Source organism: Haliotis rufescens, unplaced genomic scaffold, assembly GCF_023055435.1.
Source record: "Haliotis rufescens isolate VD_foot unplaced genomic scaffold, xgHalRufe1.0.p SCAF_5, whole genome shotgun sequence".
NCBI classification, from domain to species: domain Eukaryota; kingdom Metazoa; phylum Mollusca; class Gastropoda; order Lepetellida; family Haliotidae; genus Haliotis; species Haliotis rufescens.
The window spans coordinates 17,366,712-17,432,891 of NW_025964223.1; the positions used below are offsets into that span (position 1 = coordinate 17,366,712).

Below are 66,180 nucleotides of genomic sequence, written 5' to 3' on the forward strand. Positions count from 1 at the left end.
AAAGGCGACTATGTGTGATGCAGACTCCATTATTTATACAGACCGCGGTCATATAGCTGGAATATTCCCGAGTGCGGTGTTAAACAACCAACCAGTAGTTCCTAACACTCAGGCTGCCCACCACAGCACTCAACCCAACGTGGCATACAAAGTGGGGTGAGGTGAAATGGGAAGTAACGTAGTGTTAAGGGCTTCTTTGATAGGCATTTAGAAGTTGGAGTACTAAGTAAGGATAGGAATTTATGGATGAACAACTTCTTTATTACAATTAAGAGCGACGTTTCGGTTTAGGTTCTAACACCGTTATCAAGCAAGTGATGTACAGAGTTGTTGTTGTTGTTGTTGTTGTTGTTGTTGTTGTTGTTGTTGTTGTTGCATTAAGTGTTTAAGAGGTCGCCTTCTGCCTAAGCAATTTCGGCTGACCTGTCCCTCTTTGGGACTCCTGTACGTGTGTGTGAGTAGAGTACATATATCTATTGTTAGTTTGGTATTCACATAATTTCTGTTTTTGTATTGATATGATTTCTATTTTCTTATATTGATATGATTTCATTTTTATCCTTGGCTGCTCTGTATATATACGTTCGAGTAGCTGTCCATCTCTCATAAATAGAGTTAGTTTGGCCTTCGCTATTGCATCTCTTGGCTTTAGGAGATCTATGACAGATAGCGGATCTAACTGCAATTCTTGTTTTAACCTAGCCCGGGCTGGGGCATGGTCTTGACATTTTAGTAACACGTGAGCAATGGTTTCAGCCTGATTGCAAGTTGAACAAACCTTGTTATAGTGCTTTTTGTGACCGAGTCTGAGGCGTGAGGTTGCAATTTCAATTTTCCTTTCATTTGAGTATGAGTTTGGCTTTTGTTGGACCTTGGGTTGAATTTTGTATAGCCATATGCCGATCTTATTTGCGTCCCATTGGGCTTGCCATCTTTCTGCTATGGAGGCTTTGATTTTGATTTTTATCTCTAGTTTACTAAAGGGAATAGGCTGTATATCCGCTTTGTCTAGAGCTAGATTCGCAAGTGAGTCTGCTTTTTCATTTCCATGAATATCTATGTGAGAGGGGATCCAACACAGCTCCACCTGTTGCTCTTGGTCCGATAGTTTTGTATATTCGTATAGAATATTGTTGACTGTGTTTGGCCTGGAGTCTTAGTTTCTGCCACTGATGGCTTGAAGTGCACTTAGCGAGTCTGATAGGACGACTGCCTTTGCTTCCGGAAGTTCCGGTATGAGTTTGAGTGCATGATGAATTGCCTCCAATTCAGCAGTGAATGCTGACTGACCATCAGGCAAGCGAACTGAATGTGCTTGGGGTTTGGAGCTGTGGATATGGATCCCGTAACCAGCACTGTTGTTGTGAAGATTCTTGGATCCATCAGTGTATATATTGGCCCAGCTGTCCCAGGTAGTTTGAATTTTAGTGATAGCTACTGATCGTAGTAGGGTTGAGTTTTCTTTTTTAGTGACTTCTGATGTTTAAGCAGTGTCAACTTTGGGAATTTTTAAAGTCCAGGGAGGGTGGTACCCTTTGTGGTGACTTTCTGGAGGCTGAATGTCCTCGCAATTGTGACTTCGAATGAGTTCACGTACTAATATCCCAGATGGCTTTAGTGAGTGATTTTTTCGACCTAGGGCTTCATCTCGAGTGTTTTTGTCTTGCCATATCTTTTTCACCAAAGGGTTTGATGTTCGTCCCCAGATATACAGAGTGGGGTTGGCAAGTATATATACATGTAGGAGGCAATGTTTATACCGTAGAGTAGATATTGTTATACTGGAGTAGAGAAGCCTGTTATGTACACACAAGGGTAGTGATGACAATCATCGGTGAAGTCGGTGACCGAAACAAAGGATGAAGCCAGTATTATAAACAACGGGATTATGGCTGATTGGTGTCTTTGATGAGTTGATGGTACGCCGGGGGGTATATATGTAATAGCTTTGGTCACGGTTGATCGCGTTAATGATAATTGCACTTATATGGTGACGTGCATGCACGTGTGTGTTTCTGCTTCTTCTAGTCGGACGTGTGCCGAGTTCGTAGTGCACGCCCTCTGAGATGCGATAGTTACTGCAGTTTAACATGGATATCCAGAACAGACACACTACACCGACTCCGAGCCGAACCGTCCTTGTTTAATGCCTAAAGGTCGAGCGCCAACGTGACATACAAGATACATTGGCATCACACCAAAAAGTAGCCCCTAACACCCAAACTGACCCACCCATAACTTCTACCCTGAAGCTACATGCACTGACTTGATACAAACAATACTGAAGGCGATGGTGACGCACTGCCCACGGAGATTCTTAAGAAAATCGGTCAACATTGTCCGGCAACTAGTAAAGGTCATGGATGTGTGTTTTTGGTGTAACAAGGAAACTCGATAAAATCTCAACAATCATAACATAATTGACCCGAAAATATTAACGAAACAGAAGGTATATGTAATACTAGACATAACCCTGCGCGAGGTGAATCTAAACTAAAGACAGGTCTTGCTGTAGAACACAGGAAGGGAGTATCGTGATCAACGGGAGATAACTCATCATAACTGTGTGCTTCTGCCCTCGTAAAATCACTGGCAGTCATTCTTTGTGCGACTTGTTAACACTCTCCACTGTGGCAGCGTCACATACATTCTAAAAAATAAGGTAGGACGTGTAACATAACAGTGTGTGTCAATATGTTGATGTGTAACATAACAGTGTGTGTCAATATGTTGATGTGTAACATAACAGTGTGTGTCAATATGTTGATGTGTAACATAACAGAGTGTGTCAATATGTTGATGTGTAACATAACAGTGTGTGTCAATATGTTGATGTGTAACATAACAGTGTGTGTCAATATGTTGATGTGTAACATAACAGTGTGTGTCAATATGTTGATGTGTAACTTAACAGTGTGTGTCAATATGTTGATGTGTAACATAACAGTGTGTGTCAATATGTTGATGTGTAACATAACAGAGTGTGTCAATATGTTGATGTGTAACATAACAGTGTGTGTCAATATGTTGATGTGTAACATAACAGTGTGTGTCAATATGTTGATGTGTAACATAACAGAGTGTGTCAATATGTTGACGTGTAACATAACAGTGTGTGTCAATATGTTGATGTGTAACATAAAAGTGTGTGTCAATATGTTGATGTGTAATATAACAGTGTGTGTCAATATGTTGATGTGTAACATAACAGAGTGTGTCAATATTTTGTTTGATTCAAAAGAACTGGCGACTGTGCACACATCTACCGTATGCTTTGGAAAGTTGACGCTAAAAATTACTAGTATCACATGTTTATAAGACCCGTGAAGATCCGGGGTAGAATAGGTCTTCAGCAACCCATGCTTTCCGTAAAAGGCGACTATGCTTGTCGTAAGAGGCGACTTAACCCAATTGTGTGGATCGATGATCATGATGTCCATCACTGGATTGTCTGGTCGAGACTCGATCATACACAGACCGCTGTCATATAGCTGGAATATTGCTGAGTGCGACGTTAAACAACAAACAACAAACAAACGAACGTGTTGATGATGATGTTGGTATATTGTCACCCAGAGATGCCATAAGTGAGTGAGTGACTCCTGTTTAATGAAGACCCGGGTGCCCTTAGGACTTCCCGGACACGTGGTTAGTCACGTGATATATTGTTTCATGACAAAAATTCACTATATAACCACATGGTTACACGACAAAGTAAGTAAGTAAGTAAGTAAGACAATTTTAAGTCTCTAATGTTCGCATTTCTTCATGACTATGAACATGTTCCTTATGACTTATATATGTTTGAACAGAGCTTAAACTTCAGTCAACTTCAGTGTATGCATGACCACATCGTTTTATACGTGTATCTAAATACATTTTGCCAGGGCTACTGTCAAACTATTCCCAATCGGACAGTTTGTACCTATCTTTTGACACCAACAGCCGGTACCCTGGTAGGGTCGGGTAATAGGGGTGTGGGTACCCGGATAGTAAATTTGGACTCGTCCCAGCCCTAATATATATATCCTGGGATAAGCTGATAGCTTATTGCCCCAAATACTAGTTTTCCAGGTCGAGGGGACATAGTTTTTTCGAGCCGGAATCTGAATCTGTAGTTTTGTCAGTGCCTTCCTATTTATCGTGACATAAACAATGTTCAAATTCAAGACGTTTCCGTTTGCGAGCGATATGAGAGATCTGTAACTGTCGGTGTATCACTGGACGCGCCATGTTCATTTTGTCATGAATTTGGAACCAAAATCCGCATTTGTGACCTTGTCTGATTGTAATGACAGTGCAGACAACAACTCCCCGAAGTCTAAACAGTATTCCCGTTTGATAAGTCAGGTTTGTATTGTTTAAAACAACATCTGTGTTACAGGATCTCCTCCCACATCAAACCATTATTATTTTTCAAACCAGACGAAGTAGTAGAAGAGAAACCTAAACAAATATATTTATTTATTTTCCACCCACCGACAGGTATTGTGATGTAAAAAATCCGTAATACAAGTGAAAAAAGTACGGAAGCCTTTTAGGGCCATTTTTTTTTTTTTTTTTTTCGATACTATCTTGAAATTTTGATTTTAATGAATGAGATTGATATTGGGCGAGATCTCAACTGAGCCCAGTATTTTTCTGCTAACCTATATGACACCGTATACGGCAACTAAAGACACCATAACAAATTTATTTACACTGTCTGGTGGTACCCATATCGCACATGGAATGTCAAAATGAAAACTTGACACAACCGGTCACTTTAAGGGTCAAAGGGAGACTACTCTTCAGACCTTAGAGGCCCAATCTTGTTGATAACTATAATCTTTATGAATAAAGTCAGGAACGTGATCTTAAAGAAATATTTATGTCCCTGCATTTCAAAATTAATTATATTAACACACAAAACTGTCGATTAACGAATTTCTGTACCAGAATTTTCATGTGAAATATGTGAGGTGGGTGTCGGAAAATCCAAAATGGTTGTTACTTACGGCATACGGTCTAATATTTGGTCAGTAACAACCATCTTGGATTTTGTGGGCTCATATAGGGTTAGCAGTTTCTTTTTTTGATTGGTCAGCCTCACTTTGAGGCATGATAAATAATGATATATCGCTATTTGTCACCCGTTACAATAAAATGCTTGCTTCTGATTGGTTAATTATTTTCCTCGTGGCTGCTGAGAAATCAATCGGAACATATCACGGGTAAGTTGCATATATCGAATAAGTATCGTTGAGTTGAAATGAACCGATGTTTATCGGAATGCATTTGGTAAATGGCATTCGTGTCCAACTCATGTTATTCCGGGACAAGCCTATAGCGCGTCTTCTTGCAGGTTACGGAAAGGGGCGAGTGGTGACGAATGGGGTAAAGGAATGTAACTCGATTCATTTGCGGCGTCAGCTGCAAGTTATGCAAACTCAGTGAAACTTTGGATATCATAAGTACATTATAGGCTCTCACACAGCGTACATCACACTATATACCCCTCCAAATCGGCTGACAACTTATCATGTGTGGGTTCACGACTCATAAATTTAAAGTTTAAACTATATATTTCTTGTTGTGCGTGTTGGATATATACCGTAGGTATCCTGGCAGTGTATCATCGCCCACTTCATCCCAAAACCGCCTCCGTGGTCTAGTGGATAGAGCGTGGATGAAGCGCCATACAGGGATATTATGGACGCTTCTTTCACCACCCCTCGCCCCGTGTCTGCACGCCGGATAGTTTGTTGTTTAACGCCCAACTCAACAATATTCCAGCTATATGACGGCGGTCTGTTAATAATTGAGTCTCGACCAGACAATCCACTGATTGACATCATGAGCATTGATCCACGCAATTGGGATACGATGACATGCATCAACCAAGTCAGCGAGCCTGACCACCCGGTCCCGTTAGTCGCCTCTTACGACAAGCATAGTCGCCTTTTACTGTCAGCATGGGTTGCTGAAGGCCTATTCTACCCCGGATCCTGACGGGTCTCTGCACGTCGGATGTCACTCCTCCTCCGCATGTCGCATCTCTTCTCCGTTACTGTCATCTCAAGAAGATGGAAATATGAGATGTTCGTTACTCATGTGTCTCTAACACACTCGATTGTACTGGGCTGCACGTTTATGACCTGCATCACGTCGGGCTTTCCCCCAAATCAGCATACACGCCGTGTTATTCATTACTTAAAAATTAATTATTACTGTTTATGTTAACTTATATATCCCTAATCGCATGGGTTTGCTGCAAAAAATATTTTGTATATTTTCTCGGGTACAGCTACAAAGCTAGATGTGTCTTTTTCAATATCTAAGGCTTTGAAACTGAAAACTGTTCATTTGAATTCGTTAAAAAGTTAAACTTGGGCATTTCACATTTCATTTTCAGATGCAATTGGTTTCAACTTGTCCTGTTTTACCAAGGGCTAAATATTATGTTTTAGATATAAATAGAATTCCCAACTCGATCAAGTGACTAACCATTTATTTCTGAACTTTCTGAACTTCCCATTTCCCAGGCTAGATGAAAGGGAAGTAAGTTCTTGGCTGTGGATTGGTTATAAAACAGGATGTTCTTCCACATATCCCTTCAGAGTTTATGTTGACCTTACAACAGGAAAGTGACTAAAATACTGATAATAAACATCCGGAACAGGAGATTTACATTTACAATCCGCTTTTATGAGCAAGCAAAAATTACTGGTACTACCGTATTCGACGTAATAAGCGCCCCGCTCTAATAAGCGCCCAGGGCGATATTGTCTAATTTACTGGCTAGTGAAAAATTCCAATTAGAACCCCTCCGATTGATCAATGTACACAAGACTTATGTATTCGTGTATAATACGCACTCGTGTGTTATACGCACCCTTAAGTATGGGCAATAAAAATCTGGAAAATATATGTCGTGTATAATACGCACAGACTTTTCTTTTGTATCATTTCAGGCTGTCAACATTAACCACGAAATTTACGATCTTTCAACTCTGTTTTTGTTTCTTAGAAATTATATTCTAAGAAGAGCCCCCTATTTCTAATTTTGAGACCGCCCTGGGCGCTTATTACGTCGAATGCGGTAGTACATTTCAAGCCTGTTAATAACTTAATGTCCGGTTATATCCCGTGCCTCAATAACCGCCCCTGCAATCTGCTGAACCAACAACTGATGACCAAACTCCCGATGACCAAACTGTTCAACAAAATGCTATAAATATTGTGTATTCAAATATTAATAGTATTCCCAATTCCAGAATTCGATCACGCCATTTATTTCTGAACTTCCCATTTCCTCCAACGTAAGCTCGTGTATGAGACTCTCTATAAGCTCTTCCTGGTAAAACATAGGCGGAAACATGACTCTGTGTGTTGGTCATAAGCTGGGAAATCCGTCACCATTTCCCTTCATCGAGAGTTGAAGTGAATAAAATACTGATATTCAACCTCCGAAACAAATAATGAATTTACTGAAAGATCGTGACACGTATGGCTACAACACGACTTGTTTATTTCAGGTCTAGACTCAAACTGCCGTTGCATAATATCCGTTACATATACACTAACCAGACATACTAGCCACCTAACAACCAGTTACGTACTGGCAACATTAGAATTTCCCGACACTCTCACTCGTAATCACTTCTCCCTTAGACCGTAAGCGCCTGTCGCGAACACGCCAGTCAAGTTTCCACGTGGACTTTTAAAGTCAGTTACCGTATTCGACGTAATAGGCGCTCAGGGCGATATTGTCTAATATATTGGCTAGTGAATAATCCCAATTAGCACCCCTTCCGATTGATCAATGTTCACAAGACTTATTTATTCGCGTATAATACGCACTCGTGTGTTATATGAACCCTTAATTATGGGCAATTACATTCTGGAAAATATATCTGTCGTGTATCATACGCACAGACCTTTCTTTTGTATCATTTCAGGCTGTCAGCATAAACCACGAAATTTACGATCTTTCTGTTGTTTTTTTCTTACCAAAATTATATTCTAATAAGAGCCCCCTATTTCTAATTTTGAGAGCGCCCTGGGCGCTTATTACGTCGAATACGGTAACTCCCTTGCCTCTGGAAGATGTCCCCTATGAGCAACTGCAACATTGTTAAAGTCATCGATGTCAGTCGGCAACACAGCCTGTTCATGTCCTGCCTCTGCACGTCCCCTCGTGTTGGACATGTGCACCAGGAGCTCATACATTTGTTTGTAACCTGTGAGTCCGCCAGACCACCTATTTTTTTTTATCAATTCCTGGAAGAGATGCCTTTTTCTGCAAGGTATTTAAAGCCAGACTTTCTCCTCCTCTTGATATGGTTTGAACCTTACATTTCCTTTCTTGCCAGACTTTCCCATTCATCTATTGTCTTTTTTTTTTTTTTTTTACACTTTCTCATGATTCGGATATTTTTCTGACCTAAATATGCTCGGCTGGTTTGTAGGACGAAAACCAAACAGAACTTGAAATGGAGTTTCCTGTTTTGCTGCATAAGCTACCATTCTTATCCTATGACTGATAGCTTCAAATCTCAGTGCCACCCGTGAAGATCCGGCTCGCTGACTTGGTGGATACATGTCATCGTATCCCATCGTATCATATGCTTAATGCATGTCATCATGCAAGATTTTCCCTTTGGCTCTTTCAGTTTCATCAGATAGGACAGAGGTTTATGGTCACTGATGGCTGTAAACTCGTTCCCTCCAGATTCATGCAGAACTTTTCAAGTGGCCAAATAGTTACCAAATATTCCCTCTCTCTGACTGGCTGGTTCGTTTCGACAGGCGTTCTTCTTGTTCTTGATGCATATTCAGAACCCTCCCCTTCTGAGTTCGTACTGCCCCCAGCTGCTAGCATCAGTGTCCACCAGAAATGTCTCCTGTGAGTGAGTGAGTTTGGTTTACGCCGCTTTTAGCAATATTCCAGCAATATCACGGGGGTGAGGGGGGCACCAGAAATGGGCTTCACGCATTGTACACATGTCACGAATGGAACCCGGGTCTTCGACGTGTCAAGCGAACGCTTAACCACTAGGCTACTTGAACGCCCACTAAGACTCGAGCAGTAGTTAACTTCTACAGCAATTTTGTGACGTCCTGTTTAAATTGTACAGTCCATATAAATGGAGTACTCTTCTCAGTTAGATGATTCAGTTGTCTTCCAACATCTTCAAAGACAAGTCGGAGGTAAACGTAAACGCCATCTCGCCTCAGTCACATTCTCCGGATGAGGATACTGTAGTTTCTCATACCTTTGTTGCATCTGGCTGTATCCCTGTTGCTTCCACAATATGGCCCAAGCTCGTATCTCTCTTCTTTGCAAACTTATTTGCGTTCAACTTCAGTCCTGCCTGTTTTTACAGTCAGTCGACTCATTAGGAACTGGGCATGTGAGCGACTTGCCAAGATCAGGACGTCCACGGACGACCAGTGCCAGAGAGGACAGGGTCCTTGTACGCCAGGCAAAACATCTGCCTACTTCAACTGTCTTCATCACCACTGGCATACCCACAACAGGGTGCCCCTCAGCACCATCAGGCGTCGACTGAATGCATCAGGATAAAGGGCCAGAAGACGTCAACTACTCTCACCCCAACACATGCGGGACAGTTTAGCCTGGTGTCAGGCTGGATCAGGCTGGATCACACTGGAACTTGAGGTCATGGAGGATTCATTGGTCTGAGGAGAGTCAGTTTTTATTGCACCACGTTGATGGTAAGTCTTGTGTCTGGAGACAATAGGGAATATTTTTATCATCAGCATAACATCAGGTAACAGTGGCATGTGGTGGTGGCTCAGTGATGGTTTTGGGATGTTGCTCCTTAGATTGTAAATTTAATATGATCAAAGTTCAGGAGACAAATGGACAAAGGTATAAAGATACCATATCGGTTTTGTTGTGCCTCAGTTTGATAACCATGCACTTGCCACACGTCCTTTCTTCATGAGTGAGTGAGTATGGTTTTATGCCGCTTTTAGCAATATTTCAGCAATATCACAGCGGGTGACACCAGAAATGGGCTTCACACATTGCACCAATGTCGGGAATCGAACCCGAGTCTTCGGCGTAACGAGCGAACGCTTTAACCGCTAGGCTACCCGACCGCCCCTCATTCTTCATGAACGACAATGCCCGACCTGTGAATGACCATCTCCAGAACAACACCCATTAGACACTGCCTTGGGTTTCTCGAAGCCAAAATTGAATCCAGTCGAGCATCTATGGGATCAGATGGGACGTCGTGTTAGAGCCAGGACCCGCCAGTACAGAATCTCCGAGAAATGACCCAGGCATTACTTTAATTGTTGCTTAAAGCTGCACTCAGCAATATGACCGCATTCTGTAAATAATCGAGTCTGGACCAGACAATCCAGTGAATGACATCATGAGCTTCGATCTACGCATTTGGAATAAGATAACATGCATCAACCAAGTCAGCGAGCCTGACCACCCAATCCTGTTAGTTGCCTCTTATGACAAACACAGTCACCTTTTACCCCAGTCATTGAATGAGGAATGGCAACATATCTCTCAATTGAGGATCAGGCATGTGAGTTTGAGTGTGAGTGAGTTAATGCTTTACGTCACATCGGCAATATTTCAGCCATATCGTGACGAGAAGTTAGACATGAAATATACATATATTTAAACTTTATAAAAATCTGTCATCGAAGAACAGTATGATAACTAGAATATCACAGATAAGAGGTCAGTTGTGCATTTCTTATTGAGAGGTATTTGTCCGCTAGAGAGGCATGGTTGTAAATGAAATGTAAGACCACACTTATTCCCTGGCCCCAGAATGTTTCAATGTACAATTCCAGTACAAATGACACCAGAATGTTGAAAAACAATATCTAGTGTTGTAAGGTATATAAATGGTAGTTTTCTCAACCTCCATATTTTAAGGAATAGCTCTGAAATCCTAGAAAAGAACCAGCATTTAAAATACTCATATCCCTGACCAATATGACACGTCGGGTTGTGAGCAAGGCAAGACATATTCTATGGTTTTCAAGATCTGCTCCGGAAACGAGCACTACCACTATTTTCAGTCAAAGTCAAGGAAACACAAAATTATATTTTTCAAAAATACCAAACTATCAAATGGCACTAGTTCACCACTAGACCTATCTATGTGCCAAGTTTGGTTGAGATATCGCTCATGGTTTTATTGTTCTGCGCCGGACGGAAAGAAAGACTTCGTGGGGTGAGATAATAAAGTGTGGTTTTATGACGCTGAAGTATGAGTGAGTGAGTGAGTGAGTTGGGTTTAACGCCGCTTTTAACAGTATTCCAGTTATATCGCGGCGTGTCAGCTTAATGTGGGAGGAAACCCGAAGTGATGCAGGTCTCAGACGTTTACCACTTCGGTGAAACCCACGAGCACGGGTATGGTGCTGACAAACCTAGAAACATAATCGGGGCGAACCGGGATTCGAACCCACAATCATAGGTTTCTGGCGTGTCCAGGGACGCAACTCTGCACAGCGAATCGCGGCGCCTTAGACGACTAGGCCGCCCGTGCCCCCCGCTGAAGTATGACAGGATACAACAGAACCAATAATGTTACAAAGCATACATGTACAGTAGTAGTTTTTTATTGCATAGATCACAACTCGAAATGAGATACAATGTGTATAAGTGACAGTAGAATCAAAGCAAAAAAAAGGGAATTGCAGAAAACATCTGCTACAAATTTGCAAAAAGTATATAATCAAACAAAATCTTTCCCAAGTCTGTCAGCAGTAACATCATAGGCAGACTGTCCACCTTCCCACAACACATCAATCTTGTCTGAAAGTTTCTAAAAAGCATCTTTCATATAAAAATTGAACAATGTTAAGGTGTAGACTAGAAATGATTGTTGGGAGTCCAGGGCTCGATTTGAGGAATTTGATTCAACTTGCACCGATGCCTGTTCACATGAAAACAAGTTGCACCAAACAAAACCAGGATACGCCATGGTACCAAACTTTATCAAGGTTAAATCACAGGCAAATCTGCTGCCAAAAAATAATGCCACATTGATGTAAAAGTCATTAGGAACATGTGCACGTAATCTTGAAGCTTAAACAGTTTGATAACGTCAAGCCTAAGAAAGCATGACAAATTACATGTAACACAGGAATTAGTTATGTAGTATGGTAAATAAACATTAGAGGTATTGAATGTGTTCAAAGATTGATACTGTGTGGACATGTAAGGGTCAGACACAAAATTTGATTGTTGTACATTGTTGATACATGTAAGAATAAATACAGACTACAAAAATCTACTGAAATAAATTATTTTTCATATATGGGAGCACATGCAACAGTAAACATTAAAAAAAACATCATTACTTTTGCCATTCAATCAGCCAACCTTGTCAACTTTTTACCACATACAAGAGAGATCCTCAATTTTTATTTGTTTTCATGTTGACCTAGCCAAGCTAACTTGTAAGCCAAATATATGTAAACCATAAAACTCCAACGTGTGGAAGACAATGTTACTGCACTCAAAAGGGTCAAGATATCAAAACAGACAGCTTTCTATGAAAACAGAAGCTGAGGGAACATGGCTGTTGGGGGAACATGGCCGCTGAGGGAACATTGCCACTGAGGGAACATGACCGCTGAGGGAACATGGCCACCGAGGGAACATGGCCACCGAGGGAACATGACCGCTGAGGGAACATGGCCACCGAGGGAACATGGCCACCGAGGGAACATGGCCACATGGCCGCTGAGGGAACATGGCCGCCGAGGGAACATGGCCGCTCCGGCCTCTTGTACCTGGTAACAGTTCCAAGTTAGGAAGATATACTCCTGGACCTGGACCCTCATCCTGCTCTTGTATGACTGAGTAACATTGACCAGCATGATGGCACCAAAAGTGTCAAACAGACAATCCGTCTTCCACCTCCTTGCTGGATTGTTTAATTTAACAAAAATGTGTTTTGCATGGAGGTATAATTTTGCTGAAAGCAGGCACAGTAAGGTACAATTTGTTCATTACCATGAATTATATAGGTATAAATACGTAACTCAGAACCTTTGATTGCACAATAGACACATCACAACTATAATGATACAATCTAAAGTGTTAAACAGAAATATAAGAATGCCCAGGAATAGATTGTCTAAGGCTCAGCAAAAGCAACAGTGGGTACCCTTTCCCGTGTACAATTATGACATAAATGTCCGAACGGTGCCACGAATGTTGGCTCTGCAAATGGGGCACTTCCGTAGGGCAGGTGCACAGGTCGCACAGCAAACAAGATGGCCACATGGTAGAAATACAACATTCACTTCCTCATCCATGCAGATCTTGCACTGCCTCTGTTCCTTCAGCTGTCTATTTTCTTCCATCAAAGACTGGGAATCTGCAATCAAGACATCATCATATTGGTTCAAGAAATGATGGAATAAATGTTTTTATTATAAATGTAGCACAACAACAATAGTTTCATTAAAGGGTGAGTGAATGTACTGACAAGTTTGAAACAAGCAATTTCAGTCACAGGATTCTGTTCTTCATTAAGACTTGCAAAAACTTGGTAAGATCATATGTAGAACCAGAAATATTTTCATATAGCCTACAGATAAGCTGTTTATTTGCGTAAAATACCCCCCAAAAGTATTCAAAACCCAATTCTTTCAATTTACTCCCGTACAGAAACGCATGCATTAAATGAAAAACTCAAATGTATAAAAACAGCACGCGTAAATACCCAGTGAACTTTTTCAGCATGCCTACAACGGAGCTAATTTCCGACACACAATTACGAGCTAATTTACTTTCCGAGTCAAGCCTATAGTTAGAACCTTTATATACATTTAAAACATTTTTTTTTTTTTTTTGAAATCTCAAAATGTTGACTCATTTTGGGAAAAACCCAACAGAGTGATGAATAGATGAGTGAAAAAATATTGGTTACCCAACCAAAAATGTAACAACCCAATTAAAATAGAAACCTCCGAGTAAAAACTCAATTGCTCAAAAAGTTATCTGGAGCTCTGGCCTTAGCAATAATACAAGAGTCAGTCTTCACAAGTAGTGCCAGAAACAGGCTTGGAATCTGTGGATGCCTGTCACAGTATGAAACTACACGGTCATGGGTCAGTTTCCCTACAATCTCATTAAAATCAGATCTTAGTTCTCGCTACCACTAAACAAAGATCTGAGGACATCCCATTACAGGTCAGGTCAGACCGACCTTGCGCAAACTTTGACCGACCAATCAAATGACAGGCAGTTTTCTCGTGTTTTACGGCACTAATTTCAAATTGGCGACTACGCTTCGAAACATATTTTGACAGATTCTCGATTACAAATTTTAAACCTGAACAAAAGGACATTCTGGAATGGCTGACAGATGGTTTAGATTGTACGGATTCACTTGTTTAACTCGTAACTATTGTTCGGAATACCCCGTGTTAAAATTTTCGAGGTTGCATGATAAGAAATCACATTCCGACTGTCACTTTCATAATCTGGTAAGCGACGCTCTGATTGGTTGGATGAAAGGTCGTTCTGACGTGACCCCTAATGGGATGTCTTCAGATCTTTGTTTAGCGATAGCAAGAACTAAGGTCTGATTTTAATGAGATTGGTTTCCCTAGTGCTTCTTACACTGTCAGATACAAAGTGAAACAAATCCCTTACTATTTGGAAACATTAAGATGAAAATTACATTGCGATGTCAGAATGTAAGAGGGATCTATTGGATCCTCATCAGCACCTCCTATTTTATTTATAATTCAATTTAGGATAATAACTTTAGTTCTAAATTCCAAAACACTGGACCATAATACTACATGTTCCAATTTTCTGCATTAACAGAAGCACATAAACAGTGTCATTCAATCTTAAGGTTTTAAATGAATAAGTGAGTATGGTTTTACACCGCTTTTATCAATATTCCAGCAATATCATGGCAGGGAACACCAGAAATGGACTTCACATATTGTACCCATGTCGGGAATCAAACCCAGGTTTTAGGCGTGACAAGCTAACGCTTTAACCACTAAGGTACCCTACCGCCCCCTAAAAGAATTAGGTGAAAATACTTGAGATGATGTGCTAAAATTGGGAAAAGGAGGTTGTTCTAGATAACACAAATTATGAATTAAAACATGCTGACACACTTGGAAAATGTTTGCAATTACTTGCAACAATAGCAGCCATTACGAGCCATTCCTAGAAGGTTCGGGGCTGTCGGGTAGCCTAGTGGTTAAAGCGTTCGCTCGTCATGCATAAGAGCCGGGTTCGATTCCCGACATGGGTACAATGTGTGAAGCCTATTTCTGGTGTCCCCTGCCGTGATATTGCTGGAATATTGCTAAAAGCGGCGTAAAACCATACTCACTCACTCACTCACTCTAGAAGGTCCACAAATCATTACATACAATCCTGCATTTATATGTATAGCATGTCATGCAAACACATGGTTTATTTCTGTACGCAAAGATGTCAGGTGAAATGGTGTTTAACATCACCCTAACATCAACATTATGTTACTTATATAGCCACCTGAACTACCTCAACTGTGCTTAACCTTGATCAAGTTTCATTGATATACACAGTGTTCCTGCTGGCTTTTGAAACTGCCAGTCCTGGTGGACTGACAACTCCAAAAATTACCAGTCCCCACTAATTTTTGTCAGTTCGAACTTTGAACAAATATAAAACTGTATGAAAATTACCTGGTTATAGTTCTTTCAACATCATGTTCAGTGCAATGACATCATCTCTGAAGTAACTTAGTTACATCTCCACGTCATTCACACAAAGTTCAGTCACTATTTCTTCGCTCTCTTTTTTTAATATTTTGAGCCTAAGTTGCTACAAATATGTATTTTACCTCGAAGCAAAGGAAATGTTTGTTTTTCCTTGCACAAATAATAGACAAGGGGAAACCCTGATGGTAACAGATTTCTGACTTCGTTTAAAAAAACATACTTATATGAACATCGATGATGTTTTTTCAACAACAAAGATTACCCGGTAACCAGTATTTTGTACTTTATTTCCCGGTCCACAGGGACTGGCAGTCACATGAATTACCGGTCCAAGCCTAATTTTACCAGTTAAAAACTGGTAATTACTGGTAAACGAGAACACTGTATACAGTAAATGCTTCTTCGATTAATGTAAAAATTAACTTTTCTTCAGGTTATAACCTAGAGGATGAACTTCACCGTTGACAAGACTGGCCAGTGTGTCAAATACATTTCCCAGGGCTATAAAAAGTCATATACAAGAGCCACATGGTTTTAAAAAGGACGTTTTCGAAAAAATGTGGTCAAATGTTATTCTTATTTGTTATTCATGCCTAACACATAGGGTAACCATGACGTAGGCTGTGAACAATCAATCTTACCCTCATCACTGGAGTCATCATCGTCCATTGTTCTCTCACTTGAGTCATCACACTTTTCCCCTACAACACAGAACATATAGCTGTAAACATATAGAAACACTGAAAACCCCAGCAAGAGCTCAACCTCACACTAAAATGTTTGATACACTAGAAATGAATCACAGAAACAGAAGTGTTTCGAGAAATCATTAAAAACCAACATGCACCTCCATTGCCTTTGCTTTGGTGAAATACATGCCTGCTGCAACTTCCTGTCAGACTAATGGCATGTTCCAGAGGCATCGGCATAAACTGACTATAAAGTGCAGTTCCCTCCCTTGCTGAACAAGGCTGAATTCCGGAGTTACCTTTTGGCTGGACTAATGAGTCCATGCATAGTCAAATCTAAATCGCGAAACAAACTAGACATCCAGTTTGTAAACAACATGGATTTCGGTCAACTGCAGTATTTGCAAAGCAATTGAACCGCCATCTGGGCATCGACAGATATTTTGAAAATCTTTTCATGCGCATCATAGACAAATCAACGCTGAACTCTGTGCATTGCCAGATATTACACTTGTGTCACATGTGGCTCAATAAATATTCTGAGGGATTGTTGGGCTTGGCAGAGCTCCAGATAAGCTTTTGGTGTTGTGGGTATTTTACCCATGCAATTTAAAATCACTGCGTATCAGTAATTCTATCTGGGTATTCAAATTTCTGTTACCCACTAGTTTTTACACATTTAAATATTTAAAAACACTATTCATCTAGTCCCTGCAAACTGGTGTTGTGTGAGTTCAAGAGATTTATAGGACTCAAAAATACCACGATACTTCCACAAGAAAGTGTGATGGCAAATGATCATGATGTAACTGTCATCGTGGAGTTTGGCAAGGTTGACAGAATGCCCGTTTATAATTTCAAAATAAGTTGTTGATTTGCCAATCGAATACGCAGGGTTACTTCACAATATTTGAATATACGCACAAGTTTTATTTTTGTAGCGTATCTGTAATGTTCGTTGCGTATTGGATACGCTTGGATATTTTTTTACTGCGTATTTCTGCATTTCTGATGCGTATTTTACGCAGATACGCAGCTCATCTGGATCTCTGGCTTGGATTGTTATAGCCTACATCCTTTAGTTCCGATCCTCCAGGTGTCATATATCGGAAGTCGCACAGGTACTTTGACTCATGGTGCCACCTACGCCTCAACCGCCACCTCCTGGGGAGGTGGCACTCAAGTTCCATTAAGCTCCTCTGACAACGCCGACACTGGGGAAATAGGCTACTTCCATGAGGCATGGGATTCCTTTTGACACCTATCTGACCCTACTTTACATGGTACTGGGAGCCGGATGAACTGAAGCATTGCGACATGGAAAGTCTTTCCCAAGCTAAGAGAGCGTAGAGTTATGGAGGAGTGAGCGAGTGAGTGAGTATGGTTTTACACCGTTTTTAGCAATATTCCAGCAATATCATGGCGGGGGACACCAGAAATGGGCTTCACACATTGTAACCATGTCGGGAATCGAACCCGGGTCTTCTGCGTGACGAGCGAACGCTTTAACCACTAGGCTACCCGACCGCCCCAGTTATGGAGGAAGCATCTGCAATCATCGGGAGAGCCAATAGAGGGAGTGACGCCTACAAGGGAACGCTATCTCCCCTCATATTTGAAAAGTTATGTGTGGCCTAAAAGTGGAGGTTAGCGATGGTAAGCACTATTTAACACCACTCCTGCATAGATCAGACTGTATTAAGTTACAGGCTGGAAAGAAAGCTGTGATGTCGATTCTAAGACGAACCGAGAAACACAATCAGAACCTGCAAAGATCCACAATGATCAGACTCAGAGACTAGTTGATGCAGGTTTTATGCGAATCGTAAGCGACGAACAGGCAAAGGTAACCGATGAATCATGGTTTATTCCCATCACCTTGTCAAACACAAACATCAATTGCTCCTTCGAATACAAGGACCAAGACCTCAATAGCCAGCTTCTACCGGGTCCACCCCTTGGATCCTCCCTTCTAGGCGTGTTCTTGAGATTTCAACAATACCCAGTTGGAATATCAGGTGATATAAAGGGTATGTTCCACCAGATTTAACTCCTACCTGAAGACAAACCCATCCTCAGATTCCTGTGGCGCAACAAGAACAACAAGAGTCATCAGAAAGATGACATATCCCCCCGGCAGTTGTCTGTAAAGTAACCACTAGTAAATGTGCAATTCTGTATGTAATGAGTCAACAGTTGAATGTTCTTTAAGAAGCATACATTGTTTACCCACTGAATTGTTTTCGAATTCTGGCCTGGAAACGAACCCGTTCCCCAATGGAGTCCAGGTCCAACTTCTTTCCATAAAAATTTTTAAAAATAAAAAGTCGTAAAAAAAATAATATCAAAAGGCACCACTTCAGTATGTACCTGATAGATTTGCCAAGTTTCGAAGAAATACACTGAATGGTTTTCGAAATCTGCCCCGGAAACGAACCCCATCCCCAATTGAGTCTATGTCCAACTTCATTCCATAAAAATTTAAAAAAATAAAAATTAGAAAAAACCCAAAATATCAAAAGGCACCACTTCAGTATGTGCCTGATAGCTTTGCCAAGTTTCGATCAAATACACTGAATGGTTTTCGAATTCTGCCCCGGAAACGAACCCCATCCCCAATTGAGTCTATGTCCAACTTCATTCCATAAAAATTTAAAAAAATAAAAATTAGAAAAATCCCAAAATATCAAAAGGCACCACTTCAGTATGTGCCTGAGAGCTCTGCCAAGTTTCTATCAAATACACTGAACGGTTTTCGAATTCTGCTACAGGTATCAACCGGTTACATATGACAAACTGACAATGAAAGTTGTGCATCAGATCCTTGCCACACAGTATGATCCTATCGGCAACTTGACGCCATTCACAACACAAGCCAAAGTCTTGGTGCAGGACCTATGGAGATTGAAACATGAATGGAGCGCTTTGATAGAGACTGGAGAACTTCATGATAAATGGAGGGATGATCAAGTGGGATTCTGAACTGTGTGATATCCCCCTCGTTCGCTTACCAAGATGCTACACATCCAGAAGCCATGATCCTTCTCAGTGACAGAGACGACTGCACATATTCTGGACTATTCTGAGCATGCCTTTGGTTCAGCTGCCTATTTGAGAAGTGTAGATAGTCATGGTGTCATAGCTGCGAGAAGTAGAGTGGCCCTCAAGAAGCAGCTCTCAGTGCCTAGACTTCAACTCTCTGCTGCCCTTACTAGTACACAGTTAGCCACTACACTTCACACAGAACTAAGCCTGGTGATCCAAGATACCATAATGTGGAGCAACGCTACAACTGTCGGTACAAGGTGTTTGTTGGGACTTGGGTCTCTGACATACAAGCCCTTACTTCTGTAGACTGCTGGTGTTATGTGAACTCGAAGGTTGGTTGGTTGGTTGGTTGGTTGTTTAACGCGGCACTCAGCAATATTCCAGCTATATGATGGTGGTCTGTAAATAATCGAGTCTGGGCCAGACAATCCAGTGATTCATATCATGAGCATTGATCCACACAATTGGGTTTGATGACATGCATCAACCAAGTCAGCGAGCCTGACCACCCGATCCCATTTGTCGCCTATTATGACAAGCGTAGTTGCCTATTATGACAAGCATAGTTGCCTATTATGACAAGCATAGTTGCCTCTTATGTGTTGCTGAAGATCGTGAACTCGAAGGATAACACAGCCGATATCATAAGAGGTTTACAGTAAGTCTGTGTTGCCTCCCGATGGAGGAACAGTCCTACCTTCCCTCTAGGATCCTCTGAGAAATGGCCGACTCTCATAGACAAATGTGATATACCTGATTTCCCTGAGAAAGCATATGACCTGAAGAAAACTTTCTGTGGCAATATCTCTGCTGTGAACCTACATCCCTACATCATGCCTTTGAGTGTACAAACCCACATTCTACTCAACTAGCATGGATTGTTTTCGACTAGTGACGGTCAAGATTGGCCACAGAAGAGAAAAGCGATGGGGAATAGTCTTCAAGTGTCTCACAACCAGGGCAGTTCACCTGGATCTGCTCGAGAGGATAGAAAGTGATGCTTTCCTCACGTCTTTGAGAAGATTCATAGCCCGCGGAGGAAAGCCATATGCAATACTTTCAGACTATTGTACGAATTACAAGGGTGGTGACCTGGAGTTGACTGAAGAATTTGCTTCAATGAGCCCTGAGATCGCTCAGCAGTTGACCAAGCAGAAGATACGCTTCAAGTGTAATCCACCTTATGCACCTCACTTTGGTGGCTGCTGGGAGCGTGAAATAAAGACTATTAAACATGGCCTTAGAGTTGTCCTCGGAGATCAGTCAGTGGCTGAGCCAGTCCTGCGAACTGTTCTTATAGAAGTTGAAGCCATCATGAACTCAAAACCTCTAGGTCATGTCCCCACCGATGTGGCTGATCTAGATCCTGTGACACCAAACTCTCTCCTTATCGGGAGGCCTGACCCCGCACTGCTACATGTAGTGTACCCAGAAGAGGAGTTATTGGGAAGGAAGCATTGGCAGTACAGTCAGGTGATAGCCGATGAGTTCTGAAAGAGATATGTCAGGTACTATTTGCCCCTCTTCAAATTCGACAAAAATGGAGAGCCGGTAGAAGTGACTTGTGTGATGATGATGTGGTGCTAATTGTTGACCCTTGGGAGCGATGTTTGGTTGGACATGTAGCTGAGACCAGTGTGAGTGCTGATGGCAGAGTTCGAACAGCAAAAGTTCGAGTTGAGGATAAGGAATACACCATGCCCATGTCGAGGCTAGTCAAACTTCCAAACCTTTACAAACTGTTCATGTATACCGATGTATCCCGCACAAGGAAATGTCAAGTGACTTTGCACCTCATATTTGTAACAAAATTTGGTGGCGGCTCTGAGAAAGTGTTTGATTCAGATTTTGACTACCTGATTCCTGAGGATTTCTAGTTTCTTGTAATTCCTACTTTCATGTGAATATATGACTACTTCCATGAAGCATGTGATTCCTTTTGACACCTTTTTGACCCTACTTTACAATATGATTGTTATTGATGTAATACATAAGTATCAAACAAATAAAACAACTACTTTGTCCTTATATAAAGATATAAAATATATGCAGAAAAAGGTATATTAGTTAAAAAGGGGAAACACACTTTAAGCATTACCGTCAGTGTCACCGTAACTTAATACAGAAGTCCCTGAAGATAATTTCTAATAGAGTTTCACTGACCTGCAGTAAACCCTTACACAATGAACATTCCTGTTTTCAGGCTGTGACATTGAAGATGACCTTGACCTTAACAAAACTGTTCCTCAAGGCGAAAAAGGAGAGGTACATGTACACGATATGATACCCTGATATATCCAAGCAATGCATTGTTTCAAAAACTAACCAAGGCAAAGGAGATCCAATTCAGACAAAACTAAGATTGGATCATTCCCAATATACGTGAAGCTGCTGCTCAGTGACATATTATTGGTATTTTCATCACATGCAATCAACCCTGAAATCCTTTTAGATTCATGAGTGAGTGAGTAGGGTTTTACGCCACTTTTCACGATATTCCAGCAATATCACGGCGGGGGACACCAGAAACGGGCTTCACACAATGTACCCATGAGGGGAATCGAGCCTGGGTCTTCGGTGTGATGAGCTGACGCTTAAACTAGGCTACCCCACCGTCCCTTCAGATTCATGCTTTCCATCTGTCTCCCAGCAAATGTTATGTGGCATTCGTTTCCCTTATTATAACTTGATTTTTGTCTACATTGATCAATATTTTGTCAAAATCTGAAACTGGCAATTGTTACAGACAAATAAGAAGTCAAAACTTTTCCAATTCAGCTGAGCCAGTATTTCGGTTCAGAAACAAAGTTGTTCATTCTTAATCACTGTCATGTTTCTTTTGAACTAGATCAGTTTAATTTCTCACCTTTGACTTCATTGGAATTGGATTGATATTGATTTTCTTTGTGAAAACATTCCATAAAACAAAGCTGATGACAATGAAATGAATGTAAGTTTGCATCACTGACCTTTGTCATCTCCAGAGGCAGCAGGGACATTCTGGCTGGAAGCCCCGACAACTACTTTGGGTGTTTCAGGAGCAGATTGCTCCCCATCAGGAAGATGGAAGATGGCATCCATCAGTGCTTCAATTGAGGCAAAGTCATCACCTGTGAGTGAAGATCAAAGTTTAGAGAGCATGCTATATTTATCTCTGCAAGTCTGTCGAAGGATGAAATGCTGGGCAGGACATCCTTCTTGCGTTGTGTGTTAACTTGTGAAGAATGCTAAAGTGAGACTGTGCAATATCCTGAATCGCACAATGCCTTAATTATTACAGTGAATATTATTATCTTGAGTGAGGGCATGGTGATTAATGCCACTCGAACACTACTTCAGTTACATCATGGTACAATCTCATTAAAATCAGATCTTACTTTTTGCTACCGCTATACAAAGATCAGAGGACATCCCATTACAGGTCACGTCAGAACGACCTTTCGCGAATTTTGACCGACCAATGATAGACTGACAAGTAAATGACAGTAGCCAATCAGAAGGCAGCTTTCTTGAGCTTTACTACACAAGTTTCAAACTGGCGACTACGCTTCGAAACATATTTTGACGTATTCTCGATTAAAAAAATTAAAACTGATAAGAAGAACATTCTGGAACGGCATATAGATGGCCTAGATTATATGGATATAATCATAAAACCCCTAACTGTCGTTCGAAATACCCCGTGTTAAATATTTCATGGTTGCATGATTAGAAAACACAATCCGAGAGTCACTTTCATGATCTGGTAAGCGATGCTCTGATTGGTTGGATGAAAAGTCGTTCTGACGTGACCCTTAATGGGATGTCCTCAGAACTTTGTTTAGCGATAGCGAGAACTAAGATCTGATTTTAATGAGATTGATCATGGCAGGTCAGCATTATGTGTGAGGAAAGCCCAAAGTGACTCATTTGGCCAAATATGGACTCACAGCCAGATTATCCTACATGCCAAAGGACACATCTTTGAAAATGCATTGCAGCAGTCGAGGCCACAACTAGTGTTGGGGATTGTTAAAATTCCAAAAGTGATCATTCGGTTGGAAAGGCAATCTGTTATCCACTAATGATCAGTCATGAATATATCAAATAATATTATTAAGTTCCTTCATGTCAATAAAAACACACACCTAAGAAAATCCACTAAATGTAATATACTCTAGTACTGTGTCCGCAATGGCAGTCAGTATTGGTATCTATTATAGATCTATAGTAGTTAACTCCTGATGATGGAATGTGATTGTGAATGTCCATCAAGATGTTATGTTTAACTTTTCGTGATACCATAGTTTAAATGTGACTGAGCTTAGCAATGAAGTGAAGTATAGATAGGATTAACATGCTTAAAGTAACAATTCATTTTATTGTATTTATCTGCATTGTTTATTGTTTATACAAAGGAGTACAGGAAAATATCAGTTTGTGTGTTTCAGCCATTGTCTGTACCTGTCTCCTGTAGTCGGTTCTGTATGGCTCTTGCCACCCGGTCTCGGGGGATGTCCATCTTCAGCACTGTCTGTACCATGGGGCTGTCCATCCGGGCAGACAACTCTCGCGGGTCTACGGTCCGCACAGCTTTCTTGTTGGTTGCACCTTGGAAAACATACAGTTTTTATGAAGCTTACAAATGAATTAACTTGGCATGTTACATATAACAACAATAGATCATCAAGGCTGTGTAGTTCACCTGAAGTTACAGTTTCATTACATTTCAACAAAAAGCAATAGTGTGTTAAAGAATTATTGGTGCAAAAGATTAAAGGGAAAAGAACAAATATTGTAGTTTTTCAACATCGCTCAGGACAACAGTTATCTTGTTATGTCTGTTGTTTAACGCCGCACACAGCAATATTTCAGCTATATGATGACAGTCTGTAAATAATCAAGTCTGGACCAGACAATCCAGTGATTGACATTATGAGCATCGATTATCAAGTCAGCGAGCCTGACCATCTGATCCTGTTAGTCGCCTCTTAAGACAAGCATAGTCACCTTTTACATCAAGAATGGGTTGCTGAAGACCTATTCTCATCTATCTTCACGGGTCTAGGACAACAGTGTAACATGCAGATAGTGATGTCTTACATAAATTTGGATCTTCTTATGGTCATTATATTCACACAAAGTCTAAGCCTTGAGCCCAGTGGTTATAACATGGTAAAATTGCAAAGGCCTTTCAACAGCAAAGGTCAAAGCTAGGGCCCCTCTTTGCAACACTGTAGGTGCCTAGCCGTTACCTCAACTACCAAAGCAATGGCTGTTTTGGCTTTGACCAGCAACAAAACAATATGAAAACAAAACAAAATAAAAAGAACAAAAATCCCCCAAATTAGATGGCACCAGTTCCCAACTAGACTGATCTACATAGAAAGTTTCAACAAGAAATATCTAAGAGTTTTGGTGTTGTGCTCCAGAAACAGAAAACTGACGATTGAGAGACGGACAAAACTAGTGATCGCTATATCCGCTATAAAACCTACTTCTTGCCATTACTCCTACATACATGATGTATGAAGATAATTTAATTAATTTGATTTTTATAGCCCTTGACAATATTTTCACTTTGGTGACACCAACTATTATGCTGTAATGGTCGAATCATGGTCAAATTTCATAATATTGCGGCAAAGGGAACACACACTACCCCATGTACACCTGTGCCAAATCTGAATATATTTGGAAGATTGCTGCTGAATATGTTAGGCTTTTTCCAAATGAATTGATCTGAGATACAACTCTATAACTTGGTGACAGAATGCGAAAGAATACACAGAAGAATACCGATATCTGGACCAAATGGCTGGTAAGAGCTGTAGTCAGAAAGGTAAAACTACAAATCTTGCCGAAGTCAGCACAGCTGTGATATAAATGTACCTACTATTAGGTAATTGTTGCGATGTCGACGACGTGCTGTTGCCAGATGTAGACGTTGCAGGCTAATGGATATATTGATTAGAATTAATACAGGGATCGATTCATGCATAAGTACAAATTTCAGAAGTGGTCCAAGCACATAGCAATCTAATGTATGCTTCTGCAGAGCTTTTTCAAGGTGATTAAACATGGCTGTTTAAGAATAGCAAATTTCGCTGCAGGTAATCATGGTAATTATCAAAAAAAGATACAGATCTACATGAACTGAATCAGTATATGTGGACATATATCCACAAAATTGTAATGAATATGAACATTTGTGATTGTCTATCAAAAGGCTTGCTCAGGATGTACTTAACAAGCTACCTCTCGTCCACCAAGGGCAGTCTGGATGAAGTTGTCTCCCTTGACTTGACGAACATATGGGCAACGGGGAAACCATCTCGCATGTTCAGACCAAGGATCATCACCACGTTCCCATGTGCGCAAACCACCATCACAGTAGAAACATTTCACACTATCTCCAAAACCTGTGTCATTGAAAGAAACAAGACATTATTATTGGAAATGGATCTTGAAAAAAGCACGAACTACCATTACATTATCATGATTATGACTGCCACAAACTGCAATCTAAATTATGAAATGGTTGCTCTTTTCATTACATTTCAATGCAATGTAAGCTCATTTTGAAAGAACAACAAAAAACAAGAGCATCTTACTTTGTTTTCAATAACGCAACAGAAAAAGGCTGGCTATTTATTTCATGATTCTGAGATGCTACCATCATGCCATAGCTCCAGATAAGCTTTTGGTGTTGTGGGTATTTTACCCATGCATTTTAAAATCACTGGGTATTAGTAATTCTATCTGGGTATTCACATTTCTGTTACCCACTAGTTTTTACACATGTGGGTATTTAAGTTAAATATTTAAACACACTATTCATCTAGTCCCTGCAAACTGGTGTTGTGTGGGTTTCGAGAGCTTTATAGGACTCAAAAATACCACGATACTTCCACAAGAAAGTGTGATGGCAAATGATCATCGTGGAGTTTGGCAAGGTTGATGGAATGCCCGTTTATAATTTCAAAATAAGTTGCTGATTTGCCAATCGAATACGCAGGGTTACTTCACAACATTTTGATGATATGCACAAGCTTTATTTTTGTAGCGTATCTGTAATGTTCGTTGCGTATTTGATACGCTTGGATATTATTTTACTGCGTATTTCTGCATTTCTGATGCGTATTTTACGCAGATACACAGCTGATCTGGAGATCTGGGTACATTTTGTCAGTCACTGACACTTGTCTCAAAACATAACTATTAAGTTGTATTAAAGTGCTGACAGTAACTTTCACCTACAAATTAACACTAACTGATGAGCATCATGTGGAGGCGACATCTTGATGCTCAGTCACATGCACTGGCCATTCTTCAAAATCCAACATTTAGTAAACTAAGTTTGCATCTTCAAGAACTAACTGCAAGTGATTCCTGAGTCACTATTGTAAGATCACAAAACAAATCTCCCAAGAGTGAGGTGAGGAGAGGAGAGGTGAGGTGAGTAAGGAGAGGTGAAGAGAGGTGAGGTGAGGAGAGGTGAGGTGAGGAGGGGTGAGGAGAGGAGAGGTGAACAGAGGTGAGGTAAGGACAGGAGAGGTGAGCACAGGAGAGGTGAGGTGAGGAGGGATGAGCAGAGGTGAGGTGAGGTGAGGGGGAGGGAGGAGGGGTGAGCAGAGGTGAGGTGAGGTGAAGTCAGGTGAGGAGAGGTGAGGAGGGGTGAACAGAGGTAAGGTAAGATGAGATGAGGAGAGGTGGTGATGAGAGGTGAGGTGAGGTGGTGACGAGAGGAGAGGGGTGAGCAGAGGTGAGGCAAGAGGAGAGGAGAGGTGAGGTGAAGTGAGGTGAGCAGAGGTGAGGTGAGGAGGGGTGAGCAGAGGTGAGGAGATGTGAAGTGAGGTGAGGAGAGGTGAGGTGAGGAGGGGTGAGCAGAGGTGAGGAAAGATGAGATGAGGAGAGGTGGTGATGAGAGGTGAGGTGGTGGCGAGAGGTAAGGAGAGGTGAAGAGGGGTGAGCAGAGGTGAGGTAAGATGAGATGAGGAGAGGTGGTGATGAGAGGTGAGGTGACGGCGATAGGAGAGGAGAGGAGGGGTGACCAGAGGTGAGGTAAGATGAGATGAGGAGAGGTGGTGAGGAGAGGTGAGGTAAGATGAGATGAGGAGAGGTGGTGAGGAGAGGTGAGGTGAGGTGGTGGCGACAGGAGAGGAGAGGAGGGGTTAGGTGAAGTGAGGTGAGGTGGTGGCGAGAGGAGGAGGGGTGAGGTGAGGTGAGGAGAGGTGAGGAGGGGTGAGCAGAGGTGAGGTAAGATGAGATGAGGAGAGGTGGTGAGGAGAGGTGAGGTGAGGTGGTGGCGACAGGAGAGGAGAGGAGGGGTGAGGTGAAGTGAGGTGAGGAGAGCCTAAGGTGAGGAGGGGTGAGCAGAGGTGAGGTGAGATAAGAGGAGAGGTGAGGAGAGGCGAGGAGGGGTGAGCAGAGGTGAGGTGAGGAGAGGTGAGCAGAGGTGAGGTGAGGAGAGGAGAGGAGGGGTGAGGTGAAGTGAGGTGAAGTGAGGTGAGGAGGGGTGAGCAGAGGTGAGGTAAGATGAGATGAGGAGAGGTGGTGATGAGAGGTGAGGTGAGGTGGTGGCTAGAGGAGAGGAGAGGAGAGGAGGGGTGAGCAAAGGTGAGGTGAGGTCAGAGGAGAGGAGAGATGGGTGAGCAGAGGTGAGGTAAGCTGAGATGAGGAGAGGTGGTGACAAGAGGTGAGGTGAGGTGAGGTGGTGACGAGATGAGAGGAGGGGTGAGCAGGGGTGAGCAGAGGTGAGGTGAGGTGAGGAGAGGAGAGGAGAGATTATTTCAATAGAGCAAAGAATATTTAAATCTGCATGTTTTTTGTTTGTTTGTTGTTTATCTCTGCAGTCATTAACACACTGATTGAGATCAGAGCATCAATCTAGGCAATTGGGATATGTGAAGATGAATTGTACTAGTAGTATGGATTTGTGTCAGTTATAAAATGTTAGCCAATTGAGATCGCACACGACAGTTTAACATGGATGCCTCCCTCAGACACAGTAAAATGACTCCTTGAAGTACGGTGGACATTTGTAAGGAAACACAAGCAAAGCTGGCCACAAACCAATGTCAGTCTTGTGAAAATATTTTCATGATCATGCTTATTAGTTTAGCATATTTTACTAAGGTAAATTGCAGGCTTATCAAGTATGATGTTTCTGAAAAAAGTGACGTCAAGTCCAAGCAGTGTTATACTCTTCCCACTGATCAAAAATAGCTGCAGTTACCATAAAATAGAGAAAAAATACTTACCAGCATAAAAGAAGCCAGCCTTAGCCAGCATCTGGGGTGTCTGTTCCTTTCCACTGGGCCAGTTTCTGAAGGAGCTGACTCGGGAAGCTTCCACTGCATACTGTGGGTGTCTGGGCCGGTCAGTAACAATCCCCAGGCTGGCATCGCTGACCACAGCAGCTGGCTGGGTGACGTTCATGAACTCAGATGTTCTGTTTGCAGATATGATAGCCACTGGGTCCGGAACATTTCCGACATCCAATCCCATGACATAAGGACACATAGGAAAGTGGCGCCTATGTTCTTCCATAGGGACATCGTCTTCGTCCCAGTTGCGAAGTATTCCTCTACAGAACACGCATTGAACGCGATCAACAGTCCCAGTAAAGTAGAATCCAGCTCGGGCCAGATCTCTGGGGTCTGGAGTGTTCTGTCTTGGCCAGTTGGCATCAAAGCTGGAGAATCGGTTGGCCTCCTTCTTCATAGGTGCAAATTCCTCCCTGGTTGGGGTAGCTTCTGAATCATGTCCAAGTCCGAGTCCTCTGGCCGTGCCAATCGCCTGGCGACTTGTTTCTGCTGCTCCTGAGTCTGTAGCCACAACGGGGAAGTTTGTCTGAGTTGATGTTGCCTGATTCTGCCTGAAGGTGGCACTGGAATAATCAGGATTGTCTTCTGGTCGGTTTGAGAAGCTGCTGCTGGTGATTGCCGGGGAGTCGGTGCCACAGTATTGTCTGTGCAAGGAGTTTTGTATTTCCTGGTACTCGGATGGTTGTGGAACGAAGACTGGGATATTCACATCATCTGCTTCTTGAAAGAAGGAACATGATGGGTTCAGTTCTCTGTGAACCAACATTGGGTTCATATTCCGGCTCCATCCTCCCTTCACGACATCACAAGAAAAACATTTAACAACATCTTCATTTCCTGTGTAAATAAATCCTGCTTTGGCCAATCTGATTGGACTAGCACGGTCAAGTAACATCCATCCTGCAAATGTTTTCAGACGAAGAAGTTCAAACTTCATCTCTTCTCCTGTGCTCATTGGTTCTCCAGATAATAATCGTCTGAAATACTGATTCTCAAGTGCAGACATGACTAGTCGATTGACTGCAAATATGACCAACGAACAGATATAGAACAACCAATCTGTTGCAAATACAATATGCTTGAGAAATGTTTCCTTGGTAATTGTTTCAAAGATATCCCGTTCCTTGAAAATCCTTTCCTGTGAAATCAGTTCCTGTAGAACCCTTTCTTTGGGACTTAAATATGTATCCTTAAGTTCAGTGCTAATTTGATGTATTGCAGGTATTGTAGAAGACTGCTCGGAAATAATTTTCTCTAAATGTAGCGATACTTCTCTTAATTCGTTTTCCGAATGAACAGGTATGTTGCTGTCTATCAATTCTTTCTCAGGCTTCTCTTGTCTTACTGACTTTGACTGAGTAAGTTCATTATCAAAATACTTCACTGCCATGCCCACTCTGAACCTTTACATTATTGTCTCCTGTCTTCTCGCGACTGATCTGAAACAAAGGCAACTGTGAAATATAGACAGAAAATTTCTTGATCAATATCAGGTGTATTGTTGGCACGTGAGTGGAGTTTTTTATGTCGTGTGTCACTTTTGAAATTGGTAAATGTTCATAGAAATTGAATAAAAAGGAAATTTCAGGACGAATAATTCATATTGCCATTCTTGTCCTTTCATATTATTGTAACGTGTCATATTCTGTATGCAAATTTTCAGGATATTTCCAGGGTCAATCAGGTCAATATACGCCATATGTATACACTAGGCTACATGCGCAGAAAATGTATAAATGACGCATCCAACATACATTACTACAGTAAGGAACGTGTACACTGTAAATCGTGTCTTCGAGTTGGCGCTGTCTACGAATTCAACTCACCCCCCTGAATATTTCGGCCTGCATGGCCAGTAGTTTTCTTACCTATGCCACCAAATGTACGACGACTGGCAAGTCATCACGACGTTAGAATCGCCCGGTGGCCATTTATGTTTACACGACAAACGACCAGTTTCCGTCGGTCCCCCGTTTTCGCGCGCACGTGATCGCATCTCGTTTTGCTTTTACTCGTTTTCATGAGAAGAGAATATATTTAACCGAAAATGATGTGGAAAACTGAATCTTTTTAAGAAATATTGAAAACTCACCAAAAATAATTTAAAACATCTGGCAACATCATGCAAAATGTGCAAGCTCCTCACAGCAATAGCCCGCTCGCGGAGCTCTCTATACTATATATAATACTTTTAATGGAAACAGATTAGGCCCATGTGACACTAATTCTGGAAAATACAAAATCTGAAGTTGGTAAAGAGCTTATATTAACATGTAAAAATATATTGTGAAACTCGTCCCCAACAGCAGCTATGTGCGTTAGATACGTTCGTTGCTTGGAGTATTTATTCCAACGACCGGTTTCAATCGGTATGGTTATGGTTACAAGATCTAAATTTTAAAATATGGTAATAAATCGATTTGGGCATAAAAAATTATATTTTCAAAACATATTTTTCTTGTATACTCAAAAGCAAAAGGTATTGTGACATACAAAACACAAACAGCATCGGTCAAACAATTGTACTTCTGTGTGAGGAATTATATAACAGAAAGAGCAATTTCTGAGGGTGTTGTAACGAGCAACAATCCATATAAGGAGCGCTAGGCCCTACCATATGCAAATGAGTCAGATCCGTGAAGATCCGGGGTAGAATAGGTCTTCAGCAAGCCATGCTTGCCGTAAAAGGCAACAACATGCTTGTCGTAAGAGGCGACGAACGGGTTCGGGTGGCCCGCAGGCTCACTGACTTGGTTGATGCATCGTATCCCGATAGCGTGATTGATGCTCATGACGTCAATCACTGGATTATCTGGTCCAGACTCGATTATTTACAGAGAGAAATGCGAACATTAGTGACTTGTAGTGTAACCATAGAGTTCTAGATAATTTTTGTCATTAAACAATATATCACGTGACTAACCACGGGTCCGGGTAGTCCTGCGGGTACCTACTCAGTGCTCACCCGACCCGGGTACCCGATTTACCCTATCTAGCTAATTCTTGCAGGTCAGGTTGACACCTGGATATTCAGAAGGAACCGTAACTCCTTCGTGAGTCTCCACCGACCTGCTGTCCACCAAGTTGTCTACGCCACTGGAGACTTGACGTTGTGTTCTGCCGTCAGGATTGGCCGTACATTGGCGCCTCACTCGTATGCCATACATGTCATAGGACCGTCTTTGCAGACACGCCCCTGTTTCCAAGGAGGGCGCGGGGTATAAAGGTTGCTGTCTGGAACCTGTGTCGGGGTTGCGTGTTTCGAATCCAGCTGTCCTGCTCGGCGGCGACTATAGGGGTCGGTCTCTCACGTGGTAAAATTGTTGGTTACGTTTCTTCCAGCTTTTTTCAAACATATTTCCTGGTTCAATTCCAAAACTTCATATAAAAATCAACGTCACGATAACTTTTGCCTGGGAGTATAGTATTGGTGGTATTGACCTTGGGAACTACGCCATGTTTGCAGATTTGATCTCTTGGTATGTTTTCTTCCATTGCAGCCAGTAATAGAATACATCGATGCAAATTATCAAAAACCTCATTAGGGCCTCACTTGTTGAGTATTTTCGTGGCAAATAATATCCTTCGAAAATTTGATCCATTCGAAGCAATATATTTGTACAGTACGTTTGATAAGTTCAAGGTTTCATTATTTGTTGCAATTTTATACACCAAATGGGATAACTCTTTTGTAAATTCTTTTATAATAAAGGTTCTCTCCCAAATTCGTCATAAAGCATCATATTTGAAGCATTGATGTAGAGTATTTAACTATTTGTAAAATCTTTAAGAATTACTCTGTCTGTCCAGCATTTGTCCAAACGAAGAAGAATTCGCTCATTCCATTACAAAACAAGGAATAATGGATACGTTATAATGTATGTTATATTCACAGACACAAAAAGGTATACATAATGCATTTGTATAGGTATGTAAAGGAATCTTAAATTACAAATAATTTATAAGTCTCATATGAAATTTAATTCTCTAAGTTTAGATATAAATGTATCATGTGCATACTTTTTCCCATAATATTGCCTGTATTTTGACCAGCTGGCAAAACATGGCCGAACAAAGGGAATCCATCTTGCCCTTGAAAATCCATGGACGTGGGTTTTTAGGTTGAATAGATGGACGATTTGAAGATATGTAATTATGAAGGATCTCTGATAGCAAAATATATTGACTCTACAGTGCTCGTTTATTTTAAATCTAAGTTCCAAGTGAAGAAATTATCAAAGGTTAACAAGAGTTATATATAGTCCACTTCTGTTTACAAACAGGTCAACTGACAAGAATTCGACACATTGAGCTCAGCCCTCCGGAACATACGTGTACCCCCCGCGCACCCGCTACCCAAACCACAATTAAACTGCCCCACCCACTACGTGACACCACAATCGCATTGAATATACATGTATACAGGCTAGAACTTGCCCTTTTTGTTTTAACTCAGTAGGACTGAGGTCCATTTTTTAATTGATTCTCACATGTATGATGATTTACGTTATGATGTACAGTAATGAACGCTGTGTGTGAATGTATGCCAGATTTCTTTAATTTATCTTCAACCGAGCAATTTATTACATTATGCAGATGTGAACACGGGTCATACTCTTTGTAAATTATTTGATCAAATGTTTCAAAGGCGCTTGATACTCATTTAATTCTGTGTGCGCCTTTCTTCATGTATGTTATTATGCTTGAGAATAATAATAGCTCTGCTTGTGGTCAATATTACGTTATGTTGAATGTCGGTGAGGATAAATGCACTTCTGTGTGGGGGGCGCGTGCGCGCGCGTGTGTGTGTGTGGTGGAAGGGTACACATGTGCATAGTGTATATGACAGTATGCATGTTCGTAAGTGTGCCTGTGTATGTGTCTACGTGTTTGTGTATGATTGCGTGCGTGCGTAACTGTATAAGTAATTTGGAGTGTGTGTGTGTGTATGTGCGTGCATGTGCGTCTGCATATGCATGTGTGTATGTGTGTTCAACGAATTTCATAACTTGATTTTGAACGTTGTGTTGATATATGTCTTAATTTATCTTATCCTGATTATGACGTAATACATATGATTTTATATCTACATTGTCTCGTAGGCCATACCTGTCGGATGTTATATTTTATTGTTTGTGTACGCGTTTTAGTATGAAGTGTATATAACATATGACACTATAGTAAACATTATTCATTCTCTCTGTCTCTCATACTTAACTTAACGAGTCCCTGTTAGATACCATTTTATTTGAAAACGTGTCAAACGGTGATGAATGTAGTAATATATTTATTACTCATTATATAAGCTTTGCACATTCATCTCAACTTTTTTTTCGCTGAAAAAATGACAACGTTGGTATGGATGATGCAGGGATTTACTCAAGGAATTTTCTGACATGGGCCCTTTATGTGAAAATTTCAAATATTCCAGAGGTACGCCCAAACAGCACAATACTAAAATGCCTCATTGTATTTAATAATGTGGGCCTTTTTTTCAAATTTTGGGGCTAAATGCACAATGCCCCACCCTTGAATTATCCCTGGTGGTGTATGAATACAACACTTATATGATTCGAGCATGGAATGTTCTCTCATGGTGCAACCTTGCAATAAAGTGTGAAGCTATCTCAGACATTTCCAGACCGCCTCCGTGGTTTAGTGGTAGAGCGTCCACCCGGAGAGCGGAAGGTCCGGGGTTCGACCCCCACCGCGTCATACCAAAAGACGTTAAAAGATGTACTTGTAGTTACCCTGTCTGGCGCTCGACATTAAGGGACTAAAACAAGGACTGGTCGGCTCGGAGTCAGTATACTGTGTCTGAGTGGGGTATTCATGTTAAACTGCGGCATGTATCTCAGTGAGCTAGCACTATAAATCGGCATCAGTCCGGACTAGTACAAGCAGCCACACACATACATACTCGTGCATGCACGTCGCTATATAAGTGCAATAATCTTGGACGCGACCCAATTTCACCTAACCTCCGACATTTCCGAGGTCGATTGCAAGAAAAGATAAGATGCAGATTCTAGACACACGTTAATAACAGCATAAAAGCACACATCACCTATTTAGAAACATCTGCATTCAAAACATTTAGGTTTATATAGAATCTAATAATCCAACTCGATTCTTGCTGGGCGAGGGTAGCCAGACAGATAATGACTCATCGAGTCAGTCAATGTTGGCTGTGCGTTTTCATACGAGTCAGCGGGTAGTTTGTATATTATGAAAATGCGTGTACTTACCGTCGAGTAATACCGCAAATACATTCGTGACCAACTCGTGTTATTCCGGGACAAGCCGAATAGCGACTCGTGCCCCTCTCATGGCCGTTTTGTGCGACCGGGTTCCGTCTCAGCGCAAACGGGCATACCTAAAACCATTGTCAACTCGTTGCGTAATGGTTCACATATATTTCCCCATATATTATATATATTTCAGATGCAATTTAAAGCACATCGGGACGTGCGGAATTATACAGTATGATTGAACACACTTAACTGTGTCTTGGGTATATTTTTAGACGCAGGACATATGTAAAATCAAAAATTATTTCTGAGGGATTCTCTGATGAAGAACTAGAAATCATACGCGCATTCTGATTGGTTTGTCGTATTTTCGCACATAACATTCATCGATAGGGGGACGAGTCTTCTTGCAGGTTACGGAAAGGGGCGAGTGGTGACGAATGACCGCAAATATTCACCACACGACATTGCACTAGCTGACAAGAGGACGACATATTTCTAATTCCAATTTCACTAAACGGTTCAGCCATATCGATCTGTGTGCGCCGATGTCATGGACTAGAATCCTGCCTAGCCATAATTCTTCCCGGAAATTCTACTGTAAAGCCAATGTTGCCAAGTGTTTCTGATTTGAAGAAAAGACACTGATTTGCACAACATATGGCTGTTTGGACTCAGAACTGCTGTCACCAGCCATCGACATCCATTCCGTTCAGCCAAAGATAATCGTTGCCAAAATATTCCTGGAGCATCTCGGTATGGATCGCCCTCCATGTAAATGATATTTTGAAGGTATCGATGACGTGATTATTAATAAAAATTAATTTAATTATAAGCCTGAATATTGCAACAATATAGTCTTTTGTGGCAGAGTTAGATCTGTCGACCCATACCTGGATTATAACAACGGGAACAAAGCTCAGTGATCGTGTTTATCGCAAGCAAAATGGATATTTCTTGCAAAGTGCACTTCGATGCCACTAGTCACTGTTGCTAGGCGGCCACAACCCTGCATGGAGCTGAACTCGCGACCGACTGACCTATATTTTTAACAAGGGGTGACAGTCGTTACGCCGAGTACTCTTTCCCAAGCTGAATTATTATTTTTCTTTGTCACTTTGATTGTTCTATTTCATTTCAACTATCATGTACCTTGACTGACTACAAATAGCTCTCGGCCCGTGAAGATCCGGGGTAGAATAGGTCTTCAGCAACCCATACTTGCGGTAAAAGGCGACTATGCTTGTCGGAACGGGATCGGGTGGTCAGGCTCGCTGACTTGGTTGATGTATGTCATCGATCTAAATTGCTTGGATCGATTTTCATGATATAAATCACTGGACTGTCTGTTCCAGACTCGATTATTTACAGACTGCCGCCATTTAGCTTGAATATTGCTGAGTGCGGCGTTTAACAACAAGCCAACCAACCAACAAATAGCTCATGTGCAATCATTACAAGTATAGTCATATAAAATACTAACAAATCGTTATAGACGACGAAACCTGTGTTTATGATACTGAATGTGTGTCGGGACGACGATCTGATCCTCCCCGACCCGAAACAGGATCTCCCACCGGCCACAGCCATGACAGGTATGCACTGACAACAAACCCACGTGGTGTTTTGTTTACTTCCGGTGCACGCAGTTCAAATGGTGACAAGGGCATTCCCAGAGTGTGACACCTTCGTTTCACTCTCGGTAACGTCGGCTCCCGCACATCTCTACTTACATATATGGGGTATATTTTTATTTACTGACCAATAACGAGTTCCTGTGGGCTGACCATATTTCCCAGATGAATTTGCCGTTTTGTTTCGAGATTGCAGACTAACGGAAATTTGTCACCCAACTTCCCCCTTACAATCTTGCTATGTACACGATAGTGAAATGAAATAGAATTTCAGCTTTACAAAGTACGTAAGTTAGTATTCGGCGTCAAGGCAGTCATCACTTGTTACCACTTGTTAGCCCCCCCCCCCCCCCCCCCCCCCCAAGGTTTCCATGGCAACAACTTTGATTTTATACTGTTGATACTGGTGTGTACCTGACATAGAAATACAAAGTTCCGAATCCCAGTTCCATGGTATTGTTTTGATAGCACAATAACTACTCTTGTGTACGGACAGACAGATTAGAGAGTAACACTCTCATCAAGACGGACTTAATAGCATTTAGTGATTAGAACTAAATGCCTTTATGCAGAGACCATATAATCTATTATATGGTCTCTGCTTTATGTTAGGCTTGGCACAGTTGCTAATATTATTACAGCGAAATACCTTCATTCAGTGCGGCTACGTGCCGTTTTGCATGGTGCCATCGTCTCTGGCCTAGATCCGCTCTTGGCACGTCCGGTAAAGGAGCGTTTGTTTATATTTTCTATGACCTGTTGTAGCGTGACATCAGCTCACGCAGCACTTGCTCTCCAGCTTTCAGCCGTACAACACATAGTTATATTCGCGCATTCATCTATAGTTCGTTGCAATTACCATTAAGAATGCCACCAAAAAGACGGGCCGCCTTAAATCACCGCCTCGTAAGGAGCGGGAAAATAGCCAGGAGGGAACCAAGTGTCCGGCAAGCGACATCGGCTACTGGTAAGTCACGGAGATCAGCTTTTAAGATGCAGATGGATTCGTCGGTAAATCTGCGATTCTCGCCGGCCAAGCCGGCTAACGCCAGGGCATTAAGCATAGGCCAATGGACGTCAGCTTTCCACATATATATGAGCATTTACGTGGTGAAACATTTTCGTCAGTCCACCATACAGGGCATGTTGGCATACATGGAAACAATCCGTAATGCCGCAGTCCGCTCCGGGGGTTTTGGCTGGTCAAACTACGACCAGCAATTCCGACACCGTATGGCACGAGACCCAATTCGGGAGTGGGGCAAGATAGACGGTGAATTGTGGTTGAAGCACATGACACCGACTATGTCCCGTGTTCAAGAAAATAAGACTAAACGCTTTACAGTGCCTTTCAGCAGGGGCCGTGACTTTACAGTCAACGCATGCTGGGACTACAACAGGTCAAGGTGCGCCAGGCCAGAATGCAAGTTTATTCATAAATGCTCCAGTTGTGGCGAACAACATCCCGCCTATTCTTGCTTTCGCGCAAAGGGGGGTCGTAGACCCTCCAAACAACTTAACTCCACACAGGCAACCCATGCTAAAGGCACTGGCCCCAACTCCACTCATACTCACTAGATTAAAGCGACATTTGCAACTGTACAAGCATTCTAACCATGCCCATGCCATTTATTTATTACAAGGTTTGGAATCAGGTTTTCAACTGGAATATAGTGGGGCACGCCTAAGTCGTTGGTCTGAGAATCTACGCTCAGCCAGGGATCCCATTTTACAAGAGATAGTAGCTGCCAAATTGAAAAAGGAAGTAAAACTAGGTAGGGTGGCAGGTCCTTTTGAAACGCCGCCCCTGCTGAACCTACAAGTTTCACCCATCGGTCTCGTACCCAAAAAGCAAACGGGTAAGAGTCAAACCTTGCTGGGGACAGACGATTTTCGTTTAATACACCACCTTTCTTATCCTCAAGGCAGATCAATCAACAACAACATAGACAGCGAAGCATGCTCCGTGTCATATGCACGGTTCGACGAGGCTGTCAGTATGGTACAGCAACTTGGTCCAAATGCTCTGCTTGCAATATTTGATGTGAAATCGGCTTTAAGGATTATGCCGGTACACCCTCAGGACTTTGAGTTGCTAGGCTTGTGCTTTCAAGGTAAATACTACTTTGATAAATGCTTGCCGTTTGGCTGTTCCATATCATGCTCAGTGTTTGAAAAATTCAGCACCTTTTTGCAATGGTGTGTCCAGCAAAAGTTGCCTAACGGCCAACTCATGCATTACCTTGATGATTTTCTCACAGGCGGAACTGCAGGAACGAAAGACTGTGGTGACAACCTTGATACATGTCTCAGTACTTTCCAGGAGCTGGGCGTACCCGTAGCACATGAGAAGACAGTAGGTCCTGCATCCTGCTTAACATTCCTAGGTCTTGAAATCGACACAGTCAGGATGCAGGTTAGAATACCACAGGAAAAGATTGTAAATATCAACGCAATCATACACGATATGCTGGCCTCAGGTAAGCACAAAGTGACCCGTAAAGCTTTGCAGTCTCTGGTGGGTAAGCTAAATTTCATGTGCCGGGCAATACCCATGGGTAGACCGTTTTGCCGCAGACTGATTGATGCCTATACAAAGGTAAGTCATCAAGCACACCGTGTTCGCATCACGCGGGGAGTTCGGGAGGACCTAGAGGTTTGGCTCGGGTTCTTGGGGGAATTTAACGGTGTGTCGGTTTTTCAGAATAAAAAGTGGGCTGACAATACATGTCTGCAGCTGTTTACTGACGCAGCCAGCACTGTGGGGTTCGGTGCATACTATAACGGGAACTGGGCAAACGGGCTCTGGCCCCGTGAGTGGGTGGAGGACGGCTCGACTCGTGACATGACACTGCTGGAGTTGTTTTCGATTGTGCTGTCAGTTTGTCTGTGGGGGACAGCCTTTGCTAACAGGAAAGTACTTTTCTTTTGTGATAACCAAGCTGTAGTGTCAATAATAAATAAACAGTCTTCAAAGGCACCCAGAATCATGTCACTGATTAGACAGCTAGTGCTGCAGTGCCTCAAACACAACATTTTGTTCAAGGCCGGATATATAACAACACACGACAATATTATCGCAGATGCACTGTCGAGATTTCAGTGGGAACGATTCCGCAATGCAGCGCCATCAGCCAATCTGCATCCCACACCACTTCCAGACAATCTCTGGCAGGGCTAACAATCGAGGCAGAGAGGCTCCTTCAGCGATCATTGGCGGCAAACACGTGGGCAACTTACCAGGCAGGAACCCAAGCGTTGCAAGCATTCAGGGCATCACAAAACCTGGGAGATGTCTGGCCGGTTCCAATAACTCATCTGGTACATCTCATTGCTCACCTGTCAGTGTCAGGACATGCACCGAGTACGGTAAGAACGTATATGGCCGGTATCTCAACGTACCATAGGCTACACAGCATGGAGGACCGCACCGGCCACTTTGTTATTACTAAAATGATTACGGGGATGCAAAAGTGTCAGGGGAGGCAGGATCACAGAAAACCAATAACAATAGACCTGCTCAAAGTAATTGTTAACAACCTGCAATTTGTCTGCTCTTCTACCTATGAAGTAAGATTGTTCAAAGCAGTATATTGCTTGGCCTTCTTTGGTTTCTTTCGGGTGAGTGAACTCGTGCAAACCAAACTTTCTCAGCCAGGGTGCGCTTTCTTGGACCTAGAAGTCCAAGACACGACTAAGACAGTAACAGTCGCTCTAAGGCATTCAAAAACGGACAGGCACTCACATGGCATAGTTGTTTCCATTTCCGCCATACCTGGCCACAATCTGTGTCCAGTGGCTGCAGTTAAAGCATACCGAACAGTTCGATCACAGGGTCAGACTCAAGCTTTCGTACACTTTGATAAATCTCCCCTGACCAGGTATCAATTTCAGGCCGTGCTAAAAAGAGCACTGGCGCATAGCGGCATCTGCACAGCAGCATACTCTTCGCATTCCTTCAGGATTGGCGCAGCAACAACAGCAGCCGGTAACGGAGTGAGTTCAGATTTGATACAGCACTTTGGTAGGTGGGGGTCAGAATGTTATAAAAGCTATATACGCATACCTGCAAACATTTAAATCGCCAACCATGCAAGAACAGTTTTCTTCCTATTGATTCATGTTTTCAGTATGGCGAGAGAGCACCTACAGGACAGTGACTTCGGTATTCCAGGGGGATGTCTCTGGTTGGCAAGGGGCGGCATGAGGTGGAAGGAGCTGACCGAGCTGATAGATGCCCAGGTCAAAGAAATGCAGACACCACCAAAGGCGGTGGTGATTCACCTTGGTTCGAACGACCTGGGTAAGGTAACCACGTGTCAGCTATATCATGAGATCAAGCTGGCACTCCTGAGGATACACCACTTCCTACCTGGTGCTGTCATTCTGTGGTCAGACATGCTGCCACGGAGGCACTGGCATGTAGCCAGCCGTGCCCGGGACCTGGACGGGGCCAGGCAGAAGCTGAACAGACGAGTGGGGAACAGGGCCCGTGAGCTTGGGGGGATACGGGTTCCCCACACAGCATTCAACCGGCAGGAGGAGCAACTGTACCTGCGTGACGGGGTTCATTTGTCACCTGCCGGACTTGATCTTTTCACACAAAACATTGGCAGCTCCCTTTCCGCAGTATGCTTGTAGGAAACAATTTCAGTATAGGATAACACGGTGGGCGTACATGAGCGCGAATGGTCGTGGTTGTGGGGAAGCACCTTGGTGCTTGTGGCGGGGTGCTGGTGGACTGCATTACAAGTTACATTTGGCGTCTTGGGATACATCCCAAATTATAAATTATTTAGGATAGGGTTACCCGCTTTACAGCAGGAACCAATTTATCCATTCTGCTTTACAGCAGATGGCTTAGTGTCCGCTTTACAGCGGATGGTCAGCTTGGCAACAATAGTTGCCCTCGCTCATGGTTTGGCAATGGTACTTGCCTGGCAGCGATAGCTGCATAGCAACATGGGTTGCTTGGCAACGGTAGTTGCAGGGCAGCGGGCGCTGCATTGGTAAGCAACATGGGTTGCTTGGCAACGGTAGTTGCAGGGCAGCAGGCGCTGCATTGGTAAGCAACATGGGTTGCTTGGCAACGGTAGTTGCGGGGCAGCGGATGCTGCATCGGTAAGCAACATGGGTTGCTTGGCAACGGTTGTTGCAGGGCAGCGGTTGCTGCAGTTGGGGTTGCTTAACAGGGGTTAAGCTCATTGCCGTAGTCCACCAGTACCTCCACATCCGCGACCATTTCATCCAATAATATCTCTTGTCTTAATTTGAAGCTCCGCTATCATGCATGATGGCGGAGCCTGTCATAATGGAGCCATGTCCTTATATAATGTGACAGTCAGATGATTTGTGCTTTCGAATATGTGGGGGCCGGGGGGATTGTCATCTTCTGATGACTCTTGTTTGTAAACATATATAGTCATTCGGTTGTAAGAACTAGAAGCATGCTGGCCACCTATTATAGTGGGCAGCTTTGACGGACCCAGGATTCTAAAGAAACAGAGGAGTTGGGGAGTGTGGTCGTTATCTTTATATATATTCTGAAAAAGGTAGGGTGGCTACACTACCCCATACCACACAAACACACACACACACACACACACACACACACACACACACGCACCGCTTTTTGATCTGCCACTTTACATACTTAGAAAACTGAAAGTTTATGAAAATACTATAATATATAATATCTCTTTTCAAAATTATTAAGAAATACTGTCTCGGTTAAACACGTTATAGAAAGACAGGGTGATGAAGGTATTTCTGTTACATCATGTATTTATGATTTGTCCTCTCTCTTGTTTGCTGATAATGTCTCCGCAATGTCTGACACGTGGTCACATCTGAGGAGGATAACTGAACTAGAAAAGTTTGTGTTTTGTTGTTGTAAACATACTGGTATGAAAGTATAAATAAAACTAAGTGTATTGTGTTTAGAAAGTGTGGTATATAAATCATGAACAATAAATGAATAAAATAAATTGATAAATTGCTGGCAGACATGACTTCCAAAAAAGGTATGGATAACTGGTACGTACTGTATTTCCTGATCACCATGAACTCTCGAAGTTGAACAGTTGACTCAAAACATAAATCTCCACTGTGTCGATGGATGTCAGAAGACAACAAGTTAATGTAGTTCGTATCTATATGTGTGTTCTATAAATGTAAGGTAATTCTGAGTAACATGGAAGTAATTCTTTCGGTTCATCCCAACTCGTTGAACGAATGACGTGGGGTTGTGCAATGAACTGGATTGGCCTGGGCCTGCCACAACACAGAAAACCTGTGGTTTTGAACGATTCTATAAGTAGCAAATACTCCTCCATTGCGTCCGTCGTCAGGCAGATTATTCAGCCTGTTAAAATCAATAACTTGATGCACAATACAGTCGAAACATTTAGATTTGAAACGGGATTATTCATTTATAAAAATAAAATTGCTTAAAATAGAACTGACCAGGAAACAGTGCTACATCCGCCTGAGCACGGGGAGTCCGTATCTAAAAATAGACGCCCTCATGAATATGCATGAGGGCGTCTATTTTTAGATACGGACTCCTATGGTCTGAGAAAGGTACCATGCTGCAGAACTTGACAGTTAAAATGAAAAACGACCTAAATGTGTAGCGGGCCTTTCGCGAAGAATGTCTCAAGCCTTTTGAAAGTAAGTATCAGAAAGAGCATGTATATAATATGTCGTACCTCATGTGATCAACGGGAGATAACTCTTCATACCTCTGTTCATCCACAACTGACGATAAAGCAATAATTCGGTGTTCATCGGGTATCGTTGGTCAGTGGTCAATATGTCCTCTTTCAAAAGTACTTGCGACTTGTAAGGTTGTCCGTATTTGTTCCTGAGTTTCCCATCTCCCATCCGCCCTGAATTTTCATTCGGACGTGAAATAATCAAATGTTTTCGTATCTCAAATTTCCCCACCGCTGAGGAAAATTATTCCCCAATGTGATAAAAACAATTATAACTACTACCATTGCAAAAAAATCTTTCTTCAGCTATGAATGTCTAGGTTTCAACCAAAGGCTTCGATCTACGTCATACATTTAAAGACTGGTCCCAAGTGTATCAAAACTTTAAAAGACATAAAATAATTTGCACAATTAGTAAAAAACAATTTTGGTGTTTTTTAACATATTATTTTGCCGACCCGCGACGTTGATACTATCTTCACCACTTGACTCTGTAAATTAAACTTCTCCTTAAAAAATGTTATTGATGTCAGAGCGTACCCCTTTTATAATGTTTTTGGCGTTAGTGCGTACTCATTAAATAATGTTATTGACGTTAGTTCGTACTCGTTTAATAATGTTATTGACGTTAGTTCGTACTCGTTTAATAATGTTGTTGATTTATTATCACCATTAGTACACAGAGGATGACTAGGTCCACTTTCTTAATACTTATTTCACAAAGCAACCGCAGCTCGATCTTCATTCGATGTGTCGACCCGTGAAGATCCGGGATAGAATATGTCTTCAGCAACCCATGCTTGCTGTAACAGGTGCCATTTTGGTTTGGTTTGGTTTGGTTTGGTTTGTTGTTTTACGCCACACTCAGGATTATTCCAGCTATATGAAGGCGGTCTGTAAATAATCGAATCTGGACCAGACCATCAAGTGATTGACATCATGAACATCGATTCACGCAATGGGGATCGATGACATGCATCAACCAAGTCAGCGAGCCTGACCACCCGATCCCGTTAGTCGCCTCTTATGACAAGCATAGTCGCCTTTTACGCCATCTCCAGTAATACCGCTGCAAAATTTGGAACAAAATCCTAGCCATATTACGGAGAGGGGCGTCAAAATCGGCTCTACATGGTGTATCCATGTAGTGAATTGATGTGACGGAGTTGACGCTTTAACCTCGCTGGACAAACCCCACCATCAATGGTTTTGTCGGTTAAGATTATTTATATAAACAAATGTCAAATCAGGTCAGAAGTGTTGTTTATTTCACGCAGGTGTTCATCAGAATAGTCACGTGATGTCATGGTTACGAGTTTAGCCAATCGGGAAACACTTCCGTTGCACGAGTTTTTCCTGCGTGTAATCCAGACTGTGGATCGAAGCAGACGACGCTTACTTTATCAAATGCACCGGTGCATGTTAAATTAATTTCAACAAGTTTAGAAATAATTTAAAATCGAGATTACAATGGGCTTAGACCCCTATTTCTCATGTTTATATTAATCACGCGCTACTTTGAACGCTGCGTTTAAAACTTTTCAGTGTGATTTCCTGCCCTGCCGTATGTTTTCACTCTGGAGAGGACGTTGAACAAAACGACATGGTAAGTGCAGCAATATGTAATTAAACAATCTGCTAGTGAACATGTAATTATGTAAACGAATAATCGCTGTGGCTGTAACGATTCGCAGATGATGTGATGTTATATTCTATACAAAACAGCACCAGGGCACCAGGCCGATAAGAGCGTGTGTGTGGGTGGGTGTGTATGTGTGAGAGAGTGTGTGCGTTCGCGTGCGTGTGTGTGGAGGGGAATGGGGGTGGAGAGATTGTCCCATGTCGTCAATGAATGAAGCATATTATTAAATGAAAGAATACAGCTTGTACATGGAACATAGTGATTCTAAAGTCTGTTTCGCAGCAAATACTCTGTATATGGATGCATATGTTGTCGGCAATTGTGTGGAGGCGTTGGACAAAATTCTCCTTGAGAAGAGTTATTGAAAAAGATAATTCAGTGTGTTTAGTGTGCACACGCGGGTTCAAATCCCGACATGGGTACAACGTTTGAAGCCTATTTCTGGTGTTCCCCCGCCGTGATATAGCTGGAATATTGCTAAAAGCGGCGTAAAAACCACACTCATTCATTCATTCATTATCTAATAATTTTTTTTACAAACCAGTAGAGGTTATGAATTCTCTGATGAAATCCTCCTTGGGGCACTTATTGCATGTTCCTTGCTCAAGAAAATCTACATGACATAGTTGTAACCATTTTCCTTAATACAAAAAGGTTACCACACCAAAAACTACGTTTTTGTATGATATACGACCACCCTTACGGGGCCTCACCCTCTACGGCGCCTCACGCCAGGGGGAGCAACTCTCACCCAAATCACTTTCCATATGTCAAATGCTGACGGAATGTGGGGAGGTGGGTGGCCGTGCCCCAAGGAGGATTTCATCAGAGAATTCATAACCTCTACAGGTTTGTAAAATTCTCTTTCAGATTAAATCCTCCTTGGGGCACTTATTGCATCAAGACAGACTCCCAAAGATAATGTAGGAAGTGGCATCCGTCAGCAACAGGCGTAAATAAATAGATCGTATTTGATTATTCAACAGAATAAAATATTGAGATCAATAAATGGAACGAACGTTATCTTGAGGCACCACCGTCGAAAGGCGGGGGCTAGAGTCAGGGCGTGGTCGACCATATGTTATGATAAAGCCTGTTTTTGCGGCTTGTCATAAGTTGAGAACTCGAAACACCCCCCACCCCCATCACTTTGTTTGAACAAGTGATATAGGGGCGTAGATCACGAGAGACTATAACCAGCGCTGAGCTAGGCCAGAGGGTCCCCGAGGATCGAAGGAGTGCGTGTGCAAAAAACGAGTATTATCGAGTAGTAAGGACTGATATTTATCGACCGCAGAAGATAAAATCCGGACCATTACTGAGAAGTATAACCAGAGGACTGTCTTAAATCTCGAATGCTCAATCGGCTAGAGATGAGAACTTTGCCCAGTTCGGAGAACTGACTGACCAAACCGAGCACGCTCGCTTGAGTGTTTGTCGAGTTGGTAATGTTTGATGAACGTGCTCGGCTGGCTCCAAATAGCCGCGGAGCAGATCTCCTCAATGGGCAGAGCCGCGGCGTACGCTTTTGACGTAGCCACTGCTCTAACCGAATGAGCCTTCAACCTGGTAGGGGGGTCCCTGCCTGTAAGCGTATAGCTGTACAAATGGTTGAAACTATCCACCTCGAGATAGATTGTTTGCTCGCAGGTGAGCCAGCCTTCATACCGCCGTAACAGCAAAATAGTTGGTTATCCTTACGGACACCCATAGTTCAGCTGATATGGGCCTTGAGGGTCCTGCGGACATCCAAGACATATGAGAATGTCTTGCAGTGGTCCCCGACGAGGAAGGCTGTGAAAGAGCAGGTAGCCAGCTAACACACTACGTTTTCACAACGTTGTGGTAAAGTTGTGAATTGGTAACGTAGTGATACAACGTTGTCACAACGTTATTATTACGTCACTGTGCAACGTCGTTTCACAACGTAATAACAACGTTACATTTTTACGTTGTGAAAACGTTGTTCATCGAATATTTCCCAACGTCTTGTTACATCGTTCCTGAAACGTTGGTGCGACGTCAACTGTCGCCTTAACGAAAATTGTATGAACAAAAGTTTTACATACAAATCGACACAATTTCTGCCAAAAACAAGGCAGTAATTCATTATTTACCTATATCTTCGGAATCAGGATTTCCATCTCGTAAATAAACTAAAGTCTGTGTAAACACCTTATTATCACGTCACTCCAACGTTATGTGACAACGTAATCACAACGTAGGAAAATTACGTTGTGGAAACGTTGTGAATCGGGCGCCATGCAACGTTATGATGACAACGTTTCTCATACGTTGGTGCGACGTCAAATAGTCTTCATCGCGAAAAGCGTAAAAACAAAGGTGTTTACTCGAAATAAACTACATTTTGGCAGAAAATTACAATAATGTTAGATTTGGTTTTCACTTTTCAGCAACCCGTGCTTGTCGTAAGAGGCGATTAAACAACAAACAATGACAATAACATTTTCGCCATACATGCATGATTCGCACTTCCATCGTTGTTGAAAGGTTGTGGATTGGTAACGTCGTGATATAACGTTGTAACAACGTTATTTTAACGTCGACCTGCAACGTTATTTCACAACGTAATAACAACGTTGCACATTCACGTTGTGAAAACGTTGTGCATTGGACATCACACAACGTTTTGTAACTACGTTTCTGAAACGTCGGTGAAACGTTATTGAGTTTGCTTCTCGATAGAATAGAATAGAAGGAATAGAACTGCTTTATCAAAATCAACATGAATTTGTCAGAAAACCAAGTTAGTAATGCATTACCTTTCTATATATTCGGCATTTGAATTTTTTATCTCTTAATACTAATATTTCGAGAACGTAATTGCGTATATCTGTGACAACGTTACAACAACGTTGCAAATTAACGTTGTGATAACGTTGTGTTTTGGACATTACAGTACTTTTTGTAAATGATGTTTAGGAAACCACTTGTAGATCTACCATCTCTTAGTGTTATTTTTTTTTAAACATATATATCTATTAACGAACTAAATGTTGTCACAAGCAATATTACAGTTAAAAACAATTGGCGCGTATTTTTTGCGGCGTGAGAGCGACTGCAGAAAAGTTTAGCCTGTTGCCTCGTGAAGTGACGTCAGAATGACGTCACATTGTCGCGGAAGATTTGTTGTCACCAGCCATCTTAGCTCAAACTCACTCTGGACATAATATATTACAAGCAAGTGATTGTGCAGCAACTGGAACTGGACAGATGATCTGTGAATTCGATTGAGGTAAGTTAATTTTTCAAAAATAGTCTCCGCTTGTTGATATGTTTCTGTGCATGCAGTGCGTCAAATGATCTAAATGTATCGTATTATTCAGAAGTGGCAGGATTAAGAATGCAGTTTGCCGGTCATTTTCACTGAGCGTCAGTGTTGATATTAATATGATACACAGAACTTGATGATAGAGGTGAAGGGGGCCCAAGACTTTTTTTCCATATTATTATTTTATGGATACCAAGGGTAATTGCCAAGGGCAAGCGGTATATTTTTGACCAGAATTCAATCTGGTGGCGTTTTGTGGCCGTCATATTATGTTCGGGTTTCGTTCGTAAGCGTGTAGATTTGTAAATAGGCCTAACTTATGCATCGCCTACTGACCGCACTGACAGTTATCGCCATTTCTTCTGTGTTATTTCTGAAATCATTACTATTTAAAGTTTACATGTACTAATCTTCTGACTTTGATTTTTGTGCAACAATGTGGCTCATCCAGGCCATGGGAAAGGTTAAGTAGATTTCTCTTATACAGCGAAAAGAGGGAATCAAAACAATGGAAGTATTCAGATCGACTCTCTGTAGGCTGCTAGTTATAGCCCTAGTCTAAAGTGATCAATGATGTTATGAAAAAAATCGTATTTTCGGGAAGAGACAGAAACATACTTGATGTTTCCGAAAAGGCCTAATTAGCACTGACTGAAGTAGCCTAAATGTGGATCATCAGGTTGTTGCTGCTGTCTATAAAGTTTATCATAGCAAGGTGCTTATCATGTGTATTTTTATTATTTCCGAAAAAAGAATCAATTCATCATTTTCCGATAACTAGATCTATGTCCGACTCCTTTCTAATGAAAACGAGCAAAAGTAAAACGAGTCTCTCGTCGCGCGCTATAACGGGGTGTTTGCGGTATTGTCCTCTCTGGTGATGATAAGCTAGTCGATAGTCAAAAGTTAAATATCACCATATATTGTCAGTGAGTTGGTCATCGTTTGTTGATTATTAAAGTGAGATAGGTGTAGCCAATGTGCACCAATGAAAAATACAATGGAATTGATAGCAACCATATTCTTTCGGTTTTCGATCTGCATATGTTGCCACGTAGGCTACCATACTACAGAATTATATTTAACGATATTTAACTGTATTAGATCTATGTTAATAAACGTAGTGACAAATAAATTTCAATAAATATTTAGAGCTGTTTCAACTTCGTCTGGTATTGTATAAGCTATTGCATTTTGTTTATTTCCCCATGTTTCTAATCTTTGTAAATGTTAGAACATATATAACTATCCTGGCATATTAATATGGAAAATATTAAGGTAGATCTAAGTATTAAAAAAAATCACAGTTTTAATTAGGATAAATACCCCGAAGTGTTAACACTTTTATCACTTATTGGTGGGCCAATTCATAATTCATATTCAACATTCTTGCTTCAAATATGGGAACTATTTATTTTATTTGGCAATATATATTTTTCATTTATGTACATATTTTTCAAATAAGGTTTTAGAAACTTGGCCATGATATTCACTTGAATCACTAGTTTGAGTGTACAGCAGAAAGGTAAAGTTACTGCTTTTGAAAAACTACAGTTGATCTGTTGACTGATAAAACTATTTGCCAATATTACTATCAGTTACATCATACTCTATTAGTCTAAGTAAATGGGATTTATCTATACAGTACTGGTTTATTTAAGAATGTGATAATTTGTGGTTTCTGTTTTTCTTTCAGGTGGAGAAAACAGTATTGTGGGAGCGTATTTGTTTAAAGTACATATCACTGACAGAAAGGTATGTCTGATTCAATAATATATACAAACATCTTCAAGAATTAAAATTTAGATGATTCTTATTTAATTATACCCACAATCTAAAAGGGCGGGGGTATAAAGTTACACCAATGATTCAGTGCTAAAAGCTTTTCTGCTTATGTATGATCCAAGAGCATCATGGTATTAGTGTCAGCGCCTTCACACTTTCAGCAGTTTTTAACAGTTTAAAGACTGACATCAGACATCAAAACATTATTTTGGGGAATGCAACCGTCATTTTGTTATGTCAGAAATATGTCCCTTGCCTTGCCATTTTATAACATTTGTGTCATTTTTTATTCAGTTACCAAGGCATAAGGAGAGACAGGATACAGTTGAAGATCATCCCTGTGACTTTTCATTTGAGGACTGAAAAGGCTCCCCAGCAACTCAGCCCATGTTCTGACTTGTCATTTAACAAATAAATAAAGGTCACCTCAACCAGAATTCTATTGTCATTTCGTTTACCTAATGGATCTTAGGACATCAGATGCATAGACTATTCTGTTGGTCACAGTGTTGCTCTCAATGCTGAATGTATGAGGTAAGGCCAAGAAAATTTAAATGTTTCAATTTGTGCAGGGCTTATTGTTTGATGGTTTTTAATTTGCAGATTCGTGGGAAAATCCAATATCTTTTAATTGTGTTGAAACATTTGTGAACAATTTGCACATAGCCTTGAAAGTTGTTTTGGAAAATGAATATTATATTACCAAATTGTACATGTTATTTAAAACATTTAGATTTATATCTTGGCCGTATTTCAAACTCTGCCAAAAGAGAGTGCATTTCATTGACTTGCTGTTTCATGGATAGGGTTAAAGTGAATTCAGTTTGCAGAATGTATTTCTTGGTACCTGACGTCTTAACTAGATTGGTACAAACTTTTCAGGCTGCCTGGGAGGTATTGAGGAATAAAACAGGCGTTAATCTACATGGACATTGCAACAACGTGCTGCAATGCCTGCAGTGTCGCCATATGTAAAAAGTATGCGATACCTACGTTGTCGCGACGTAAAAAATGGACGTTGTGACAACGTCTTGATTTGGTTGTATTTTGGTTTACGCACAACGTTGTAGCAACCAATCTGGGAGTCTACAGAATTACGTTGTGACAACGTAACATCACAACGTTGTAGCAACGAAAAGTAAACGTTGTCACAACGTTGTAACAACGTAGAATTGTTGGCTGGGTACGTTGTCGCGACGTTTTGGTTAAACGTTGTAGCAACGTAAAAAATGGACGTTGTGACAACGTCTTGATTTGGTTGTATTTTGGTTTACGCACAACGTTGTAGCAACCAATCTGGGAGTCTACAGAATTACGTTGTGACAACGTAACATCACAACGTTGTAGCAACGAAAAGTCAACGTTGTCACAACGTTGTCACAACGTAGAATTCTGTCGTCTCTCTCTCTTCAGCTGTTGAGCTAGAAGACGGCGTTCCTTGTGGTGGTAACGTCCGGCAGACGGGTAGGCGACATTCGTGTTATGTCAGCCGATCCCGAAATAACTGTCTTCCACCGGGACAGAGTCAGTTTTCGACTACCAGACTCTTTGTCCTAAGGTCGCACACGCCTTCCACGTGAACGGCTCCTATTGATCAATAGGAGCCGTTCACGTGGAAGGCGTGTGCGACCTTAGGACAAAGAGTCTGGTAGTCGAAAACTGACTCTGTCCCGGTGGAAGACAGTTATTTCGGGATCGGCTGACATAACACGAATGTCGCCTACCCGTCTGCCGGACGTTACCACCACAAGGAACGCCGTCTTCTAGCTCAACAGCTGAAGAGAGAGAGACGACAGATCCCGAAAGGAAGGACCGGACGGCCAATCAAGAACGATTGACAAGTCCCAAGGGGGACTGATCCGCCGGACTGGCGGTCGGATCCTGTCCACACCTGCTAAAAAGCGCTGCACTAATGGGTGTGCACCCAGAAGTGCCCCGTCGACAGGGACGTGAAAAGCTGCGACAGCTGTAGAGTACCCTCGGACTGTTGATGCGGTCAGGCCCGTCATCTAGTCGCGACTGGAGGAACTCAAGGACGGCTACGAGATCTGCAGAAAAAATATCTGCCATCCCTCTATCGACACACCAGCGCACATAGCAGGCCTATCTATCCTCGTATTGAACGTTTGTCAAATCCCTCCGCGAAGCCAGTAGTGTGTCTGCAACTCGTGCAGGAATACCGCTCTTCTGGAGGCGATTCCTGAAAGTGGCCAAGCCACCCATTGAATCCTGGGATTCGGTTGGAGGGCCCCGTTCTGGGATAGGAGGTCCGGTCGTAAAGGTAATATAACAGGAGGCTGAGCCAGAAACCTGAGTATTACTGGAAACCAACTCTGCGCAGACTAAAGAGGTGCCAGGAGCACAAGTAGTCGCCCAGGCTGAGTGCCTAGCTGAGACGGGACCGTGGAAATCAGAGGTACTGAGGGGGATGCCCACAGAACTCTGTCCGTCCAGTCTAGCTGGAAGGTGTCCGGTGCCACCGACCTGGGGTCGGGGACTCGGGAGCAGAACGTTGGCGTCTGGTGATTCACCCCAGACGCAAACAGATCCACCTTTAACGACCTGTATAACAGGGAGAAAATCCCGAATATCCCCGGGTCGAGCCTTTACTCGTGAGGAGCGAGGATCCGGCGAGACAGAGCGTCCGCACGGACGTTGTCCACCCCCTGGAGATAAACAGGTAGCACCCTGATATCGTGAGAGTCGCACCATAGCAGAAACTGCCACGTCTCTTGGCGAAGCGACGGAGACGCCGTTCCCCCCTGCTTCCGGATGTAAGTCTTCGACGTCTGGTTGTCCATCTCTAGACGAACCACTTGGCCGCGATGCAGATCCGTGAAGCGTTGGAACACCAACCTCTCCCCAGCCGGAGAGTGACGCGTCTGTTTGAACTTACTGTGAGAGACGGAACGGGAGTGTCGAGGGGGAGCCCCCGGGACAGATTCCCGACCTCGGTCCACCACTGAAGGTGTGTATTGAGCCACTACGGAGTCTCGAGCACAGTCTCCTGATCTTCCGTTTTCGCCCAAAGTCAACGGAGTGCTTGTTGAATGGGTCTCATTCTCAAGCGCGCCCGCCAGACCACATCCACCGTCGCCGCCATGTTGCCCAGTAACTGGAGCCATGTACGAGCAGTGTGACTTGCGCACAAGGAACTTGATATCTTGTGACAGAGATACACGTCCTCTCACCGTGGTGAAATTCGCCCCTAGGAAGACTAGATTCTGAGTGGGGCTCAGATCTGACTTCCTGAGATTGACTATCCAGCCTAGAGTGATCAGAATGTCTATCACTTCTTGTGTAGCTATCTGACTCAGGGATTGCGAAAGAGTTCTTAGTAACCAGGTGCGGATGGCAGAACCGACCTTTCGACCTGGCCACTTGGGCAGGAGGAATCAACATCAGCTTGGTGAACACCCTCGGGGCCGTGGAGATCCCGAATGGTAGAACCCTGAACTGATAACACCTCCCGTCGAAAGAAAACCTCAGGTATTTCTTGAACTCAGGGTGTATGGGTACGTAGAGATAGGCGTATTTTAGGTCTATTGACGTTAGCTGACAGCTGAGATCACTGTTTGGTGACTAGGAAATACGTCGAGTAGAAGCCCTCGCTTTCCTGTCCCTCGGGACCCGGTTTGGCAGCTTTCATAAGAAGTGCGTCGACCTCGGCACGGAGGAATTCCGCCTTCTCTCAGGTAGCAGGCACCGGAATGTGCTTTATCCCGGAGAAGGGGGGCGGATGATGTTTCCACCGAGGCAAATGGCCATCCCTTAAAATGGACGGGGTCCGGGGATTGTGATGTAATTGTCTCCAATTCCTTCAGGAATAGAGCCAGTCGGCCGCCTACGGGGACATCCTTTGCTTGAGGTAGTGAACCCCGGCTGTCGGGAGTTCGATAACTTGCGACTGTGGGTCCACCCGGGGCTCTTCGGGCGCTAATGGGAACCCATTGGGTTCCCGGCCCCGCGAACAAGCTGCTGGCCTCGACCAGCTGCCTTGCCCCGACCCCTGCCTCTCTTGCTCCTCCCGGCGCCCTTACCTGAAGGAAGCGGCTGCTTCCAAGCAGGTGTGGACTTCTGACCCGGTGCGTCAGCGTAGGATGGGTCAAGTGGAGAGTCCCGCTTACGCGGTTTTAACGCTTGGTACCTCCAACAAGGCCTTAGAGTCTTTGATGGAAGTATACAATTGAGCGGCCTCTCGGACCACCTGCTGAGCCCCAGGGAAGAGGGTGGCACCCATCTTATACAGCAAAGCAAGTATAGGTCTTGGCGTGTGGAAGTCGAGTATTTAGATACGGACATCCACCGCCTGCGCATGCCCATAACAGCGCACATCGTCTGCGAGGCACAGCTACGAATAGCGTCACGCGCATGATGACTGAACTTCCGTTATTTGCGCGGCCAACTCCGAAGAGTCGGCTTGCCCCTCTCCGGCTTACTCCCTCTGCACAGCCGACAGATACACGGAGTGTACGGACACACGGAGCTGTTGGCATGCATTTTGATATTGCTTCTCGAAGCATATGAAGCCTTCAACTCCGCACCGCATGACCTTAGTCAAGTTGGGGGTCTCCCACTCCAGCCACCTGAGGCAGTACCTGGACAATCCTGTCCCGCACGTGCCTCTGCACCCGGCCCGGTGCCGAGGTGCCGGGGGTTCAAGGGAACCCTCTGTTGGGGAGCGACCTCGGCCGGAGCCGAAACTCGGTCTCGGATCGTCCCCGAGACCAAGGGAACCCCCCTGGCTCCGGGCTACGAATCCACTAGTGGAAGCCTCGGCCTCGGAAGAGGCGTCTGGCTCCGCTAGGGAAAATTGTGCGTCGGTAGTGCACGGGCCGGCGCCCGCCACCCCTCCGCTGGGGAGCGACCTCGAGCCGGCGCCGAAGCCCGGTCTCGGATCGTCCCCGAGAACAAGTGGCCTGCCTCGGCCGGGCATAACACAAGCTCTCGAAGACGCGTCCGGCGCCGACAACGGGGAAGGCTCAGCCCCTAGCTCCTGTCGTAGCCGAGACTTCACCTCCTCCATCATCGACGCCATCTGCGACTTAAGTAACGCAGAAAATTCTGCCAAAGACAGTGCTTACTTCGGGGACCCTCGAGCCTTCTCCCCCGGCCCCGGGAGAGGGAGCTGGGGAGACAGTCTCGGCAGCTTTTAGCATATCTGAAATCTACCCCCGCCTTTAATAGACCTCTTTAAAGTGGAGCAAGTCAACTTGTCTCTTTTGGGGGGCCCGGGGGTTAAAGGCAATGCCTATCGGGCATGACCCATCGTCATGCCCGTCCTCCGCCAGACATTTTAGGCAGCGTTCGTGCCTGTCTTAGAACAACCCGTACACAGTTTGAAGGTCTTTGTGAAAAAGACCGTAATTTCTGAGGTGGGCGGGAAGGGTATTAAAGTGAATCAGTGCTGTATAAAGATCGGAAAGATACGTGCATAAAATGTGAAACTAGAAGCAAAGGCGTAATGTAGAATGCGATTTGTAACGCGATGCTAATAGCCAATGTCGTAGTATGATTATAACACCAAAGGGGGCGTGTTACGCGCGAAGGTGTAAAAAAAAAAACCGTAAAAAAAAGGTAAGGGTAGTTTATAAATTAACACACCACCTTGGGTTTTTGTAAAGGAAAAAATTGTAGACCAATGCTGTATGATATAACAAAACCCCAAGCGGTTTCTAATGGCCTTGGTGTTACATGTATCAGCCCGTGGAACTACAAATATGGACGCCATTACGGCCATTTGAATTCAAAAGTACCGTGCACGTGGCGTATAATTACAACTCTATAACTTTACAATGCGAGGTATTACGCCTTTGCAATGAAAGAAATGTACCATACATACAGTTTGGTCAGCCATGGTTCTTGTCGAACGATAGAATCTCTTATGTCTTGTGTGAAAAATCAGCACGTCTGTCTCTTACAGATGACATAAGGAAGGTGATTTGGGTGAGAGTTGCTCCCCCTGGCGTGGGACGCCGTAGAGGGTGAAGCCCCGTAAGGGTGGTCGTATATCATACAAAAACGGAGTTTTTTTGTGTGGTAACATTTTTTATTAAGGAAAATGGTTACAACTATGTCATGTAGATTTTCTTGAGCAAGGAAAATGCAATAAGTGCCCCAAGGAGGATTTAATCTTAAAGAGAATGATAAATGATATACCACTTGTTCGTACGGGTGGAGAAATGGTATATTAACACTGCCTTATTGTGTTGAGGAAGCCGTTATGACGGCAACGAAACTGTTCTCTTTTGTTTACAACACTGGTGTTGTATTGAGAAAACACCAACGACATAGGTGTCAAGACATAAATGACCGTTTTAACTATTCCCTGCAGCTCTATCTTGTCCAGCTCCGCTATGAAAAAAGTAGTAACATCAATACATGATGTTTTCTTTGTGAAACCTGCAAACTGTTGGTTTAATAACAATAAAAGGGGTGAGGTTAGGTGTCACTTTTTCCTTCGGAATTTGTATCAACAAATCTTCACAAGGTGAGACCTTGCTGAACCCCTGCACCCATTGACCGACATCTACATGCATACAAAGATAAAAAAACAACAACCGGAAGTTAGATTCAATACTGGTATATATGGCAATTGGTTTGTTTGGAGTTTTGTTTTGTCAAAGATTAATCTAAAATGTTTGCTGTATATTTTAATGAAATTTGAAATTGCCGAGAATACTGTCGATGCATTAAATGGCCTGAAGAGTAAAGCTAGATTGTTTTTATATTTTGATGTATAGATCTTGAACAGAAGTTTGTTACTGATCGTGATATCAGTTGTCAAGGTCATCGGTTGTTTTGCAGTTTGTACATTGATCACTGTGGTGTTCAGTTGCAGAGTTTAGATCTGCAATGGCTCTGTGAATTCTTGAACTTCTTTTTTCTACACTGGTCGAGTTTGAAAAAAAATAGTGTGAGTTTTTTTAATGTCCATATGGATTTACAATTTGGAATTTGAAATTAGATGCTATTTTATATTAATGTTTTCATCCTTTTGCTAAGTTTAAGAGTTTTAGAGTTGGCGGGAGTAGATAATAGGTCAGAAAATATAAGTAATGTGTTGAGGGAGGTTCCAGTTTTAGGGATTACTTAAGAATGGACTTTAACTTTGTGTAAGTTCATTGAAGTATGAACCTTCATAGAGTGTGGTGCAAACTGAATGAACGTCGGGGCTCGACTAGTGCCAGCAATGGCGGCGGGTATGGTGGCTGCATTGGGTATGTTCCCGTGTTGTTTCAGGTGATCAATTAACTTGTCTTTACATGTGTTTGTGACGGGTGCCACCGGTGGTGCAGGATACGCTCACCTTTTCGCGAACACCTGATATCATCACTATTCTCGAGTGATTCATAAACACATGCTCATGACAAAGTCGGAATTGTACAATCGACACTGCTTTTTGCAGAGATTTCTATTGAATGTGGTAAGGGTATTGTCGCTTTTATTTGTTTGGAGAAGAATGGGGGCAGGACTTTGTTGGATTGTGGTATTGTCTGAGGCTTTAGATGGAGACTTTAGTGGTGGAGGTTGAAAGCTGTTGGCGATTCGGACGTTGTGCTGATGTTGATGCCGGGATGTTGCTGTTGCTGTCGCTGATAGTAATTGCTACGGCCGATTATACCATGAACTAATGTGAATGAATGAATCATGATGAGTGCGTCTATTAATGTTTTGGCTCCAGTTGTGAGCACCACTTCATATGATGAGTTGGTCTCTACCTTTTCAGCTCAGGTTGTGACGCACCACTTCCTACTCATATGAGCTGATTTTTTATCCAGTTGAGACGCATCGATTAGACGAAGCAGAATATTTTTCCAGACAGAATCACTTTTTCAATATTATGGTTTAAACTCGGCGCTACTCTAACTCCAAATAGTTTCTATAGTCACAGTGACTTTTACTGAATGTAAACATGTCCTTCTAGAATTTTAGATTATACCAAGACGACCAAGGTGCCTGGACATGGGTTACACATTGCAACCGTTGTCACGTGGGCTCCATTCTGAGAAAGCCATGCGATGCTGGACTTTCTCTGTGAAGAATGTGGTCAGTAGATATAGGGGTGTATTTTGCTGGTCCGAATGTTCCGAGTAGTGGAGAAAGTATTACCTTCCGCATCCATGGTGAAGTGTAAGAATGAGTTGCGGGTGCTGTCCACACCCAATGATACCCCAGTTACCGTAGAAAGGCAGTTGTAGTATCAGCTGAGGTCGTCTGGAAGTCTGATCTCTAGAGCGCATTTATTGATAGATATTAAAATATCCCTCTGCACAGCCGACAGATACACGGAGTGTACGGACACACGGAGCTGTTGGCATGCATTTTGATATTGCTTCTCGAAGCATATGAAGCCTTCAACTCCGCACCGCATGACCTTAGTCAAGTTGGGGGTCTCCCACTCCAGCCACCTGAGGCAGTACCTGGACAATCCTGTCCCGCACGTGCCTCTGCACCCGGCCCGGTGCCGAGGTGCCGGGGGTTCAAGGGAACCCACCTAGGCTAGGTATCCACTAGTGGAAGCCTCGGCCTCGGAAGAGGCGTCTGGCTCCGCTAGGGAAAATTGTGCGTCGGTAGTGCACGGGCCGGCGCCCGCCACCCCTCTGTTGGGGAGCGACCTCGGCCGGAGCCGAAACTCGGTCTCGGATCGTCCCCGAGACCAAGGGAACCCCCCTGGCTCCGGGCTACGAATCCACTAGTGGAAGCCTCGGCCTCGGAAGAGGCGTCTGGCTCCGCTAGGGAAAATTGTGCGTCGGTAGTGCACGGGCCGGCGCCCGCCACCCCTCCGCTGGGGAGCGACCTCGAGCCGGCGCCGAAGCCCGGTCTCGGATCGTCCCCGAGACCAAGTGGCCTGCCTCGGCCGGGCATAACACAAGCTCTCGAAGACGCGTCCGGCGCCGACAACGGGGAAGGCTCAGCCCGTAGCTCCTGTCGTAGCCGAGACTTCACCTCCTCCATCATCGACGCCATCTGCGACTTAAGTAACGCAGAAAATTCTGCCAAAGACAGTGCTTACTTCGGGGACCCTCGAGCCTTCTCCCCCGGCCCCGGGAGAGGGAGCTGGGGAGACAGTCTCGGCAGCTTTTAGCATATCTGATATCTACCCCCGCCTTTAATAGACCTCTTTAAAGTGGAGCAAGTCAACTTGTCTCTTTTGGGGGGCCCGGGGGTTAAAGGCAATGCCTATCGGGCATGACCCATCGTCATGCCCGTCCTCCGCCAGACATTTTAGGCAGCGTTCGTGCCTGTCTTAGAACAACCCGTACACAGTTTGAAGGTCTTTGTGAAAAAGACCGTAATTTCTGAGGTGGGCGGGAAGGGTATTAAAGTGAATCAGTGCTGTATAAAGATCGGAAAGATACGTGCATAAAATGTGAAACTAGAAGCAAAGGCGTAATGTAGAATGAGATTTGTAACGCGATGCTAATAGCCAATGTCGTAGTATGATTATAACACCAAAGGGGGCGTGTTACGCGCGAAGGTGTAAAAAAAAAAACCGTAAAAAAAAGGTAAGGGTAGTTTATAAATTAACACACCACCTTGGGTTTTTGTAAAGGAAAAAATTGTAGACCAATGCTGTATGATATAACAAAACCCCAAGCGGTTTCTAATGGCCTTGGTGTTACATGTATCAGCCCGTGGAACTACAATATGGACGCCATTACGGCCATTTGAATTCAAAAGTACCGTGCACGTGGCGTATAATTACAACTCTATAACTTTACAATGCGAGGTATTACGCCTTTGCAATGAAAGAAATGTACCATACATACAGTTTGGTCAGCCATGGTTCTTGTCGAACGATAGAATCTCTTATGTCTTGTGTGAAAAATCAGCACGTCTGTCTCTTACAGATGACATAAGGAAGGTGATTTGGGTGAGAGTTGCTCCCCCTGGCGTGGGACGCCGTAGAGGGTGAAGCCCCGTAAGGGTGGTCGTATATCATACAAAAACGGAGTTTTTTTGTGTGGTAACATTTTTTATTAAGGAAAATGGTTACAACTATGTCATGTAGATTTTCTTGAGCAAGGAAAATGCAATAAGTGCCCCAAGGAGGATTTAATCTTAAAGAGAATGATAAATGATATACCACTTGTTCGTACGGGTGGAGAAATGGTATATTAACACTGCCTTATTGTGTTGAGGAAGCCGTTATGACGGCAACGAAACTGTTCTCTTTTGTTTACAACACTGGTGTTGTATTGAGAAAACACCAACGACATAGGTGTCAAGACATAAATGACCGTTTTAACCATTCCCTGCAGCTCTATCTTGTCCAGCTCCGCCATGAAAAAAGTAGTAACATCAATACATGATGTTTTCTTTGTGAAACCTGCAAACTGTTGGTTTAATAACAATAAAAGGGGTGAGGTTAGGTGTCACTTTTTCCTTCGGAATTTGTATCAACAAATCTTCACAAGGTGAGACCTTGCTGAACCCCTGCACCCATTGACCGACATCTACATGCATACAAAGATAAAAAAACAACAACCGGAAGTTAGATTCAATACTGGTATATATGGCAATTGGTTTGTTTGGAGTTTTGTTTTGTCAAAGATTAATCTAAAATGTTTGCTGTATATTTTAATGAAATTTGAAATTGCCGAGAATACTGTCGATGCATTAAATGGCCTGAAGAGTAAAGCTAGATTGTTTTTATATTTTGATGTATAGATCTTGAACAGAAGTTTGTTACTGATCGTGATATCAGTTGTCAAGGTCATCGGTTGTTTTGCAGTTTGTACATTGATCACTGTGGTGTTCAGTTGCAGAGTTTAGATCTGCAATGGCTCTGTGAATTCTTGAACTTCTTTTTTCTACACTGGTCGAGTTTGAAAAAAAATAGTGTGAGTTTTTTTAATGTCCATATGGATTTACAATTTGGGATTTGAAATTAGATGCTATTTTATATTAATGTTTTCATCCTTTTGCTAAGTTTAAGAGTTTTAGAGTTGGCGGGAGTAGATAATAGGTCAGAAAATATAAGTAATGTGTTGAGGGAGGTTCCAGTTTTAGGGATTACTTAAGAATGGACTTTAACTTTGTGTGAGTTCATTGAAGTATGAACCTTCATAGAGTGTGGTGCAAACTGAATGAACGTCGGGGCTCGACTAGTGCCAGCAATGGCGGCGGGTATGGTGGCTGCATTGGGTATGTTCCCGTGTTGTTTCAGGTGATCAATTAACTTGTCTTTACATGTGTTTGTGACGGGTGCCACCGGTGGTGCAGGATACGCTCACCTTTTCGCGAACACCTGATATCATCACTATTCTCGAGTGATTCATAAACACATGCTCATGACATAGTCGGAATTGTACAATCGACACTGCTTTTTGCAGAGATTTCTATTGAATGTGGTAAGGGTATTGTCGCTTTTATTTGTTTGGAGAAGAATGGGGGCAGGACTTTGTTGGATTGTGGTATTGTCTGAGGCTTTAGATGGAGACTTTAGTGGTGGAGGTTGAAAGCTGTTGGCGATTCGGACGTTGTGCTGATGTTGATGCCGGGATGTTGCTGTTGCTGTCGCTGATAGTAATTGCTACGGCCGATTATACCATGAACTAATGTGAATGAATGAATCATGATGAGTGCGTCTATTAATGTTTTGGCTCCAGTTGTGAGCACCACTTCATATGATGAGTTGGTCTCTACCTTTTCAGCTCCAGTTGTGACGCACCACTTCCTACTCATATGAGCTGATTTTTTATCCAGTTGAGACGCATCGATTAGACGAAGCAGAATATTTTTCCAGACAGAATCACTTTTTCAATATTATGGTTTAAACTCGGCGCTACTCTAACTCCAAATAGTTTCTATAGTCACAGTGACTTTTACTGAATGTAAACATGTCCTTCTAGAATTTTAGATTATACCAAGACGACCAAGGTGCCTGGACATGGGTTACACATTGCAACCGTTGTCACGTGGGCTCCATTCTGAGAAAGCCATGCGATGCTGGACTTTCTCTGTGAAGAATGTGGTCAGTAGATATAGGGGTGTATTTTGCTGGTCCGAATGTTCCGAGTAGTGGAGAAAGTATTACCTTCCGCATCCATGGTGAAGTGTAAGAATGAGTTACGGGTGCTGTCCACACCCAATGATACCCCAGTTACCGTAGAAAGGCAGTTGTAGTATCAGCTGAGGTCGTCTGGAAGTCTGATCTCTAGAGCGCATTTATTGATAGATATTAAAAAGCTCTAAGCTTCAGGTTAAAATGAAGAGATACGCTGGCTCCGTTTGACCATTAATTTAGCACAATAGTCAGTGCACAGATTTGGAGTTATTGACTACTGTCTTGTGTACCCGTTCCGGCAAGTAACTTTGTAGAGGTATATAACGATTTGCGTATCACTACCAAAGGATCATTGTGAAAACAAAATCAAGACTCTATAGTCTATATTGAAATGTAACACCTCCAGAAACGATGATTTAGTCGTTTAATGTTTTAGATCCAGTTCAGACGTGCGAAATCTTATTTTAATGAGTTGGTCTTTCAATGTTTCAGATCAATTTGAGAAGCGCCACTTCCTGGTATAATGAGTTGGTCTCTTGTGTTTCAGCTCCGATTGTGACACGCCACATCATATAATGACTTGTTCTCATATGTTTCATCTCCGGTTGTGACGCGCCACTTCATATAATGATTTGGTATCTAGTTTTTTATCTGCAGTTGAGATGCACCACTTCATTTGATTCGTTGTTCTCTAATGTTTCATCTCAAGTTGTGACGCACCACTTCATAACACCCGTGAAGATCCGGGGTAGAATAGGTCTTCCGCAACCCATTCTTGCCACAAAAGGCGACTATGACTGTCGTAAGAGGCGACTAACGGGATCGAGTGGTCAGGCTCGCTGATTTGGTTGATGAATGTCATCGATCCCAATTGCGTGGATCGATGCTCATGTTGTCAATCACTGGATTGTCTGGTTCAGACTCGATTACTTACAGACCGCCTTCACATAGCTGGAATATGGCTGAGTGCGGCGTTAAACAACAAACAAACATTTACCCCTTAATCCCACCTCGGTAATAGATGTCAAGTGGAGAAGATCAGTTGTTAGTGCTGGGTCTTTCTTCGTGGATTGTTCAGTATGAAATTACTTCAAATCTGCCACAGGTTTTCAATAGTCTTGTCAGGAGGAGTTTGTTTGTGTTCGTATACCACTGTAATCGCTACTGATAACACCGAGTACATACTCTTCGCTGATAAGGGGGCGGGACTGGCTAAGAATGTGCAATGTCATGCAAGCTTGCAGTATAACTGAATCACCCCCATCATGGGGTCTCGAACTATCGCTACGCTCTGCCCCTAGACAACTGTGTAAATAAAGGAAGCTTCTAGACGCTGGACGAAACAAAAAGTGACATTACAGCACTAGTACGCCTGAATTATTCCCATTAACTGGGCGCAGTGGTCCAATGCGCCGCAATTCTCTGTGCAGAGTTGCGTCCCTTGGACACGCGAGAAACGTATACGAGTGAGTTCGAATCCCGGTTCGCCCCGATTATGTTTCTGGATTTGTCAGCACCATGCCCGTGCTCGGTGGTTTCATCAAAGTGGTGAACGTTTGGGCCCCGTCCCCCAAAGCGATCTCAGCACTTTGTCACTCCCATTTACATGAGTGATTGAGTGAGTATGGTTTTACGCCGTTTTAGCAATATTTCAGCAATATCACTGCGGGGGACACCAGAAATGGGCTTCACACATTGTACCCACACTCCATTTAAGGCTAACCATAGTCGTTGTGCAATGTTTGCTTTGTGGGATGGGGTCTTGCATCACATTCCACTCATATTGTGAGCTGAAACGCCGTGATATAACTGGAATACTGTTAAAAGCGTCCTTAAACCCAATTCGCTATTCCGTTTAAATTGTTATATGTAAGGGCAGTATCTAGTCAACTGATCATAAATACATGGCACATTGTTAACGGCTCTGGCTAATCCTTGACTGTCTACACTTGATGTGCAGTCATGGCACGTTGTTAACGGCTTTGGCTAATCCTTGACTGTCTACACTTGATGTGCAGTCATGGCACATTGTTAACGGCTCTGGCTAATCCTTGACTGTCTGCAGTTGATGTGCAGTCATGGCACATTGTTAACGGCTCTGGCTAATCCTTGACTGTCGTCAGTTGATGTGCAGTCATGGCACATTGTTAACGGCTCTGGCTAATCCTTGACTGTCGTCAGTTGATGTGCAGTCATGGCACATTGTTAACGGCTCTGGCTAATCCTTGACTGTCTGCAGTTGATGTGCAGTCATGGCACATTGTTAACGGCTCTGGCTAATCCTTGACTGTCGTCAGTTGATGTGCAGTCATGGCACATTGTTAACGGCTCTGGCTAATCCTTGACTGTCTACACTTGATGTGCAGTCATGGCACGTTGTTAACGGCTCTGGCTAATCCTTGACTGTCTACACTTGATGTGCAGTCATGGCACATTGTTAACGGCTCTGGCTAATCCTTGACTGTCTGCAGTTGATGTGCAGTCGTGGCACATTGTTAACTGCCCTGCCTAATCCTTGACTGTCTGCATTTGATGTGCATAGTGTAGGTGTAAGACAACCGGCTTTTGTAATCATTCAAATACCGTGCACATTACCCAGTAACAATGTGTGAACCATCACCATCCCGATGCAAGGATATTACGACCACTTCTATCACTTTCTATAACTCCCTTGTTTTAATTCAGCTGTACACTCATGAAAAGAGGAATACGATTGAGTAAAATTCTTGTGAAAACTATTCATTTTGACTGCAGCATAGTTTGCCATACCCCGTGTCTTGCTCCAACGACTAGTTGCGGACATGTCTGCATTGTTCAACTGTAGTGACTATACATTTTCTTTTATTGCTATTTTGCATTGTGAGTATGGTTTTGTGCCGCTTTTGGCAATATTCCTGCAATATCACGGCGGGGGAACACCAGAAATGGACATCACACATTGTACCCATGTCGGGAATCGAACCCAGGTCTTCGGCGTGACGAGCGAAAGCTTTAACCACCAGGCTACCCGACCGCCCGCGCCCCAACTTCTTCAAGAATACAAGCGAATATTACTGTTCAATAATGGGTTTTTTTATATTAAGAAGTTTTAGGTATTCGGAACTTGTTACATGTACACTTTAACATAGCGTACTGCACAATGACTCAATCCAAACAAGGTGCAAATCTCTTTGATATTGTTTGTTGTTTGAAGCCCCATCCAGCAATATTCTAGCTGTACGACATCACCCTAAAAATACACGAATTTGGACTAGACATATCAGTGATTGATATAATGAGCAGCGATCCATCCCGTCGTGGATGACCAAGCAACCATTGTGCCTGTCCATCCGATCCATTAAATAGCCTTTTACGACCAATTTTGAATGCTGGTGGACCAATTCTGACGTACGGTCCGTACGGGTTGTATTATCGAGATAGCAGCATTCCACTCGATGCCTTATTATCCCCCGCTAAGAAGTGGGGCGGGGATATATGAACGCGTTCATCTGTCCGTCCGCTTTTCAAAAAGTATTTAAGTTAGAGAAACGAAATTTTACACAGTGGTGTAACTAGTCACGATCTCAAATGAGTTCGAAACTTGGTGTCTTTAATTCATTATTTACAGATTTGGGCTCTTTCTCCATGCTTTTCCAGTGTGAAATGGGGACAGGTTTTCTCAGAATGAAAGTCTACAAGCTTGTCTAATATATATGAGGGATACTTGCCAAGTCTGAGTTCGAGAATTGGCTCCGTAAATTATTTTTTTAGTTACGGCCCTTGATTCATATTATATTAATTAGTGCATAGTATCTGCAACGGGGAACAAGTTTCCTCAACTGCTGAAGTTACATGAATGAAACTATTTGCAAGCTTACCTTAGACCTGGATGTTGGATGTTTGGTATTAAAATAAATACTAGACAAATATGCTTTCCATCCTTCAGCAGGCATGGTTATATGAGAAATGAAGCCTAAACGATGTAAATAGAGCTTAAATATTTATCAACTACATAGCCTATCATAACTACAGAGACGGGGCTGGGTTACCTTCAATAACAAACGTGCTTGTGTGTTTGTTAACCCGTG

At 42.8% G+C, this 66,180-nt stretch overlaps 1 protein-coding gene and 1 long non-coding RNA gene across 8 annotated transcripts; one reads left to right on the forward strand and one right to left on the reverse strand.

The window, feature by feature from the left end:
- Positions 1-11,591: 11,591 nt before the first annotated feature.
- On the reverse strand, positions 11,592-46,340 carry LOC124125261 (E3 ubiquitin-protein ligase XIAP-like). Of its 7 annotated transcripts, none has more exons than XM_048383808.1 (8): positions 46,043-46,340; positions 28,715-30,219; positions 25,710-25,873; positions 25,348-25,405; positions 23,916-24,062; positions 22,442-22,582; positions 16,377-16,436; positions 11,592-13,376 (listed from the first exon to the last, which is right to left on the reverse strand). In XM_048383808.1, exons 2-8 carry the CDS (start codon positions 30,168-30,170, stop codon positions 13,180-13,182), a joined length of 2,223 nt encoding a protein of 740 aa, XP_048239765.1. In that variant the 5' UTR covers positions 30,171-30,219; positions 46,043-46,340; the 3' UTR covers positions 11,592-13,179. The 7 variants fall into 7 exon arrangements, with proteins under 7 accessions (XP_048239765.1, XP_046344488.2, XP_046344487.2 ...); XM_046488532.2 differs by lacking the exon at positions 46,043-46,340 and adding an exon at positions 42,710-42,849; XM_046488531.2 differs by lacking the exon at positions 46,043-46,340 and adding an exon at positions 35,029-35,141.
- Positions 46,341-47,981: 1,641 nt separating this feature from the next.
- On the forward strand, positions 47,982-50,416 carry LOC125373506. The gene is made up of 3 exons (XR_007218376.1): positions 47,982-48,279; positions 50,012-50,070; positions 50,395-50,416. It is a non-coding gene; the product is annotated as an uncharacterized LOC125373506 (long non-coding RNA).
- Positions 50,417-66,180: the final 15,764 nt, after the last annotated feature.

Bases quoted from the DNA above. Each gene is read 5' to 3' on its own strand.
- LOC124125261 (XM_048383808.1), bottom strand. From the start codon at position 30,170: ATGGCAGTGAAGTATTTTGATAATGAACTTACTCAGTCAAAGTCAGTA. The intron at 24,063-25,347 runs GTAGGTACATTT...ATGTTTTCCAAG, and splicing joins ATCGCAACAATTACCTAATA to GTGCAACCAACAAGAAAGCT. The intron at 13,377-16,376 runs GTAAGATTGATT...TCTTGATTGCAG, and splicing joins TGATGACTCCAGTGATGAGG to ATTCCCAGTCTTTGATGGAA.